General features: G+C 35.8%; 2 protein-coding genes across 3 annotated transcripts; both read left to right on the top strand.

Annotated features, from left to right (window-relative positions):
- The first annotated feature begins 35,561 nt into the window (after window positions 1–35,561).
- LOC141667488 (uncharacterized) lies at window positions 35,562–41,206 on the top strand. Of its 2 annotated transcripts, none has more exons than XM_074474007.1 (9): window positions 35,562–35,763; window positions 36,037–36,179; window positions 36,652–36,739; window positions 36,871–37,441; window positions 37,958–38,014; window positions 39,535–39,632; window positions 40,143–40,268; window positions 40,532–40,621; window positions 40,761–41,206. In XM_074474007.1, exons 1-9 carry the CDS (start codon window positions 35,677–35,679, stop codon window positions 40,872–40,874), a joined length of 1,374 nt encoding a protein of 457 aa, XP_074330108.1. In that variant the 5' UTR covers window positions 35,562–35,676; the 3' UTR covers window positions 40,875–41,206. The 2 variants fall into 2 exon arrangements, with proteins under 2 accessions (XP_074330108.1, XP_074330109.1); XM_074474008.1 differs by having other exon boundaries at window positions 35,564–35,736.
- A 16,775-nt stretch (window positions 41,207–57,981) lies between these two features.
- Window positions 57,982–59,257, top strand: LOC141665413 (uncharacterized). The gene is made up of 2 exons (XM_074471397.1): window positions 57,982–58,315; window positions 58,587–59,257. Exons 1-2 carry the CDS (start codon window positions 57,982–57,984, stop codon window positions 59,255–59,257), a joined length of 1,005 nt encoding a protein of 334 aa, XP_074327498.1.
- The last annotated feature ends 12,832 nt before the right edge of the window (window positions 59,258–72,089 follow it).

Below are 72,089 nucleotides of genomic sequence, written 5' to 3'. Positions count from 1 at the left end.
CTTGAAATGTTGTCAAACCCTGACTTTCTGCAAGTGAAATCCCTGATTACTAAATCAAAGAGAAAAGACCTTTTCCTCCTCAGGTTCTTTTTATTCATGCTTGCCAGATTAATCTTTTCAGAATAATTGATGAAGTCCATGAATTCATAAAGCTCATCCAGAGTGGGAACCTCCACCAGCTTGTCAGTAGGTATGCCTAAAGCCATGTTAACATCATTCTCAGAAATCTCCATATGTTGGCCCTTGATTGTACAATTTATCATAATTGATGCAGCCTGATTCTCATGCACCACTATTCTTGTCACTGCTGTAGTCCAGAAATCCCTTAACACATCCAAGTAGAGTACATGATTAGCAGTAAGAGCCCCCACAAAATATGTTTTAGAAAAAAACTTCATAAAGCTTTTGAAAGCTTCACCACTTTGTGAAGCTTTCAAAACACTATTGTACACTATTCTCGAAGGCGTAAGGATGTGTATGTCGAGAAGTCTGGGTATTTATAGTAAAAGGTAAATGACTTATCAAGAACTAAAAAATGGACGTTTGAGATTTGCTTATCGAGAAGTCATATTAAAGGAATAAATACAAATCGATATGTCAGTTTCCTGACTCTTATCGAGAACTAGAAAAAGACTTATCGCGATGTCAAATAAATACCAAGTTTGTCAAAAATGGACTGAATTATTTCCAATTTTTATTTGAATAAATCAAAATAAAATCAGAATGATTTTGTCAAAAGTATTTTACTAAAATAATTTATAGAGTTAAATTATCTCAGTTCTGAGTTATTTATAAATCTAAAATTATACTTGTAGAGAACTCTGTGAGTCAACACTTATAGAAATCTCTACAATGACTTATTGATAAGTCATAATAAAGCTTATCGAGAAGAGCCTCGAGAAGTCAGAAAATTAACTTGTCGAGAACTCACTCGAGAAGTCTTAAATGACTCGACGATAAGTCAATTAGACTTATCGAGAACTCCGTTCTCTATATACTTTTGATCACTTTGATTCTACCTTATGCTAATTTTACATATTAAAAATGCAAATCAACATCTAGACAGTTTTCTTAGAATTTAAAAAATTCCAAGCTAAATTTTGAATTTTTGAAAAATAAATATGCAGAGATTTCTGAAATATTTATAGTTCATATTCCAGTTAATTTCCAATTAAATCAAATTAATTTTGATTTACTAGAAATTAATCTGCTACAAGATATTAGCTGAGTTCTTGCCTTAGGATGAAGAATTTAACATACCAATTTCACCTACAAGTCTAGTGAAAGTTGCGTCATCCAAAGGTTTAGTAAAAATGTCAGCTAATTTTTTTTATGTTGGAACAAAAATGAGCTCAATGGTACCATTTGTAGTATATTCTCTAATGAAATGGTACCTTACATCAATATGCTTTATTCTAGAATGATTAACTGGATTAGCCATAATAGATATAGCACTAGTATTGTCACGTATAATTGGGATTTTGTGTAACACTAAACCGTAATCCATTAGTTAATTTCTATCCCAAAGCACTTGAGCACAACAACTTCCAGGAGATATGTATTCAACCTCAGCTGTGGAAGTTTACACAGATTGTTGTTTCTCGCTATACCAGGATACAAGTCTTTCTCCAAGGAACTAACAGCTTCTACTAGTGCTTTTTCTGTCAACCCTGCATCCAACAAAATTTGCATCTGTGTAACCAACAGCTTCAAAACCAGTTCCCTTTGGATACCATAATCCCAAGTTAGGAGTTCCCTTCAAGTATCTGAAAATCCTCTTCACAACCATCAAATGTGATCTTTTGGATTAGCTTAAAATCTTGCACATAGACATGTAGCAGACATGATGTCTGGTCTACTTGCAGTTAAGTACAACAAAGATCCGATCATTCCTTTATAGCTTGAAATATCTACACTTTTGCCCTTTATATCTTCATTCAACTTTGTAGCTATAGACATAGGTGTAGATGCAGGTGAACAATCAACCATACCAAACTTTTTCAATAAATCATTGACATACTTAGTTTGGCTGATGAAGATTCCATCACTTCTTTGACTGGCTTGAACTCCAAGAAAGTAACTCAGTTCCCCCATCATACTCATTTCATATTCACTCTGCATAAGCTTGGAGAATCTTTGACAAATCTTTTCATTTGTAGAACCAAAGATAATATCATCCACATAAACCGGAACTAGGATCATATCATCACCATGCTTCTTGTAGAAGAGAGTATCATCTATTGTTCTTCTAGTGAATCCATGTTTAATCAAGAATTCTGATAGTGTGTTATACCAAGCTCTAGGTGCTTGTTTTAGTCCATAGAGAGCATTGAGTAACTTGTATATAAAATTTGGAAATTCTGGATCTTCAAAGCCAGGTGGCTATTGCACATAAACTTCTTCTTCCAACTCACCATTAAGGAAAGCACTCTTGACATCCATTTGATATACTTTAAAATTTGAATGTGTAGCAAATGCAAGAAAAATCCTTATTGCTTCAAGTCTTGTAACTGGAGCAATAGTTTCATCATAGTCAATTCCTTCATCTTGTGAGTAGCCTTTTGCAACCAACCTTGCTTTGTTTCTAGTAACAAATCCATTTTCATCTATTTTGTTCCTGAACACCCACTTTATTCCAATTATACTTCTGTTCTTTGGTGTAGGAACCAATTTCCAAACTTTGTTCCTTTCAAATTGATTTAGCTCTTCTTGCATAGCAGATATCCAATCAGGATCAAGTAGAGCTTCTTCAGTTTTCTTTGGCTCAACTTATGAAAGAAAACATGTATGAAGGCATTCATTTCTAGTTGCACTTCTAGTCCTTACTCCTGCATTGGGATCACTAGTAATTACATCTGCATTGTGACTTCTATCCCATTTCCTTGTGTGAGTTTGTTGACTTGTGTTTTCTGCTCCTTCATCATTATTGGTATGACTTCTAGAGTTTTCTTCTCTTTCTCCCCCTGAGTTTGTGCTATCAAATTCAGGTGTTTGAGATGAGCTTTCATTCTCATGATTCACTTGATCAGTAGACTCTACATCAATTATGTGGTTTGTGTTGACTTCAGCTTTATCATCAGAATCACTATCAACGTTGAGATTTTCAAACTTTAGGGCTTCAGCTTCATTTTCACTAAGGCATTTCAAGCTTGGACATTTGTCATCATCAAAAGTAACATTTGTGCTTTCCATAATCTTCTTTTGTTCAATCACATAGACTTTGTATGCAGTTCTCTCCAATAAATATCCCAGAAAAATTGCTTAAAAAACTTTAGAGTCAAATTTTCCCACATATTCAGATTTGTCCTTCAAAACATTGCACTTGCTTCTAATTATATGAAGATGCTTTACAGTAGGCTTTCTTTTAGACAGCATTGAGTAGGGTGACTTGCCAAGATTCTTGTTAATTAGATATCTGTTTTGAGTGTAGTATGCGGTGTTCACAGCTTCTTCCCAAAAACTTGTTGACAACTTTGCATCTTACAGCATTATTCTAGCAGCCTCTACTAGTGTTCTATTCTTTCTCTCAACTACCCCATTTTGCTGAGGTGTTCTAGTAGCTGAGAATTCTTGAACAATGCCCTTGTCTTTGCAGAATTCAGTAAAGGTTGCATTCCTGAATTTTGTTTCATTATCACTCCTCAATCTTTTCACACAATTCTGATCTTCAGCCTGCTTTTCAATCTTCTTGATGTGTTCAATTAAGATGTGTGGAGTTTCATCTTTAGAGTGCATAAATTCTACCCATGTATAGCTTGAGTAGTCATCCACCATCACAAGTGCATATCTTTTTATTAAAATTGACTGGACATTAATTGGTCCAAATAAATCCATGTGAATAAGTTGCAAAGGTGCACTTATAGAATTCACAGTTTTACTCTTGTGACTTGATCTCTTCATTTCTCCTTTTTGGCAGGCATCACAGACTTCATCTTGAGCAAAATCCAGATTAGGCATGTCTCCCACTAACTCCTTTTTGACTAGAGTGTTGATTTCCTTGAAATTCAAGTGAGATAGCATCTTGTGCCATAGCTTGCTTTGCTCTACAGATGCCTTGGTGTAGAAGCAACAAATTTCATCCTCATTTGTTGAGTCCAAGTCTGTAACAAATAAGCTTCCTTTACTTGCTCCTTTCAGAGCAACTTCACCAATATTTTTACTGATAAAAATGCATTCTCCTTTGTCAAATGAGACCTTGAACCCTTTGTCTGCAAATTTACTAATACTAAGGAGATTCACTTCAAGGCCAGCTACCAGTGCTACATCTTCAATGATGACATTTCTAGAAATCAATTTGTCATATCCTATTGTGAAACCTTTGTTGTTGTTTCCAAAAGTCACTAATGGGTCAGCCTTCTCCTCAAACTGTGACAGCAGGGCCATATCACTTGTCATATGTCTTGAGCATCCACTGTCTATGATACATATGACTTTCTTTCCTTTGCCCTGCATGCAATGAGTTTAGGTGTGTTTAGCAACCCAAGAAGTGTTGGGTATTATTCTCTTGTTAAAAGATTTGATAGAGGTAGAGTTTAATGATTCAGAAAAAATAGAATTCATTGAATGATGTGCATTATCCTTTTTGGCTGAAGACTCAATATTGATTTCCTTAAGATCAACTCACAGCTTGTGGCAACTTGTCATTACTTTCATGTTGCAAGGTATGCAATCAAACTTGTCATAAAATGAGTAGGGATCTTCATTTTTTGCTTCATTGTACTTGCATGCTTCCACTCCTGGCTTACTAATAACCTTTTTGCAAAGGTGAGTTAGATGATTCACAGAGCCACATTTTTTACATTATTTTCTTGGAGCATCTGCAGTATAAGCAAAATTGTTGCTCTTGTTTATCCCAATCTTCCCATTTTTATTCTTCTTCTTCTTCTTTCTTGCATATTCAGTTTTTACTTCCTTGACAGGTGTCTTGGAATCTTGGTTGACCATGGGGTTTTTTTAGCTTTGGAAGTTGGAGTTGTTTCTGCATTTTTCTTCTCATTGTCTTCTTCAACAATTTCTTGCTTTATGATCAACTCTTCTTCATTGAAATCTACTTCACATACTTTGAACATAGGTTGTAATATCTGGGATATACCGTGTAATTATTTTTTTGCTAATTAAATAATTATTATGTGTGTTCAGTATCTATTCTATGAATTAACTGTTAAGTGTTATTTGTATTTGAATATTCAAAAATAGTATTAATTGAGTATTTCAATTTTTATATGTCCAAAATAAAATATAGATAATTGTCATATCTTCCTAACTATTTTTATGTTGATTTATGAATTTATAAGAATCATATGAAATTTATAAAATCTTTTTTTTTCGGGTATTTAAAATCTATTTTATAAAAATGGGAACCAACCGACGTCAACCGTTGTTACGTTTTTGGAACCCGAAACTCTTCCGAGAACTCCTTCCTAACATAATTGTAATATTCCGAGCATTTTCCATGTTTTGACTTTTTCGATCCGGCGTACGGTTTGTCGTGCGCGGGTCCCAGCGCAATATTTTCGATACCGTATTCGTTTCGGTAAATCAATAAAAACCTGTATTTTCGATAAACGGGAGCTTTTTATTAAACTATCACAATTATCACTTCGTAATACGTGTAACCAGGCGCTGAGACCAAGACCGCAGTACAAATTGTACTGATTTGGATAATTATCCCGAAAACCGATACCGTTTGGATCAGTTTTTACAAATAAACGTACCGTTTTATATCCGGAATGATCCAACGGGATACTAATTTTCCGTAAATATAAATAGCCTTTTACCGTATTTTATTTCGTATCAAAATCATTTGTAGACAGATAAATATATAATTTTACAGAGAAAAATCCTATATTCATAAACTGTTTCAAGAATCAAACCAACTTTTGAAGGTGTTATTGATCTTTGTTTGAAAAGCTCGAGTACTGGATTTGAAGGTCTTGAGAAGCTCTATCAGAATCTGTAATCCATACACCTGCAGAATCAAAGGTTTAATTTCTAAAAATTTATTTATCTTCGAATTATTTTTATGAAAAATATGAATTTTTGTTCGGATGATTGTTTGTATGATTTGCTGATTGCATGTTGTAGAGCTTGTTTTCCTGATGATTTTGATATATTATATGTCTGATTTGGAGTTCAATAACATGTTCAAATTTGAGTTTGATTTTCGAATTTTAAAATTAGGGTTTATAACCCGTATGAATGTTTTCAATTGAAATTTGGGGGGTTTTGATTCAGGGGTTATTAGCTGTTGATTTATAGTGGGTTGTGTTCCTTATGAAATTTGCAATCGATTGATATATAGCTCGATAACAGAGGATGCTTGAATCGAAGGGAGTTGTGTTTTAAAGATTTACGATGTTCGCCGGAAACCGGCGATGTTCTTGGCCAATTTCCGGCCAGAACAGGGATGATTAGAATGTTTTGATTGCATGAACAAGTTCCTGGTGTTGTGTAGTGTTGATCTGGAGGTGTTGGTGGGGTGAGGACACCGGGATCGTCTTCTCCGGCCACCCTCGATTTTCCGGCGACTGGAACTGCAAAATTACAGTTTAGTCCCTCTAGTTTTGAAGATGGTGAAGTTTAGTCCCTGTAGTTTGCAAAGTTTTCAAAAATAGGATTCCTGTTTATAAAATGTTTAAAAATCATATTTTCTATTTATTTTTATTATAAAAATTCATTTTTAATTTCTGAAAATTCTAAAAAAATTAGTATTTTAATTCCGTAAATTATTTTTAATTCAAAAATAAATCTGAATTAATTAGTTAATTAATTTCAGTTAATTTTTAATTGATTAATTGGTCAATTAATTCGAAAATTAATTGATTAATTGATTTAATTATTATTAATTGATTTTAATTAATTATTTAATTGGATTTAATTATTTAAAAATGAATTAAAAATTTCGAAAAATAGTTTCGAGCTTTAAAATATTATTCTAAATTATTTTCAAGGCTCAATAATTATTATAAAATTGTTTTGGAGCCAGAATTGGCCAGCCGAACCTTGTTTATTAACCCGAAATTGATCCAACGACCCGTTTTAATTCCGAAAAATGTTTTAAAAATCATTTTAAATACCCGAAAGCCTATTTATAACCCGAGACTTCTTTATAAATGATTTGTCATTGATTATGTGATGTATTATGTGTTATATGTGACTTGTTGATTGACTATCGGTCTATACATTCGGTGTTTACTTGATTATTGCATAACTTTCAATCCGTTAATCGGATTTGGGTAAAACGAAGGGTAGATAGAAGTATGTGTTGAATAGAATCCTATGAGTTGATGATTGATAGATGCTTATAATATGTGAGCAGAAGAGGCAAGACGTAGGAAAGGGAAACAGGTAGTTGAGGAGTAAGACGATTGTGATTGGAAGCAAGTGCAGGATAGTAAGCTAATACCAGGCAAGTGTTCTGAACTTTCTCGAGATATTGTAGTACTTGATAGTCTTATTGACATTGCAAGTGCTTTGAAGCACAGAAACCTAAACCCTGATTTCAGTTATTGTTCTTGAGCCATGAACCATATTCTTTCTAAGCCATTGATTATTGTATACCCAAACACGAACCATAAATCTACGATACTACTCCATAAATACATACAAACTAAATACCAAACACTGAACTGAATTATTATATACTCAACCCATGGTATCTTATGCTTTAAAAGACCAAATTCTTGAAACCTTGAAACATTGATTCCTTTGTTATCCAATTCTTTCATTACCCAACATCCAAGCCTTGAAAGTACCTTGTTGATCCACACAAGGGTTGAAACCCTTTCATTGTTAAACACTCACTGTTGTTAATGATTCTGATTATTGTTTATTATTGTTTAATTTTGTTATTATGTTAGAATTGGATTATTTTTATAAAATTGTGGACCAAATTCGTGGTCAGACCATATAATGGTCAAGTTAGGCCAATGTGTGCCTTGGATCCAGTAGTTAGAGCAATGTTGTGTGCTTTGCTCGGGGTTAGTGCATGACTGATCAGCAGCCTAACCTTGGTTTTAAAATAAAAATATAGTATCCAATTCTAAATCATAATCCATTGTTCACTTGATATCATAACCATATTCACTTGATGATCATTATTCTCAGTTTTGTCATTGTGACTTGCTGAGCTAGTTAGCTCATTTGTGCGATGTTGTTTATACTCTTTCCAGTTAAAAAGGAACCAGTTGGTAACAAGGATCCCCAGTCCAGTGCGAGAGCTAGGGATTAAGGTTGTTGAAGTTGAGCTAGTAGGCTTCTTTTGGAATATTGTAAATTTGTAAAAGTTTGTAATATGTTTAATACTCAGTTTGAGTTTGAATGGTTGGGATTTAATCGGTATGTAATATATTAGTGTGTTTGGCTTGTGTGCATACTTTAACCTGTTGCGATCCGTGGTAGTTGGCAAGTAGGGTCACTGCATATTATTATTATTATCTTTATTATTGTTATAAGCAGGTTGTAATCAGTGTGTGTGTGGACCCCAAACTTCTGACCCGGGTTTGGAGGGTGCCACATAGGTGAACCAACCTTTCTCAGCATAACTGGGACATCTTTATTTTTAGTTGATTTTCCTTTACCACCACCAACTTTCTTGTTGTTATTCAAAGCATCATAATCAAGACCAATAGCTATGTTAGCACATGGCTTGTTCTTCTCACGGTACTGACCAACCAACTCAGATGCATTCCTGAATGATTTCAGTTTCACCTCATTCTTTTCAATCTTCTCTCTTAACACAGCTTCAATCTCATTGGCACACTTCAACTTATTTTTCAAATATTCATTTTCTTGCTTGACTGACTCAAGTTTCACAAGCAGCCGATCCATCTTTTCCTTCTCACTCTCAAGCTTCTCATTAGCTTTTATTAGCCTACTGACTTCCTCAGTAGCTGCTACCAAGCTAGTGTGTATATGAAATATCTTCACACTCATCTTTTCCACAGTCTCCTTATATTGACTAACATTTAAATCAATAGTGGTTAGAGTTGGTACCTTTGATTTTGAAGTGGATGCTTCTTCATGCTCAAAAGCCATTAGTGCATAGTTTCCAACTTCTTCATCCTCATCATCAACATCATTATCATCCCAACTCTTTCCTTCTGCAATATAAACTTTTCCAGACTGTTTCTTCAAGAGAGCTTCATACTTTGCTTCCAGTTTCAAGTAAGCTTTATCCTTCTTCACCTTTTTAAACTTTCTGCATTTAATAGCAAAGTGACCCAACTCATCACAATTAAAGCACCTTATATTTGATCTGTCCGCAGATCCAGTTGTGTAGCCACCCTTGCTCACTCAATTGTACTAAGCTTTTGGTTTCCAATTATTTTTGTTGGAAGATTGTCCCTTGCTTTTTGAAAAACCTTGGCTTCTTGACTCTTATGTTGGAAAATTTTCTAATCAAGTAAGCCATGGATTGATCCATTTCATCTAGCTCATCCAAGGTGTAATATTCATCTTCCTCCAGCTCCAATACAACTTGCTTCTGAGGTCCTTTGTTCTTTTTTTCCATAGCTTGAATGACTGGAACTTGATCATCTTGCACATCTTCACTTTCTTCTCTGTCATTCACAATCAAAGCACTTGTACCATTAACAAAATGACGATGGTGTGCTTTCAATAAATTTCTTTGCAGCATTTCAAGTTCATAAGTTTTCAAGATTCCATATAGAACTTCCAAAGTCATTCTGCTTCAATCTCTTCCTTCTCTAATAGCTGATATTTTCTGTTCAAGATGGTCAGGAAGAGCTAGCAGGAACTTTAGGTTAACCTCCTCAGCTTCATAATATTTATCATGTAGTTGCAAGTCATTTATCAATTTAATGAAGCTTTCAAGAACTTCAGTAATTTCTTCTTTTGGTTTAGCCATAAATCCCTCATATTGAGAAACCAGAATCCTCCTTTGGTTTGACCTAACTTCCTTTGTTCCTTCACATAGGATCTTTATTTTCTCCCAGATCTGTTTGGCTGTGTCACAGTTGACAATATTATTGTATATTACATTGTCAAGTGACTCTATTAAGATCAGCTGCAAGCCACTATCCAGAGAGACTTTTTATTTTTCAGGTATAGTATATTCAGAAGGATCTTTAGGAGCATAATGTGTTGTGTTAGATATATTTGATAATGTCATGACTAATATGATTTGTGTTTAGTTTTCAGATCTTACTTAACATGACAAATCAGTACTTAACTGGAAATCAGCATTTATACTGAAGTCAGAACTTAAGTTGTCAGAACTTAAGTTGTCAGAACTTAAGTTATCAGGAGATATTTATCAGAAGATAATATCAGGACTTAAGGAGACTTTCAGATAAGGAAGGCGGCTGATTGAAAGGAAAGAAGATCAAGACAAACGCAAGAAGAGATATGCATGAAGAAGAAATTCTATGAAGAATAGAATACTTGGAAGAAAAGATAACTAGTTCATATATTTTAGGAAGCAGAATTATATTCCATGTCAATTAGAGATTATCTTGTAACTGTGTAGTATATAAACACAGACATAGGGTTTACACTATATGTGTTATCATAATCGAAGTTATTATTTATTGTAACCCTAGCAGCTCTCGTGATAATTTGTTCATCACTGAAAGAGGACAGTTCCATATTGTAACATAGTTTAATAAAGCTTGTTTTCTGTTACTTGTGTTCTTTAATTCGATTTGATTGTAATAAACATTGTATTGAACCCCCTTCTACAGTGTGTGTGACCTAACAAGTGGTATCAGAGCAGATCTGTTAACTCACAAACAGTTTAAGATCCGAAAACAATCATGTCTGAAGAAGAACACACTCCAACTAAGCCCACCAAAATTGAAGAACCTCCAAAGACTCAAATTCATAGTCGATATGAGACTATTAGAGTTCCCATACTGAAACCATCTGAATATTCCATATGGAAGGTGAGGATGTCTATGTTTCTGGAAGCTACTGATCCTGAATATATTGACAAAATCAATGAAGGACCACACAAGCCAACCAAACTCTATGTTGTAGTTGCAGGTGAACCAGCAAAGTCTGTACCAAAAGAGAAGAGTGATTATACTGCTGAAAATATCTCATCAATTGCTAAGGATGCTAAGGTACGACACTTGCTGCATAGTGCTATTGATAATGTAATGTCAAACAGGGTAATCAACTGCAAGACTGCAAAGGAGATATGGGATGCTTTGGAGACAAGATTCCAGGGAACTGAATCAATTAAGAAGAACAGGAAGACTATATTCACTCAAGAGTATGATCACTTTGACTCAAAGCCTGATGAGTCATTAATTGGTTTATATGACAGATTTGTCAAACTCTTGAATGATTTGTCACTAGTTGACAAGGAATATGATCTTGAGGATTCAAATCTTAAATTCCTGTTAGCACTTCCTGAAAGTTGGGATTTGAAGACCGCCACTATAAGAGACAACTATAATCTTGAAGAAACAACTCTTGATGAAATTTATGGGATGCTCAAGACTCATGAACTTGAGATGGAATAAAGAAATAGGAGAAAAGGAAGAAAGTCAAGGACAGTTGCTCTTAAGGCTGAGGAGGAATCCCCCAAAGCAGCTGCCTCAAGGAAAGGCAAGGGAAAAGCTCTCATCACAAAGTCTGATATTGAATCATCAAGTTCTGATACTGATGATGACTCTGAAACTGAAAGCTTACCTGAGGTGGATCCTGATGAAGAGATGATGAAGCTGTGTGCTCTTATGGTGAAAGGAATCACAAGGATTGCATACAGAAAATTCAAAAAAGGAAAGAAGTTTTCCAAGAAAGGTGCAAATTCTGATAAGAAGAGTTACATAAAATCTGAAGGCAAAGGAGGAAAGTCTAACATAGGAGATTACACAAATGTCAAATGCTACAACTGTGGTGAGAAAGACCACATATCTCCTAATTGCAAGAAAGTGAGGAGTTACAAAGGCAAGGCTCTTGTCACAAAGAAGAAAAGCTGGACAGACACTTCAGATTCTGAAAGTGAGGTGAACTATGCCTTGGTGGCAAATGCTGATAGCAGTTTTGATGCTGCTGAGTTAAAGGTACCTCAAACTACTTATGCATTTCATACTGATGATATTAATGAGTTGAGAAGATATCTTAAAACCATGTTCATTAGTTATAGAGATCAAACTTTAACATGTGAAAGATTAACTTCTGAAAATCTTGCTTATAAGAAGAGGAATGATTATTTAGAAAAAGAGTTAGTCATGTTCCATCAAACTCAGAAAGATAGAGATGGTGCATTTTATGTTAGGGATGAAATACTTAAAATAAATGAATCTCTAAAAACTGAGTTAGAAAAGGAAAAAGAGATTATCGGGACTTGGACTAACTCTGGCAGAACAACTCAGAATTTGTTAAGTAGTGGAAATTGGAAAGAAGGCTTAGGTTATGGAGATGATAAGAATGATAAGGGAATTGTAGAAATTGAGCCTGTAGTTGTTCAACAAAAGCCTAAGGTAAATCCTGTTAAGTTTATAGCTGTAAAGTCTGATATTGATAAATCAGAAGTTAAAGAGAAATTAACTTCTGACAAACCAAAACAGGATAAGCCAACTGAAGTTAACATAGGCTTAATGACAAAGAAGCAGCTTAAGCATAAGCTGAAAGATGTTAAGAATGTAAACAAGGTAAATCCACATAGGAAAAATAGGAATGGAAAGGAAGGTATGAATAAAAGTAATAATTATAAGCTTGTTCCTAATGCTCCTAGAAAAACATGTCATAACTTTGGAAATTCTAACCATCTGGCTTCTTTTTGCAGGAAAAATAAGAACATAAACTCCCTACCTTCAAAGTCAGGAGTTAAGAGTCAGTTTGTTAGATATAGGCCACAAAATCCTTGTTTTTATTGTGGTAGTTTATAGCATTTCATTTATACTTGTAAGGAATATCAGAGTTTGTACTATGATTATTAGAAAATAAAACCTTCTTTAAAGAAAGTTAGCATTATTCCTTCTAGTGTAAGTTCTGATACAAAGTCTGATAGTGAAAATGCTGATAAGAAAAATGTTAACATAAACTCTGATGCTAAATCCGCTGCAAAAGTTAAAAAACTTAATAAGGCCAAAGGATCCAAGCAATTCTGGGTCCTTAAAACTAATCATTAGTGGTCTTTGTGATTGCAGGGCAACATGAAAAACATCCTAGTTCTGGACAGTGGATGTTCAGGACATATGACTGGAAATAAAGCCCTGCTATCAGACTTTGTGGAGAAAGCTGGCCCAAGTATTTCTTATGGAGATGGCAACATGGAAAAAACCTTGGGATATGGCAATATCAATCTGGGGAATGTCATCATTGAAAAAGTAGCTCTGGTCTCGGGACTTAAACACAATCTGCTGAGTGTGAGTTAAATCTGTGACAGAGATTATCATGTGGATTTCTTCGAAGAACACTGTGAAGTTGTAAGCAAATCTACAGGAAAAGTTGTTCTGAAAGAATACAGGCAGGGTAACATTTATGAAGCCAAGCTTTCAACAAGTACTGATGGTTCTGCAATCTGTCTGTTAAGTAGAGCATCAATTGAAGAAAGCTGGAATTGGCACAAGAAACTCTCTCATTTAAATTTCAATAATATAAATGAACTAATTAAGAAAGAACTTGTGAGAGGTTTGCCAAAATCAGTATTTGCTCCTGATGGCCTTTGTGATTCATGTCAGAAGGCAAAATAAAGAAAATCTTCTTTCAAGAGCAAGACTGAATCATCAATTCTTGAGCCTTATCACCTACTACATGTTGATCTATTTGGTCCAGTGAATGTCATGTCTATTGCAAAGAAGAAATATGCTATGGTCATAGTGGATGAGTTCACCAGATACACATGGGTGTATTTCTTGAACACAAAAAGTGAAACTGCATCTATTTTGATTGATCATGTCAAGCAACTGGATAAATTGGTCAAAGATTCTGTAAAGATCATAAGAAGTGATAATGGCACTGAGTTCAAGAATTTGATCATGGAAGAGTTCTGCAAAGACCATGAAATAAAGCAGGAATTTTCTGCTTCTGGAACTCCACAGTAAAATGGAGTTGTTGAAAGAAAGAATAGAACTCTTATTAAAGATGCATGAACTATGCTTGATGAAGTAAAGTTGCCAACCTACTTTTGGGCTGAAGCTGTGCAGACTGCTTGGTTTACTCAGAATGCAACACTCATTAACAAGCATGGAAAAACACCATATGAGATGGGGAAGAAAAAAAAGCCAAATCTGAAGTATTTTCATGTATTTGGATGCAAGTGTTTTGTTCTTAAGACTCATCCTGAACAGCTATCCAAATTTGATCTAAAAACTGATGAAGGAATTTTTGTTGGATATCCACTTTCCATAAAAGCCTTCAGAGTCTACAATTTAAGAACAAGGGTTGTCATGGAATCTATCAATGTCTATTTTGATGATAAGAAACTTACAGGACTTGAAGATTTCAATGATCATGATCAGCTAAGATTTGAGAATGAAGTTTTAAATTCTGATACTGAAAATCCTGATAGTCTAAATCCTGATACTGCAAACTCTGATGGATTAAACTCTGATGTTATTGAAACTGTGGTGACCACGCAAAAGGAAGATGCACATGTGTGCAGGGGGAGCATACTAGATACAACCACATTTCAAGAAGCATTATAACCTACAACAGGCTCTTCAAGTTCTGATTCATCAAGTTCTGAGGGGCCAAGTTCTGATAATTCTGGAAACTCAAGTGCTGATATTTCTGGAAACTCAAATTCTGAAGGATCAAACTCAGAGAGCATAATTTCAGGGGGAGAATCAGAAAATGTTGATGAAGACAACATGGATCATGGGGGAGCATCCAGTTCTAGAGAAAATCTTCCATCTGCAAGGAAGTGGACTAAAGCACATACACCTGACTTAATTATTGGAAATCCTAATGCAGGTGTCAGAACTAGAACAGCTACATCAAATGAATGTCTTTATCACTATTTTCTCTCTCAGACTGAACCAAAGAAAGTGGAAGAAGCTCTTCAAGATGCTGATTGGGTGCAAGCAATGCAGGAAGAGTTAAATGAATTTGAAAGAAACAAAGTCTGGACCCTAGTGCCAAGTCCAAAGAACAGATTTATTGTTAGTACAAAGTGGGTGTTCAGAAACAAAACTGATAGTGATGGCATAATTACCAGGAATAAAGTAAGGTTGGTTGCAAAAGGATATTCTCAACAGGAGGGAATTGATTATGATGAAACATTTGCACCAATTGCTAGATTGGAAGCCATAAGGATATTTTTGGCTTATGCTGCTCAGAAAAAGTTTACAGTCTTTTAAATGGATGTGAAAAGTGCTTTTCTCAATGGAGAATTGGAAGAGGAAGTATATGTTGAACAACCTCCAGGTTTTGTAGATTCAAAATTTCCTAATCATGTCTACAGACTTGACAAAGCACTTTATGGCCTTAAGCAAGCTCCAAGAGCATGGTATGAGACACTAGCTCAGTTTTTTCTGGAAAGTGGATTTAACAGAGGGACTATAGACAAAACATTGTTTTATCTCAACCATGGAAATGACTTACTTTTGGTGCAGATATATGTTGATGATATCATTTTTGGTTCTACAAATGACAGACTTTGTAAAAAAATTGCCAAGCTGATGCAGTCGAGATATCAAATGAGTATGATGGGAGAACTCAGCTATTTTCTGGGCCTTCAAGTCAAGAAGAATGAAGAAGGAACTTTTATCTGTCAATCTAAGTACACCAGAAACTTGTTGAAGAAATTTGGATTGCAAGATTGTTCAAGTGCATCCACTCCTATGGCCACTGCAACAAAATTTGATAAGGATACTGGTACATCAGTAGATATTACTGATTACAGAGGTATGATTGGCTCATTACTCTATCTAACTGCAAGTAGACCTGATATCATGTATGCTACCTGTCTTTATGCAAGATTTTAAGCAGATCCAAGAGAACCTCACTTAACAGCTGTGAAAAGAATTTTCAAGTACCTTAAGGGTACAGCTGATCTGGGATTGTGGTATCCTAGAGAATCAGACTTTAAGCTAATAGGTTACTCAGATGCAGATTTTGCAGGATGCAAAATTGACATGAAAAGCACAAGTGGAAGCTTCCAATTTCTAGGAGGCAGATTGGTTTCTTGGTTTAGCAAGAAACAGAAGTCAATTTCCACATCAACTGCAGAAGCAGAGTACATTGCTGCAGGAAATTGTTGTGCACAGATTCTTTGGATGAAGAATCAGTTACTGGATTATGGGTTAGAATTTTCTAAAATTCTTATTTACTGTGATAATCAAAGTGTTATTACTATGACAGGTAATCCAGTTCAGCACTCAATGACAAAGCACATCAGCATTAGGTACCACTTCATAAGGGAACATATGGATGAAGGTATAGTGGAATTGCATTTTGTTCCAACAAATCAACAACTAGCAGATATCTTCACCAAACCACTATGTGAAGCTACTTTTACAAGATTGGTAAATGAACTTGAAATGGTTTCAGGTTTTTTCTCTAAATCTGCTTATTTTATGTTCTGATACATCAGATTTTATGATCAGTATTTACAGATATTACTATCTTTGTGTATTTTGTGCTTAAATTGAAATTTGCTTAAGTGCTGATTGTTTTCTGATATGAATCTCTAAACTCTGATAGTGATATGCATGTCTCTGTGACTAATTAATCCAATGAGGATAATTGTGCTAGATGTTGAACTAATAGTCTTTAATATACTAAAAATCCCATGTTTGAAGTAATTGTTTATGTGGAAATCTTTTAACACAAGCAAATTCTGATATTGAGCTTAGTTAAGTTTACTTTGTGTATCTTATTACTAAGTCAAAAACTAGAATAGTGCTTCTTATCTGTTAAGTTCTGATGTTAGTAAATCTGGTGGATGTACTAAGTGCTAATAAGCCTCACTTATCAAAAGAAAAAGAAAATAAATAAAAATCAGGTACTCCTTTGAGATCTAGAGTAAAAATGTGGAAGGGAAGACCCAGGTGCATTGCTGGTATTAAGTTATATGCATTAGAAAAGCAAAATAAATATTTTCTTGGTGACTTTTCACATTCTCTGATTACTGGAGAAATACTCTGACAATAGCATAAATTCTGATAAGCAGTCGTGACTCACTTACACTGAGAAGCCACTGTACAATGGAATTTCAAAAGATGCATAAAATGAGCATAAAACAGTTGAGGTGGACTCATACATGAACTCATTCTATAGTAGACTTCAGAATAATGACAGATTTTGAGCAAAGTTCTTAGTGATGCCTTATTTCTAAGATGTACTGAAGTGAATTAGACTTTAATCTTTATTTGATATTTAGCTTACTGCACACACATACACTCGATATGAATGATGAAAATTACTGTGGTGATAAATGTTATTTTAGATGAACAGGTTAAGTGTCAGTTGCATAAATTCTGAGGACAAGTTATGATGGAAATTCTGATGATTAAGTTCTGAAGAAACGAAATCAGTATTTGTGTGAAGAATTACAGAAATAGACATTCACTTTTCGAGTTAAGGAGCCATGTTCTGATGACTGTTAAGTTCTGATATAAGTCTAAGTTCTGATATTAAATCTTGATTCTTTACTTGACTTATTTGTGGTTAAATCTGAAACAGTCATATTTAAAATCAGAATATGTTTGGGTGAGATATAAACAGTCAACATAATTTGGGTTAGTGGTACTCGTAAATGCATAGTATTTTTTACTTGTTTCGTGTGCTCATTAACTCCTGTTTTAAGCTTCAAATGGTTGTCATTATTACTCATCGGTCTAGGGAGACGAGGCTTGACTTCTTTTCGTTTCACATTCCATGCATCCCTTGGTCTTCCCTTTTATATATAACTGACCAATAATCCTTCAGTAAAAATCAATTCTTTCTTCTCTCAAACAATAACTCAGTTTGGTTGGTTTTACTGCTATGCTCAGACAAGGTGACCATCTGGAACAATGGAGTTCCAACTCGTTATCCTATAAACAACATTCCTTCTAATCTCTGGATTCAATTTCCAGAAATCATTAAAAATGACTTGTTGGCTGTCCAAAAAAAAAAATATTCATCTCCGTTCTCTTCGTCAGCAGGAGAGAATCATTCGTCTTGCTATTCTTTTTATTGAAGATAGGAAGAAGAAGAATTAATTGCAATCCTCATATTTCTCTTCACTGTCATCTATGTCAGTCTTTTAGACTAGGACTAAGGCTGTTGATGTTAGAGATTTTAGACTAGGGCAATCTTGTAATTTTATGCATGTAATTTAAGTTTCATGAAATGTATTCATTTGATATATTAATGAAATTTTACTTTATTGCAAGATTTTGTCTCTGAGTCGTTTCATATTCTGATGACCTGTTAAATTCTGATAATAATCAAGTTCTGATGACCTTTTAAATTCTGATAATAATCAAGTTCTGATGTTGACGTGGCAGTATTTCTTTACTTGGTTTATTTTTGGTCATTACCTCAACGGTCATATTTTTCAGAATATTGGTTTATGAGAAATAAAGCAGTAATATTCATTTATTTAATGGGATTACTTGGTTAGTGGGACGGTTTTTCTCCTTGAAAAACTGTATGTGATAAGTAATAATTGCTTATTTACCGTGCCCATTAACTTTTGCCTTAACTACTGCATGTCTGACAGGTGTAAAGGTCTGTTCCACTACTTATTAACTACTGTCACGTGGGGTTTCTAAGTAAAAGAGATAAAAGACTTTTAAATCTTTTCTTTTCATTCTTATTCTACTCTTTCTCTTTTCTTATTCTCTCTCACAATTTCTGACGGTTTCTTTACAAACATTTTATCAAACACCTTACAGGCAATTTTATTTCTCACTTATTTCTCATGGCACCCAAGGATTTAATTGTTGATGGAGCCAAGTTTGTACCAAACAACTATGTTGCAATCTTGAACAAGGCTGAAGCTCCATCAGATTTACATTTTGTGCAAGATTTCTTAGCAAATAGTGAGATTGGGTATGCTTTGACCCAACCTCAAGCCATTTCAAGCCAACAAGTACTGACGTTTTGGCGAACTGGGATTTTTGATGATGGTGGTTCTACTGGTACTCCAAGCATCGTATTTGAAGTCAATGATGTTGAACATGTGCTCACTCCTGGAGCCGTTCGTAAAGCTCTTCACTTACCATAAGGTTGTATATTCTCAACAGTTGAGGACCCTGTTCTTCAGCAGCTCATGGCCAGTTTGGGCTATGAGAGCAGTTTGGGAAAGCTTGGACAATTGAAAAGAGAAAATATCAGGAAGGAATGGAGCTTTTTCTTCGATTTTATCACTAAGGCATTCGCCAATAAGTGCTCCAACTTTGATGTCATTCTAATCATGTCAACAAATCGGGTATGCTCTTATTTATCAAACTCACTTTGATTTTGCAAGTGCTGTGTTAGGTTTCATAGGGGATAGGATGACAGAGGATAGGAATGTAGTACACTTTGCTAGATTCTGTCAGCTTATATATTCTTTTTTTTGTGCTGATGAGCCCCAACCAACCACTGATTTAATTCCACCCTTTAAGCTTACAAAAAGGGCTTTTAATGACTTGCTAAATGCTGATATAAATAAACAAGTTGTTAGACCATTATAGATACCTCGTTTAGTGAAACAGATACTAGTAAATGCTGATCCTCATACCTACATATCTGTTTACCCTGATGTTCAACCCACCAACACATCCCAACCATCACAACAGCCATCAGAACATACTACATATACACAAACACCTCAAACTTCTCAACTTCAACCTGCTCAACCCTCCATTAGGACATATTTCAAACCATCACAGTCATCTCAACCTTCAACACATCCAGTGCAGCCTTCTTCTGCTAGAGCAACAACATCAAGATCTAAGAAAGTTTCACAGCAGAAAAGAAGGAGGATCATCTTGAGAGATGAATCAGATGATGAGGCACAGGTTCAACCTATAGAACATGTTATTTCTGCAGCTGAGAAAGTATCTTCTCAGAAAGATACAGAGTCTGGGAGTTCTAAGCCCCTCAAAAGGCCTAGAACAATTAATTCTGATAATGCAGCTCCTACAGTCTCCTCAAAAGCTAGAAGATTTAAAACATTAACAAAAAGGCCTGCAGATTCTGGTAAAGGAATGGAAGCAGCAGCTAAGGAAGGGGGTCAGGAATCTGTGATCTCACAAGACCCTGTTGAAGCTCAAAATTCTCCAAGTGCTGATCCAGACCTTCATGCAACTCATCACTCTCCACTTCATGAACCAAAAATAACTCATATTCCCACACCTCCAGTCTCTCCAGTACATGCTGATAACCAGGGGTCAAGTGATGAAATTGACATTCATAACTTGGAAGTACCTCAGGTTTTGTATCTAGAAGCTCCACCAACTCAAATCACTCCACCAACAACACCAATTCTAGATGCTGATTTTAATGAAGATATTCCTTCTACACCAATTCTGAATCTGTATGATGAGAATCAGAATTTAGGTGAGCATCAAGGTTTGGCTTTTGATCAGAACTTAGTTGGAGATCAGCACTTAGAGGATGATGTTGAAGTCTTAATAGCCCCTCATACTGTTCTTTTATCAGAGGATGCTGATGATGTTGATTCTATAAGTTCTTATGCTGCTAATATGAACTTACTGGTGAAGCTGCTGTCAATGTAGATGCTGATGCAGCTGGTCCATCAGGACATGCACCTCAACAAACTGTTCATAAAGCTGACTTAGTCAAGAAGTTTGTTACAGGGGAAGCACCAGTACCTTGGAGTGAAACTCCTAGAGGAAGGGAGTGGACTAAGGAATGAAACAAAGTTACTTTTGTTCCTTCTTCAACTATACTTGCTGAGCACTTGGCAAAAGCTGATGAGATGCTAGTCAATGATGATTTCAAGACACAGCTAAGAGTTACTGCACTCAGTACAAGACACCTTCAAGGTCAACAATCTGTAACTCAGGACAAGGTGGACAAAATTCAAGAATCTATCAATCAGCAAGATATGGTTGCCAAGCTGGACAAGAAAAGGTTTTTCAAACCTACTTTTGATAGAATTGAGTACATTGAGAACACCCAAGAGGAGCAACAATCTCAGATTGATGAAATTTTGAAGAATCAAGCTTCTCATCAAAATAAACTCAATGAGATCCAATCCTCAGTGGAATTGCTTCTCTCTCTTCTTTTACCTGCTGATGCCAAAAAGGGGGAGAAAGTAATTAAGTCCAAATGCAAAACTGTTAAGTCACTGAAGGGAACGGATGATGAAAAAGATGACCAGGGAAACTCTGGAATGGGTGGAGGTCATGGTCAAAGTAAAGGTTTTTCATCAAGCAAAGCTGGAACTACAAGTCAAAGAACAAGTTCTGATACTGGGAGGAGAATAAGTTTTGATACTGGTAAAAGGATAAGTTCTGATGAACATCTGGAACTGAAAGGAATATGTCCTAAGTCCAATCATGTATTAGGATTTAGGAATAACTTCCTGTGTAATCTGTTTTGATTTCATTGATATTAATAAAAGACTTGTATTGTTTTTATTACGGGCTTTATCTATTTAAGTGTTTAAATAAGATATACCATAGTTTAGAGTAAAGCTATTTAAGGATTATGATGAGATCATAATAGTGAGACCTAAAAGATGATAACTCTAAACTTAAATAGTTCCTGATCATAGGATTACTAACTGGTAATTAATAATCCACAAAGATCGGTGCATACTATGCTTGCTTCATTATGAAGGATGTCTGTTCTCATAGACATTTATGTGGTGACACTATAGCTAGTATGTAGGTGCTTATTATAGAATAAGTTCACTGAACATGACTCGCACAGCTGAACAACAGATGGAGTTCACTCACGTGTCAGCAGTTGTTCACATAGTGATAGTTGTACAAGTATCCTTATACTTGAGGTCATCATAGTCATCTTGTGTACACTAAACTATGTTTTGGTTTAGTTCTTAGTCTCCAAGGACAATTATTAAGGCTCTAATGGGTATAGGAATTTGTATACGAAGATAGTGTATGATCAATAAAGGATCTACCCCTTCCAGTGAAGGAAGCGAATGTTCAAGGCTGATCCACTTATGCTAGTTCAGGAATCTCTGGCCAGAGTGAATGAAATTAGAAAGGAGTTTCTAATTTGCATGGAACTAAGCATAGTAATTGGTAAGCAAGTGATTAAATTAGATAGGCTTGACATGAGATCAATGCCTTATATTTAATCGGGACATTGTAGGGTAGAAGGAGTTTATTGTACAGTAATTATTCACTGAATAGGTTCTTGGTATTCTAAGTAGTGAATTCATATTATCCGGATAGTCGCGATATGCTGAGAAGTATCCCTCACGATGTAGGATAAATGTGATTAATTAATTAATCATATTTAATAAATTAGAGAATTTATATAAATAATGATAAAATAGTTTTATTATTATTTATTTCTACTACCGGCTTAATATTGAACCTACAGGGTCACACCATAAAAAGAGAATGATTTAATGGTGGAGGAAATAAATAATTAATTGGCAAATTTAATAATTGATTAAATGAGATTTAATTGATTATAAATTAATTAAGAAAAGTTCTTAATATTATTAATTAAGGATTTAATTTTTTGGAAATTAAATCAAGAGAGAGAATTATTTTTAAAGTGTTTAGAAAAAGGATTAATAATTAAAAGGTGTTTTAATTATTAATGAGAATAATAAATGGGATAATAATAATAATATTTATGGGAAAATTTTAGCTGAAAATTTTGCCTATAAATATACTATTATAAACCCTATTTTTATTCTAACCCCAAAATTTTATAAAACCTAATTCTCTCCACCTCCTCCTCCTTAACGTTGTTTTCTTGGTGGATACCGGTGGAGTGCTTCACGTTTGAGGAGCAGCTGCTAAGGATCTCCGATTGTTGCTTTTGGATCGTATATTAAAGGTTAGTAATCGATCCCTATGTTTTTACCACGATTTATATGCTTTTATTTGGATTTTGTATGTGTAAAAGTGTTTTACCATGCCTCCGCTGCGATTAAAATCCAACATTGGTATCAGAGCATAGGTTGTATGCATATAGATATGTGGTAAAAATTTCAGGATTTTATGTGCTTGTATGAATTAATTATGATTTTTACAAGTTATATCATGGATTAATTATGACTGATGAGAAATCGTTTCTCAGAATAATTTTGAATGTTGATCTGGGTTCTACAAGTGTTGTAGATCGTCTGGGTATTTTTTTCATAATTTTATGATGTATAGATTTTTTATTATGAATTTTTGAAGTTCTTATAATTAAATTCGTAATTTAATAAGTATAAATATATGTATATATAGTATATATATATATGTTTGTATTGTCTGTGTGCTGTGTTGAATGCACGGAAAAGGTACAGAAAAAAGTAACAGGTACGGCAAAAGAGAAAGACACAGCACGGCGATCGAAAAACGGCGACTGACGTAAACAGGAGGAGGACCGCGCGTCGACCACGCGCGCGTGGGGCTCACGCGCTGGCGTGCCACGCGTGACGCGTGGAAGACACGCGCTGATGACGTCATGCTGACGTCATGCTGATGTCATCAGATGACGTCATGCTGACGTCAGCATAAGGGGTTAGGCGCGTGACGTGCGTGTGCGCGTGGGGGCGCGTGGAAGACAGTCACACACGCGCCTGACAGCGCGTGTGCGCGTGGGGGCGCGTGGGGAAGCTTCTCGGGGCGCGTGAGGGCGCGTGGAAGCTCAGAAATAGGCGTGCCTGGTGCCGTTGGATTCGTCTTTTCGAGACGCTTCTAATGGTATATTATATGATATTTTATGAAATTGTTTCGAACTGTTTATAGCTAACAGAAGTGTTTTTAAGCTATTTTTAACTGTTTTAATTGCTTTTAAATGCTTCATGTGATACATAGAGATGTATAATGCTTAGACTAATGTGCTAGATGATATAACATGCCTACCTTGATGTTTATTCATGTTTATATATGTGATATATGCTTAGTTTATCATGCGATGATAAATTTAGGTGAACTTAAATGAACATAAGGCGTTTGTTAGACAACCTAGTATAGTGAAATTGTTTCATAACCTTAATAATAATATTATGAATACAATCATGAGATTCTTGTGTTTATGAAACACGTAATTGAATATGAATTTTCGATATGAGAGAAAGGATGATTCTGTCAACAACAGATTTCTATCTGTAAGAAAGGGTTATTAAGTGACGCCTCTTGACAATGTTCCACCCGATCTGGGAATCATCTGATTATTGATTATTGATTTGAAATATTTAATTTAAAAGGAAGAATCTATTTATAATATGATTATGATTGTAACGTAATATAATCCCTCTAAAATTAAATAATATCAAGTAGTAATTGGCCAATGACACAACGGGCTTGTGTCGGTCATAGCCTTCCAACATGATAGAAAGTAGTTCTTATTTTTAAATCATTGTCGTTTCATGCCACAGCCGAGGGCTTTGATTTCGAAATAAGAAATACTTGTCTATTACATAGAGATGTGTACATTGAACAAGAATCTAAAGGTCGTTACGTGCCACAGCCGTGGGCCTTTGGGGACTGATTCAATTGTATGGAATGTTGGGTTAGACTTGACTTAGAATATTTAGTTTGTCATGCCACAGCCGTGACTCAATTATTCAAGAGGCTAAAGTTTGATTAGGGAATAACATTAGATGTAATTGACAAGAGTTGTCTGCCTATTGAATATTACATGGCGTTTCGTGCCACAGCCGGGGTTGTGTAATGGAATGTAGGATCCCTATTCCCACTAGCATTATGAATGCTTAATTTTTCACGTAGAGGGTTGAATAAATTAGGTAAACTAGTGGGAGCCACTTATGAATAAAGACCCGATTCATATAGTGTTTTAAAATGAAATTGAATATTTGCTAAGTGTTGTTATGTGTTTATCATTTACAGATTTACAATATACATTATGTCTTATGTACTATCACTCAGGAGCATACTGTATGCTCACAAATTGACTTGTCCTAATTATGCTGACTGGCTTCGAAACTTGAGAATTGTTCTCAGGATTGAGAAGCTGGAATACGTGATTGACTCACCTAAGCCTACTGAACCTGCTAGTGATGCACATAATGATGAACATGTTGTGTATCGTAGGTGGATAGATGATGCAAATGTTGCTCAATGCATCATGCTAGCTTCCATGAACATTGAGCTACAGAAGTAACATGAGCATATGGATGCTCACACTATCCTCATGCATCTATAAGAGTTGTATGATGTGGCAGGGAGGACAGCTCGATATGAGATATCGAAGGAGCTGTTCGGTTGTAGGATGTCTGAGGGATCATCTGTGAATGACCATGTACTTAAGATGATCAATTTGATTGAACGTCTTGGACAACTTGGTTTTGCCATGGATGGGGAGCTGAGCCAAGACTTGGTCTTGCAATCGCTTCTGAGTTCGTTCTCGCAGTTTGTTGTGAACTTTCACTTGAATAAGTTGGATGTCAGCCTGCCTGAACTCCACAACATGTTGAAGACTGCGGAATCGAATTTTCCCCCTAAAAAGAGTTCTGTTCTTCTAATTGGTGAAGGTTCCAATCCTAAGAAAAGGAAGAGGAACTCTTCCAAGAAGAAGAAAGTAGGTGAAGAAAAGCCGGTTCCACCAAAAGCTGAAGATCCCAAGAGCAAAGTTGTTTGCTTTCACTGTAACAAGGTGGGGCACTGGAAGAGGAACTGCAAGGTTTACCTTGCAGAATTGAAGAAGAAGAAGGGTAGTGAGACTGCCGCTTCTGATTCAGGTATGTTTATAATAGAAGTGAATATGTCATTAAGCCAAATTTCTACTTGGGTATTAGATACCGCCTATAGTTCTCACATCTGCAATTCGTTGCAGGGACTAAGGAGAAGTAGGACTCTTGAGGAAGAGGAGGTGATTCTACTGATGGGAAATGGAGCAAGAGTTGCTGCTAAAGATGTAGAATCATTTCATTTACATAAGCCTACGGACAAGACTATTGTTTTAAATAATTGTATTTTGTTCCCTCGATTGTGAGGAATATTATTCCCATGTTAGACTTGGCTGGATTTTCATTTATTATTGAGAATAATGAATGTTCTATTCTTAGAGATAATATTCTTTATGGACATGGTACTTTAAATAATGGTCTGTATAAATGTGACATAATTTACTTCAGATTGAACAAACTAATAAAAGAAAAGGGATGATGAAAATCTCACTTCATTGTGGCACTGCAGTCTCCATTTAGTGGACATGGAAAGAGGGCTGCAAATTTGCTAAGAATGGTACACACAGATGTATTTGGATCAATGTCTACGCAAGCCATGGGTGGATTTTCATACTTCATTACTTTCATGGATAATAGATCTAGATTCGGATATGTGTTTGATGAAACACAAGTCTGAAGCCTTTGAAAAGTTCAAAGAATATAAGTATGAAGTGGAGAAACAAACCAAACATAGTATTATAATTCATCGATTAGATCGAGGTGGTGAATACTTGAATGGAGAGTTTCTGGATTATCTCAAAGTAAATGGTATAGTCTCCCAGTGGACTCCTCCAGATTGGTATCTGAAAGGAGAAATCGAACTCTGTTAGACATGGTTCGGTCCATGATGAGCTATGCAAATCTTCCAGTATTCCTATGGGGTTACGCATTGGAAACCTCAGCATATTTACTGAATAAGGTGCCTTCCAAATCTGTTCCTCAAACTCCGTATGAGATATGGAAATAAAGGAAACCGAGTCTTAAACACGTTAAGATTTGGGGATGTCCAGCTTATGTCAAGAAAGTTGACCCAGATAAACTGGAATCTCGATCCGTAAAATGTAGTTTTGTGGGATATCCTAAAGAGACTATAGGGTATTACTTTTACACCGATCATCGGGTGTTTGTCTCCAGACATGCTACCATCTTGGAAAAGGAGTTTATCCTTGAAGGAAACAGTGGGAGCAAAATTGAACTTGATGAAGTTCAAGAAGCACAAACTACTACGGATCATGTGGAAACACCTGTTCTGACTAAACAACCTTCTGTGGAACAGCCCATTCGTAGGTCAGGGAGAGTGTCTCACCAACCTGAGAGGTAATATGGCCTTGTCATTGAGAATGACAATGAGTTGTCGATCATTGATGATGACGATCCTGTGACCTATAATGAGGCTATGAGTAGTGTTGACTCAAAGAAATGGCATAGTGCCATGAAATCCGAAAAGGAATCTATGTATACGGTATACGAAAGAATGATTAGAGCAGATGGCCAGGTGGAGACCTATAAGGCCAGGCTTGTGGCAAAAGGATTCAAACAAAGGCAATGGATTGACTTTGATGAAACCTTTTACCTGTAGCCCTGTTAAAATCAGTTCGGATTTTGCTTGCGAATGCTGCTTACTACGACTATGAGATCTGGCAATTAGCCAGATGGTTTTCTTTCCAAGAGAAATGAAAACCTAGTGTGTAAGCTGCTGTGAACCATATATGGTTTAAAGCAAGCTTCTCGTAGATGGAACATCCGTTTTGATGAGACAATCAAAGAGTTTGGTTTTATGAAAAACGTTGATGAACCATGTGTCTACAAAAGGGTTAGTGGGAGCGCGATAACATTTCTTGTATTGTATTGAAATAGAGTTGACACGCATAACAACATAGCAGACCCACTCACAAAGCTACTTTCTGAAAGTCACTTTGATCGTCATAAAGACTAGATGGGTATTAGATACCAGAGTGATTGGTTTTAGTACAAGTGGGAGATTGAAAGGAATATGTCCTAAGTCCAATCATGTATTAGGATTTAGGAATAACTTCCTGTGTAATCTGTTTTGATTTCATTGATATTAATAAAAGACATGTTTTGTTTTTATTACGGGCTTTATCTATTTAAGTGTTTAAATAAGATATACCATAGTTTAGAGTAAAGCTTTTTATGGATTATGATGAGATCATAATAGTAAGACCTAAAAGATGATAACTCTAAACTTAAATAGTTCCTGATCATAGGATTACTAACTGGTAATTAATAATCCGCAAAGATCGGTGCATACTATGCTTGCTTCATTATGAAGGATGTCTGTTCTCATAGACATTTGTGTGGTGACACTATAGCTAGTATGTAGGTGCTTATTATAGAATAAGTTCACTGAACATGACTCGCACAGCTGAACAACTGATGGAGTTCACTCACGTGTCAGCAGTTGTTCACATAGTGATAGTTGTACAAGTATCCTTAGACTTGAGGACATCATAGTCATCTTGTGTACACTGAACTATGCTTTGGTTTAGTTCTTAGTCTCCAGGGACAATTATTAGGGCTCTAATGGGTATAGGAATTTGTATACAAAGATAGTGTATGATCAATAAAGGATCTACCCCTTCCAGTGAAGGAAGCGAATGTTCAAGGCTGATCCACTTATGCTAGTTCAGGAATCTCTGGCCAGAGTGAATGAAATTAGAAAGGAGTTTCTAATTTGCATGGAACTAAGCATAGTAATTGGTAAGCAAGTGATTAAATTAGATAGGCTTGACACGAGATCCATGCCTTGTATTTAATCGGGACATTGTAGGGTAGAAGGAGTTTATTGTACGGTAACTATTCACTGAATAGGTTCTTGGTATTCTAAGTAGTGAATTCTTATTATCCGGATAGTCGCGATATGCTGAGAAGTATCCCTCATGATGTAGAATAAATGTGATTAATTAATTAATCATATTTAATAAATTAGAGAATTTATATAAATAATGATAAAATAGTTTTATTATTATTTATTTCTACTACCGGCTTAATATTGAACCTACAGGGTCACACCATAAAAAGAGAATGATTTAATGGTGGAGGAAATAAATAATTAATTGGAAAATTTAATAATTGATTAAATGAGATTTAATTGATTATAAATTAATTAAGAAAAGTTCTTAATATTATTAATTAAGGATTTAATTTTTTAGAAATTAAATCAAGAGAGAGAATTATTTCTAAAGTGTTTTGAAAAAGGATTAATAATTAAAAGGTGTTTTAATTATTAATGAGAATAATAAATGGGATAATAATAATAATATTTATGGGAAAATTTCAGCTGAAAATTTTGCCTATAAATATACTATTATAAACCCTATTTTTATTCTAACCCCAAAATTTTATAAAACCTAATTCTCTCCACCTCCTCCTCCTCCTTAACATTGTTTTCTTGGTGGATACCGGTGGAGTGCTTCACGTTTGAGGAGCAGCTGCTAAGGATCTCCGATCGTTGCTTTTGGATCGCATATTAAAGGTTAGTAATCGATCCCTATGTTTTTACCACGATTTATATGCTTTTATTTGGATTTTGTATGTGTAAAAGTGTTTTACCATGACTCCGCTGCGATTAAAATCCAACAGGAACTTGATGAGGAAATTTTAAGACAGTTATTTCTGAAAGAAAATCCAGGAATGGACTTTGAGAGTCTAAAGAAAGAAGAAGGTAGACTTAAGTTAGAAAAAGTCAACTCCAAATCTAAAGCTTCTGTTGGTGAAAAGAAACTTCATAAGGTTAAAGGCATTGTGATAAAAGAAAGGACAAATCCTGAGGCAACCAAGGCCAAATCACAAATGGAGATAGATCCAAGGTCCAAGGGCAAGGAAAAAGTTGATGAACCTGTAAAGGTTTATGTACCATTTATGGATGAAGAAATATCTGATGAAGATGCTAGTCTTACTCTAATACAAAGGAAGATTTCTCAAACAACCTCTGACATGGCTCAAGTTTTTTAGAGTCAAGATATAGTAAGTTCTGATATGATAATGAAGCAAGTAACCTCTGACATAGCTCAAGTTGGCTTGATATCAGAAGATAAGGAAAATGAAATCTCTGATATTGCTCATGTTAAACCTTCAAAGTTACTCCTACCAGGATTCACCAAAGCTAAACAGACTCAATCTTTGAAGACTGCAACAAGTGGGTTTGAAGCAAGAGTGGTTACAGGAAAAGAAGCAAGAGATAAATCTGGATTGGGTAGTGCTGATGAAAGAAGAATACAGAACACAACCAATGATCCAACTTCTTTAAGTGAACCAGGTGTTCGAGCAACTCTTGAAAGATTGAATTAGCTTAAATCTGTATAGATGGTTTACTATACCCTCTTGAAAGAACACATCTTGTTATATTTTATGACAGATGGAAGGGTATACCATATTAGGCAGAATGCTATACCACTGAAGTATTATGAGGAACTAGAACATGTTCTATTCTTACTTCAAGTGAAGAACGGATTAATAGATGGTGCTGCAAATTATTTGAAGACTCAAATTCAGAGACAGAGAAGCTTTATTTCTGTGTAGTCTGACAACATATACTGTCCCAAGTACAGAGATCACAAGGGTGATATTGTCGAGATGAAGCCTAACTCTGCTAAGATTATAACTACCTTTTTGGGTTATAAAGCTGTGGAATTCAATCTTGAGTCTGACAAGGCATATTTGATCAGACTAGATCAGGACATAAGAAAAGCTAGAATAAATGATCTCAGGGCTGCTATCTTTCAAATTGGTGAAGATACAGTTGAATTGAAGAATGCTAAAAGGAGGATGGTTAATGAACTTGAATATGCTGAGAGATGTTTGTTAAAGAACTATCTCAGAACAACTCCTGATATCAAAGAGATCAGTAATTGAAGCCAAATCAAAGATCTACAACTGATTAAATTCTGATGTGTATACAGACTGAAGCTGTTATCAGAAGTTAAAAATGGTAAAGTTACAAGGACTATAAGTTGTAGTTATCTAGTCAAATTCTCATGCATTTGTACTTAATATTTTTGACATCATCAAATATCTGTTAAACTTGTATATTATGCTAATTTATAAGTTGGGGGAGATTGTTAGATATATTTGATAATGTCATGACTAATATGATTTGTGTTTAGTTTTCAGATCTTACTTAACAGGACAAATCAGTACTTAACTGGAAATCAGCATTTATACTGAAGTCAGAACTTAAGTTGTCAGAACTTAAGTTATCAGGAGATATTTATCAGAAGATAATATCAGGACTTAAGGAGACTTTCAGCTAAGGAAGGCGGCTGATTGAAAGGAAAGAAGATCAAGACAAACGCAAGAAGAGATATGCATGAAGAAGGAATTCTATGAAGAATAGAATACTTGGAAGAAAAAATAACTAGTTGATATATTTTAGGAAGTAGAATTATATTCCATATCAATTAGAGATTATCTTGTAACTGTGTAGTATATAAACACAGGCATAGGATTTACACTATATGTGTTATAATAATTGAAGTTATTATTTATTGTAACCCTAGCAGCTCTCGTGATAATTTGTTCATCACTGAGAGAGGACAGTTCCATATTGTAACAGAGTTTAATAAAGCTTGTTTTCTGTTATTTGTGTTCTTTAATTCGATTTGATTGTGATAGACACTGTATTCAACCCCCTTTTACAGTGTGTGTGACCTAACATGCTGGAATGACCATGTCTCCATCTGTAGATTGCTCAACTCTTACCATGAGGGTGAAAGGCCCATTCTTGAAAATCTGAATATATAATGGATTCGTCATCCTGATGAACGACATCATTTTCTTTTTCCATAGTGTGTAGTTAGATCTGTCAAAGGTAGGAATTTTGATACTGCTAAGCTTCTGTGTATTCATTCTTCCAAGATCTTTAATCTGTTTGCTTTCAGATTTTGCTCTGATACCACTTGTTAGGTAATGAATACAACACATAGGGGAGGGGGTGAATGTGTTTTGGATTATTTTTAAGCTTTTCAAACTGTTATAAATGTGGTGAACAAAGTAATTTAACTTATAGAGATAAAGTGTTTCAATAGAAATAATAAAACATGCACATGAACACGCTATCTTTAAAACTCACTTAATTTTATATTAAAATCAAGTATGTCGTTCTACAAATTTATGGGTTCTTTGATGATAAAGAACTCAACTTTTTTCTTGAGAGAGTTACAAGATTTTTAGATCTATTTGTTACTACTAAAACAAAGCATCAAATGTTTACTTTATAGAACAGTAAACACGGGTTTTACATAGCATGCAATAGCATGTACTAAACCCTACTTTAAGTTATCTAAAATTTTCTATTTTAGGCTTAGTGTATCTTGGCAAATCGTGCATGTCTGTAACATTACTTTGTCAGTTAATCTTGGCCTTTGATCTTGTACTCTTCAAGCTGTTTTTTGTAGACTTTTCAAATCAGTGATTGATTTTTTTGTTGATTAATAATCTTGGATATTTAACTGGTCTACATTCTGTACTTGAGTTTTACATCGAGATCTCCAGTTTGTTATAAAGAGAACTCGACATCTCGATAAGTATAATGGCCTATCGAGATCTCTTATTACTCTATAATTATTTTGACTTATCGAAGTCTCTGAGTTCTCTATAAGAGAGTTTGGCTTGTCGAGATATCTGAATTTCTATATTTAGAAGAGACTTATCGATATCTATGAAATCTCTATAGGCATATTGACTTATCGATATCTCTGAGATCACTAGTGAGAATTCGACTTGTCCATATCTCCAATCTTCACATCTTCAATTTGACTTGTCGATATCTCTGAGTTCTCTATTCCAGAAATGACTTGTCGATATCCCCAATCTTCATATCTTCATTTGACTTGTCGATATCACTGAGACTTCTCTATAAGCTGATTTGACTTATCGATAAGTCATTATGGAGTTCTCGAATGACTTCTCTATAAGACTTAATCTGTGACTTGCAGATTTCTTGACTTAGAATGTTTTTCCCAAAATAAATTTATTCAACTCCAAACTTCTTAACATTGTCTCTGAGGCATGATCTTCTTGATCTTCTTCCAGAGTTTATTCTTAGGTCTGAGACTGTTTACAGAAGAATACTCCAGTCTAATCTATTTACACTTTTACAAACTTAAGTGATACAATATAAAATGCAAACTTCGATTATCAATATGCCATCTTATTATTCTGCTAAAATTTCTCTACCACACTATTGCCTTCTTAAACTTTATTTGAAGTCAAAATTTAGTCATTTCTCTTAAACTACATCTTTAACTCAAATTAGCATATTATAATTCCCCTAAAAGTTCTCATTTATATCAATAATCGCTTAAACCTTCAAGCCAAAGTTATTATCTTAATACTTTCGTGAAAAATCTTAAAACCATATCGGGAAAGTCTTGACAGACAGGTCAGATAAACATAAAAAAACGTAAAAAGGTAGCATATAATCTTATATGGCGCATCTGAAATCTTCAGAGATTTATAGAGCGAAAGTAAAAAAAATAATCTATTTTAGTATTTTTCTATACTTAAAAAAATCAAAAAATAAAAAATAAATCTTACCTTTCAAAGATTAACTAATAGAGAGAAGTAAAATTATATTTTAATATATTTATAAATTTCTCTTCAAGTAAAAATATCAAAAAAAAAGTTAATCTTGCACAACAAGTCAAAAAAAATAATGTCATTTTTTATGAATTAATACATCGAAATATAAAATTATAAAATGATGGGTTTATTATCGGAGAAGAGTTTATACATATCGAGAGCATCTACAATAATGGTGAGCCGCCTCATTTCATCCTTTAATATATTTATTTGTACGTGTTTGTATATATGTGTAAGTATTGTTTCTTAATTAAACTCTTGTAACTATAATTCTATTTCATTGTATGATGTAATTATAGTTGTAAATATATTAATATTTGTGATTTGTGTTTCAGTTTGCAAGTCCAAGAGAAGTCTTCTATTATAATTTATTTTGAGGTATTTTGTTCGATAAATTAAAATTATTGTTTTTTGTTTGTTCTTATATTTATTTTTTAATGTGATCATTAACACACAAGTAATACGCACGTCAATCAAATTGATGCATGACAAGAGTACGATGCTAAAACTCGAGATTTACAAGACCAGTGTAAAATATAGTTTACTAGATATTATGTTAAAATCAAGGATTTTGAAGGCAATAAAATAATAGAATAGTTTGAAAAAATCGAATAGTTCTTCTTCAAAATTATTATTCAGAATTTTAAAATGATAAATCGGAAATCCAAATAACCTTTTTTATGTAGTTTATAACTAAACACAATCTCACAATACTTTTATGAGAAATAAAAAATAAATCAACTTCCTGAAACAATTTTCAATAAAAAAATACGATTTTAAAAAAATAGAAAATATTTTTTTTAGTTAAATTATTTCCTAGACCATCTGTTTTGAGAATAATCCTAGAGTATGGTTGATCATTCAGTCGGTTTGGTCTAAAACCTGACCAAACTGAATAGAACGAAAAATTGAATTATCATTTTTTCTTTGATCGAACCAGAACAAAGTTGTATTACGGACCAACTGAACCGAACTCGAATGGTTCGATTCGGTCCGGTTTTGACGGACGGATCGATTTTTTTTCAAAATGATACTTGTACTAAAAATTAAACAAAAAATTATAAAATTTAAAATATAATTAATGTAATGTGATATTTAGAAGTTCTAAAAATGTATAAATACAATTAAAATTAAAAATTAAAATGATAATTTTTAAGATATCTGTAAAATATATATATAATATAAAATTATAGTTATTATGATTTGGTCTATTTGGTCCGGTCGAAATATTTTTTTTAAAAAAACAGGATCTAATCAAATTTTATTTCGATTTATTCGATCTGAACTGAATAAACCGAATTTTTGAAAATTAAAAACCGAACCGAAACAAATTAGCACGATTCAATTTTTCAATTTCAATTCAGTTTTGCTTAGCCCTCTCTGGGTGTTGACCCCAAAGGTCACTTTTTTGATTCAAATGGCCCTCAATGTCACTTTCTTAATAATTGGCCCTAAATGTCACTCCAAAACGGAGTTTCGGTTGAAGTTTTTGTTATTAATAAAAAATGCAATTTCGTTTTTCGTGTTCAATATTTTTTTTAAAAAAAATTTGAAAACGCAACTTCAATTCGAGTTTATGGGGGCAAAACGCAACCTCAGGATGAATTTTTCATATTAAATCATTTTGGATTTGCGTTTTATTTCATCCTGAGAAAAATTCAGTTGGAAACTGCGTTTTTACGAAAAACTAAGTTTGAAACCCCGTTTTTATATCTGTAAACTAAAGATGAGACTGCGTTTTTGACCGAAACAATTTCTGAAATTGCGTTTTCATCCAAAACACAGTTTGAAACCACATTTTTAAACAAAAACACAAAACGAAACTGCGTTTTTCTTTAATTTTAAAAAATAAAAAATTGTTATAAAAAAACTCAACATGAAACTGCGTTTTTCGTTTATTTTGAAAAACTTTAACCGAATCTCGTTTTGAATTTACATTTGGGACCAATAATTTAAAAACAATATTAAAAGCCATTTGACTCAAAAAAGTGACATTTGGGCCTCTCCCTTATTCCAAACACCTTATACATTTTCGATCCCCAAAATACCTAAACCAAAATGAGGACACTACAAAAACGCACTCGCACTCAAACACGTGGCCCAATTAATAAGCATCAGCCTAAAATCCAATTTGGACCCATAAATTTAATCCAACGGCTCAAATCAAAATCAAGAAACCCCTCACTAAATCCAACGGGTAGGGCACAACTTACGCCCTATATCCATTTGAACCCATACCCAAAGTCCGAAACTCGATTTAGCTCAAAACAAATTACACAATAATAAAAAAACCCTAATTTCCCCAAATTGAAATCAATTCAATTATAATCATGAAAGGAACGAAACGATTGGGCGTCACCGACTCAAATTCCGAGAGCAACGATTCTTTTGTAACTATTATTTCTCACAATCTTGATGTATTCTATTCAATTGTCCTTTGTTGTATGTATGTGTGTGTATTTTAAGCATTTAATGTAATGTGTGTCAGTGTGTGTAATTTGAATTTTGTTTTGTTGCGTTTGTTTTAATTGGTCTGATAATTATTGGGTGTTTTTTTTTTGTTTTTGAAATTAATGTTTAAAGATTCTGACTCGAGCTAGAATTGTAATTGTAGTTTGTATTATGTGTGTGTGATTTGATGGTGTTTGATATGTTATTTTAAGACATTGTGTGTTTTTTCTATTGAACAGTCTCAGAGTAAAAAATTGTTAGTAGGAAGTGAGTTTGATATTCATAGAGCACAGCCTTCGCGGAGACAACCTCCGTCGCTTGACCTGAGACGAGCTGAGCTATCTAGACAGCATGTCAGAGCTCTCAATACCCAATTTGCAAGGTTTGTTCTTTCTGTGTAGCATATGCACCTATTTTCGGTGCAAGTCATTGGTTAACCGCAATGAATATTTATATTGGATTTTTTTAATACTTGTCGTAATGGTGATTTCCGTTTTGATTTTTGAACTATATTCAGTATGAGGCAGGTCGTGGTGATATATTAAGTATCCTTTTTTCAGATATCTGATGTGCAACGTTTTTTCGTTAAATGTATATGTATACTAGCTTTTATCAATTATCATTGAATCCAGTTGAGTTCTCGCATTATTCGTGATTTCTCTTTTGAGTATTACTGGCAGTCCTTAGCATTCGAATCTCTATCAGCATACTCAGTCTATGGTTTTCCTGAATTTGGATTATCTATATTGTTATCTGTCATCCATGTTTACACGTGTCATTGTACGGCTGGGTCCAAACATTTATTATCAGTATTGTTATATGTCATCTATGTTTACACATGTGTCATTATACAGCTGGGTCCAAACACAGTTACAAAATTACCCCGATGAGCTTTGGGAAGATGGAGTCCAAGACTATAGTAATCATGCTTCAAACATAATGGTAGATTCTAAAATCCTCAAATTCTATATTGAAGTAATGTTGTCCTAAGTGCTTGTAAATTGCAGTTATGCTTTTCAACCATTATTCACCAGCTTCATTTTTATTATTTTTTAATACTTTCATCCTTGAAGGTTAAATTTAGTGATGTTGTTGACTGGCTTAAGGCGAAGTCCGCAACAGCAGAAAATCCGTCTGCATCGGAATCCCAAAGTGCTCCAAAAAAGGTTCTTAAAGACAGCAATAAGAATTCGTTCTTCGGGATTCCTCCAGCTAGTACAAGTGCAAGCGTTTCTGCCTCATGGGGCAATCCCAGTCAAAAGAATAATGTTTCGGAAGGTAAGGATAATAATGAGATAAAGACTAGTTTGGAGAAACCGGATATTGCTCCTTTTGGAAATAGTGCAGGCTTCCCTGTATCTTGGGGAAATTCTGTTCCAAACAAACTCTTTCCTGAAAGTAAAGATACAAACCAGAAGGAATCATTAGAGAAAACTGGGAGTGGCCCTGCTGCTGTGAGTTCAGCCTTTGGGATGACATGGGGGGCTCCTGTTTCAAATAAGCTTGCTTCAGAAGATAATAATAGCAATGGGATAAAAATGTTCTCCGAGAAACCAGGGACTGTTCCAGCGAGTACAAGCACAGGTTTTGGAATGTCGTGGAGCTCTGCACCTATGTTTGGAAGTCAAACTTCTTTTTCATTTGGTATGTGTTACCTAGTAGATTTTCCTATATAATTTTCAGCCGTCACTAGACCATTAATTCAAAAGTCAGTACTAATTATTCATTATTATTTTATTTTTTAACAACAAATGATTTTGTTCAATGTTTACTAGTTGGATTACTTCTGTGCTTGTAGAAAATCCATGTGATACATTAAGTATTTAGTCAAAGTTCATATTCTTGTTGTTAATGGTACTCCCGGAAAATTGTTATCTTTTTAGAGGATAATTATATCCAATAAATATTATGCTTTTTCAGGTGGTTCTCGAATCGTGGTATTATTTTTTATAGTCGCGTATGTCATATTCATTCATTGATATAATTACAGAAGTCTTTTTCCTTAAGGAGTAAAAGAGTCACATGAGCAAATTATTCTTTTGTATAGAAGTGTGTGTATATATATATATTATTAACAACCTACAGAACTGCAAACATTGCAGTTCAGCTTTATTAAGACTAATGTTATTGAATTAATTGATTTTAATTTATTTTTTTCAGGAAACCAAAACATAGCTCCTGTCAACCATAATGTTTCGAATGACACTGAGGGCGGTGGTAAGTTATGAATCCTTTTTAATACCACACTTTCTTATCATATCAGCATATCGAATTTGAGTTGATTCATGGTGGATTGTGTTATATTGCAATTTGGTTGTCAGAAGTATGTTGCAATTTCTGTTTGTTCAAAAGATAATGTGTGAAGTTCTATCACAATGTTTATACGCATTGCACATTCAAAGACTCGGTGCAGGGTTTAGGGAGGTTCGGAAGTATGTGACGTACTTTTGTCTCCAAAGAGCTTGCTTCTAAGATCTAACTCCACAAGTGGCTGACATCAATTTTCGTTCTCTTCGAGTATTTTATTTGTTCTGGACCATTTTAGAAGAGACCTCTCATGATCTGGGGGTGGCTAATGCCTTTTGAAGTATAAATTAAATAGAGACACGGTTACTTAACCGGTTATGGGCTTTACTTGTTTAATGGCCTTTCGAATGAGCAAACACCTCGATAATCACTTCTCTTTTTTACATCCTCAAGCTATTGAAACTTCTTTATTTTGGGGACAACTAGATATAAATATTACTTCTAAGCTGTGTACTGTGTCTTGAGGTATTATCAACTAGTCAATGTTTTATTAAAATCATGTGTGTATTACTCCCTTCGTCCCACCCATTTATTTACATATGAGTTGGGCACGGATTTCAAGAGAAGAGAGAAGGCAAGCGATGAAAAGTGGATAACGTGGGCAACTAGAAAATAAAGGACTATAGATTTGAAAAGGTGGAGGGACGTGGTGGGTGTAGTAGTTTTTTTATATTGTTAACACTTTACTACTCTTGGAAATGTAAAGAATTGGAAGTGACATTCCAGAATGGATAATGTATGAAATTCGTTAAGACGAAGGGAGTTTACAAATTGCAGTACATTGAATTTATTTATGTTACGTTTTGTTTTTCAATTTGATTGTCACAAACTCTTAAACATAGATCTGAGCCTCTGATATGTCCGGTGATTTTTTTGTGTGTGTAGGTCCAATATATTGTATCACTATGTTTTTTTTTTCAATTTTTGATTGTCACAAAATCATAATGTTACTCATAGATCTTAGCCTCTGATAACTGATATGTCCGGCGACTTCTTTTTTGTGTGTGTTGGACTGTTGGTCCAAATATATTGTATCTAAACAGTACCCCACTTCACTTGAAGTAAAAATTGTTAACACTGAAGTGTGCCAAGTGCTGTTATCTTGTACTTGGTTCAGCTTTCCATGTGTAATGTCATGCGGCCTAATCTGAGAACAAAAAAAAATCAAAGCAATATTTAAGTTTGAAAGCTGTTGGTTTTAATCTGAGATGTGCCAAGTACTACTGTAATCTTATGCTCGGATTAGTTTTCTTACGTGTCACATCATACGGGCTAATCTGAGAACAAAAAAAACTTAGGGAATTTTTAAGTTTGGAAGCTGTGGTTTTAACCTGATATGTTCTAATTTTACCAGATTATTTGATGCTAAAATTTACATTGAAAGTTGAATTCCTAAGACAGGGGTATATTATTAAAATATTACTTTGCAGATGATGATGTGGAGCAGCCAAGCAGCCCGTCCGTAAAAAAAAGTGAAGAGAAGGGTGTTACTGTGGTACATGAAATGAAATGCAAGCTTTATGTTAAGGTAATTTCATGATTTGTTCTGTAAAAAATCATGCACTGCCTTATTTTACCATGTCAATTGCAAGAAAGTGAATGAAATCATGAGTAATAAACCTAATTTTTGTTGCTTACTATTGTGGTTCTTGTTCTGGATACTCCGCCTTTGTGATAGATTGAGTTTAAATAGCAATGGTCAAGTTTCTGAGTTTGCCACATTGAAATGTTTCTTTAACAATGTACACATTATACCTGCATGGATGCTTCAGTCTGAATAGCTTAAAGTTAAGTTTTAAATCTCATATAATTGAATAGTGTCATTCACAGAGTTCGCGTCCTTGACAAAGAGGACTATGAGTCACAAAAGCTGAATATGCATAATATTTTCTTAGTTAGCTGATTAAAAATCGTCACGTATCGAAGTTTGGTTTTCACGTAATTTTAATATTGTATATGCGTGGTGCTTTTAGTTAAATCACCTTTTGCCTAAGACATATTATTTAGTGCTTTCATTTCATGCCAATTGTCTATTCAGTCAACCGATCCGGCAGATAAAGATACATGGAAAGATAAAGGCACTGGCCAATTATCTATCAAGTGCCAAGAAGGTGTTAGCAAGGGAACTAAAGAATCCAAACCAACAATTATTGTTCGAAATGATGTGAGTTTTTTTTTAAATCATGTTCTTAACATAATTTGTTTGAAAGCTTTAAATGTGCAACAATAACTTTTATTTATTTTTTACTTGTATTGTATAGTTATCAATTATGCCCATAGATCTCTACTGTTTCCATGTTGAAAACCCATTGTATCTGCCTAATTATTTTGATATTAAATTTTTATGACATTTTACCTAGTTGATTGTCCTCAAGATGTTAATTTAGGGTGTTACTCAGTAATGATTATAAATTGTTCTAATTGCAGGTAGGGAGAATATTACTTAATGCATTGTTGTATCCAGGAATCAAGACAAATTTGCAGAAAAATTCAATAGTAGCAATTTTTCACACTTCGGTAATGCATCAATCCACACTTCTGTCTGCTTTCTATCCATGTAGCTATTTTGTATGTACATACAACTTTAACATTTTTAAGAGTGACCATACGAGTCGTTTCGTGTTCTTAAACAGAAATTATGTTCTGGTTATTGTAGGAGGATGATAATAATACTAATGTTGTAGCACGGACATTTCTGATAAGAGCAAAGACAGAAGATGATCGAAATAAGTTGGCGTCAGCCATCCAAGAATACGCGCCGGCAGCGTGAAAACAATACCAAATACCAAGTCTGTTGTACTTTGCAATCTGACTCCTTATGATTGTACTGATGCTTGCTTTGCCCTGGCCCCCTGGTGCAGTTTTCTTAGACATTTCAATTTTATACGAGCACATTATGTTTTGAAGGGGTCCAGTGTTGGGGATGTTTGTATCCATACATGTCAAGATGATTTATACATCATTTTTAAAAAACTGTTGCAGTTATCTAGAGAGGAAAAGAAAGCAATTTTTATGCAGTACATAAACATATAGTTTTGTTGTTTGTAACTTATTATGTGCAGCAAGCTATATAGTAAAAATAGTTCTGAATTTATGATTTTACATGAAAGTAACTTGCTTGATTTGCTGAAAATCTCAGTTAAAATCTCAAGACCCGTGATGATTTTTATACCTTGTATATGTAAGAAACAAAGAAAATGGAATTTAAAAGTTAATTTATGCAGAAAATAAACATTTAGTTTTGTTGTTGGTCAAAATGTGCTGATAATGTACTTTTTCGGTCTCATCCAATTGTTTACAAATTTTTTCGATGCTCGACACATATTTTAAAATTAATATAAATAATTCTTTCATAATATATTTTTGAATTTTTCTTTTTTCTTTTTTCTGATATTAAATTTTGAACTAATTTTTATTCAGGAGAAAAAAATTTAAAATTATTTAGGAAATTATATTTTAAAGAAGTTTTAAAATACGTAACGAATTCCCGTTTCCCAATATATACCATGTATAGAGGTACCAGCAAATTATTTGAACTTTAGTTTGACTTGTATATTACTTAAATACCATGCATAAAGGTACCAGCAAATTATTTGAAATTTAGTTTGACTTGTATATTACTTAAATACCTATAGTTCTAGGGATTTTCTATGGTGTGACCAAAAGTACTGAATAGTAACTAACTCTCATATAAATGGACTGTTCTTGTTGTTGGTTGAATCACATCAATTTCACCAATAAAAAAAGTCCATTTTTATTGAAGTTAGTGACTAATGTGTGCCCTTGGACACACGTTAGAAAGACCGATAGTTCTATTATCTAGGTTCTTTACGAGACTAGTCGAGTATTTTATTTTAAAAATCTGTAATCAGAAGAGAGTCGATTAAAATATTTCATGGATATATTTTAATATTTTAATTATATTTATTTTAATATTTTTATTCTTTGAGTGAGTATATTTATATATAAATATATGTACGTATACATATATATCATAACATAAGTGAGAAATTACCAAAAATATTACTTTTCTAAGTTTTGTTTGTAATTTTATTATATTTTGATTTTTTTTTGGCAAAAATACAGTTTTCAACCAAAAGCAATCATATCTGCAACTTCTTTTACATTTTTTGAAAAATGACTGATTTTTTTTGTTGCATTTGAGATTATATTTGATTGTAAAATCGAATTTTGGCAAAAAAAAATTAAAAATTCGTAATCTTACAAAATAAATTCAAAAAACGTATTTTTTTTCAAAAAATCTCTTATGTAATTTGTAGTTAGTTAAATCTATTCTATTTTATATATAATTGTTTATTGACGAATCAGATTGATTAGTTACTTTGTAGGGATTAATCTATCAAATCGAAAATTTATAGGATCATGACTTTACCTATCAAAATGAATTAAGTTTAAATGGTGTCTCTTGGGAGCTTAGTATCACTCTTTCAACATTGTTAGAGAAAAAAATTGAGCAAAATCGAGCTCTTAAATATTAAATTGCATAAAAATCTGAAAGAATATTAAGACGCGTGAATTTAAAATTCTTTGGATTTTCGTACATTTCTCAAGAAATAAATTGGATCAAAGATTTAGCAAAAAAAGGTACAATGACACTACGAGATTCTGAGGTAATAATGTACCATTATTTCGATGCCTCTGATGCTAACTTTTGAGATAGAATATATGAAAAGAGAATATATTAAAAGTTAGTGATAGTTTATATTAGTGAATGCCCAATAAGATGAGCCCAGGGTCCAATAAAGAAAGCTCAGAAAGCACCCAACATCAACCCTGGAGAGTCCAGGACGCGTGGTAATATCACTACCGTTCAGGTACCCCGGATCCAGAACATTCCTACGGTCCGGATTCGGCAGTACATCGGCTCATCCTAGGCGTCCACACGTCCGACAGTCCAAAAGACACACCTACAGTCCAGATCAAAATGTGCAAACCCCTAAACCCTAGTGGGAGGCCTATAAAAGGCAGGACAAAAGGAAGGTTACAGGTTACACTCTCTCTCATATACACACATATGCACACACCACAATAATCTCGTATAATTCCCGTTTTGCCCCTTTCTCCTCCAAAACCCTTTCTCATTCTCACGCTGGAGGTGCCGCGGGGACGCCACCCCCCTCCGGTTCTGTTTTGTAGGTTCCCGAACTACAGCTACACCGCTCGCCGCCGTTATTCTTGTCAAAACGGAGTGTGAATCCGAGCCCACCAAGGAGAAGCCCCGGGGTGAATAGGGATTATCATTGGCGCTAGAAGGAGGGGTCGAACCTGCGACGCCCTCCAAACCCGGGTCAGAAGTTTGGGGTCCACACACACACCTTATTTATAACCTGCTTATAACAATAATAAAGATAATAATAATATGCAGTGACCCTACTTACCAACTACCATGGATCGCAACATGTTAAATATGCACACAAGCCAAACACATCTACTTATATTACAAACCGTTTAAATCCCAACTATTCAAACTCAGAACTGAGTATTAAAAATTATTACAAACTTTTACAAACTTAAATTATCCCAAAAGAAGCCTACTAGCTCAACTTGATCAACCTGTACCCCTTGCTCTCGCGCTGGACTGGGGATCCTCGCTACCAACTGGTTCCTTTTAAACTGGAAAAGAATATAAACAACATCACACAAATGAGCTAACTAGCTCAGCAAGTCACAATGACAAAACTGAGAATAATGATCATCAGGCGAACGATGGATTATGATTTAGATTGGATATTATAGTTTCATTTTAAGAAAAACCAAGGTTAGGCTGATGATCAGTCACGCACTAACCCCGAACAAAGCACACAGCACTGCTCTAACTACTGGATCCAAGGCACACATTGGCCTAACTTGACCATTATATGGTCTGATCACGAATATGGTCCACAATTTTATAAAAATAATCAAATTCTAACATAATAACAGAATAAACAATAATTAACAATAAACAGAATCATTAACAACATTGAGTGTTCAATAATGAAAGGGTTTCAATCTTCGTAAGGATCAATAAGGAAATTTCAAAGCTTGGATGCTGGGTAAGGAAAGAATTGGATAACAAAGGAAATGACATTTCAAAGTTTCAAGGATTTGGTCTTTCAAAGCATAAGATACAATGGTTTGAGTATGTAGGTAATTCAATTCAGTGTATGGTATTTAGTTTGTATGTATTTGTGGAGTAGTATCGTATATTTGTGGTTCATATCTGGGTATACCATAATCAATGGTCTAGAAAGAATCAGGTTTACGGCTCAAGATCAATAGCTGGATTCATGGTTAGGGTTCAGTGCTTCAAAACACTTGTAATATAAAACAGGACTATCAATCACTATAATATCTCGAGAAAGTTCAGAACACTTGCTTAGTATTAGCTTACTACACTGCACTCGCTTCCAATCACAATCGTCTTACTCCTCAACTACCTGTTTCACTTTCCTACGTTTTGCCTCTTCTGCTCACATATCATAAGCATCTATCAATATTCAACTCATATGATTCTATTCAATACATACTCCTATCTACCCTTCATTTTACCCAAATCCGATTAACGGATTGAAAGTTACGCAATAAACATGTAAACATTGAATATACGGACCGACAGTCAACCAACAAGTCACATATAACACATAACACGTCACATAATCAATGATATCTCATTTATAAAGAAGTCTCGGGTCATAAATAGGCTTTCGGTTACTTAAAATGATTTTCAAAACATTTTTTCGGAATTAAAACGGGTCGTTGGATCAATTTCGGAATAATAAATAGGGTTTGGTTGGCCAATTCTGGCTTCAAAACAATTTTATAATAATTATCGAGCCTTGGAAATAATTTAGATTAATATTTTAAAGCTTGAAACTATTTTTCGAGATTTTAAAATTATTTTTAAATAATTAAATCTAATTAAATAATTAATTAAAATCAATTAATAATTAATTAAATCAATTAATCAATTAATTTTCGAATTAATTGACCAATTAATCAATTAAAAATTAACTGAAATTATTTAACTAATTAATTCAGATTTATTTTTGAATTAAAAATAATTTTTGGAATTAAAATAATAATTTTCAGAATTTTCAGAAATTAAAACGAATTTTTATAATAAAAATAAATAGGAAATATGATTTTTGAATATTTTTAAAACAGGAATACAACTTTTGCAAACTCTGGAAAGTTCAGGGACTGAACTTCATCGTTTTCAAAAGTCAGGGTACTAAACTGCAATTTTCCAGCCCTCGCTGGAAAACAGTCGGGGTTCGCCGAAGAACTCGACTCTGGCATCCTCCCATCACCACAAACTCCAGATTACATCTACAATTTACCAGGAATCTAACCATACTCTTTAATCACAGAGACAACCCCTGAATAGGCCGGAAAATAGTCGAGAAGTTCGCCGGTTTCCGGCGAACTCGACGTAAACTTCAAAGGACAACTCCCTTCTCTACAGACCTCGTTGATTTGTGAAACTTGTACGACTAGATTGCAAATTTCACAGAGAACACAACTCACTATACCACAACATCTATCTATCCCGAAATAAGAAACCCCCAAATTTCAATTAAGAACATTCATACGGGTTATAAACCCTAATTTCATAATTCGAAAATCAAACTCAATTTTGAACATGTTATTGAACTCCAAATCAGACGTATAATATATCAAAATCATCAGAAAAACAAGCTCTACAACATGCAATCATCAAATTATACAAACAATCATTCGAACAAAAATTCATATTTTTAGTAAAATTAATTCGAAAATAAATAAAAATATAGAAAATAAACCTTGATTTCTGCAGGTGTATTGAAAGGCATATGTCATAGCCTATTTGTTTATTCGAGGTTTTAACTCAACTCAAATAAGGATGTAACAAGTAAATAGTGGTTCTATCGTCAGAGAGATCTCTCAAAGTAACATATGTCAAAGGATTAAGTAACATTGTTCGTCTACAGACTTGAGGACTTAATTCACTGAAAGAAGCTCAAGAAATTGATCAAGCCTCAGTGATATAAATTAAGATTGTGGATTTAATCAAGTGACAGAGATTTCGTCAGCGTATCAATTAATTACAAGGATTTAGTATGAAGAAAATCAAGAGTATCAAAGTCAAGGCTTGAAGAAACGTCACGGAAGTTAGTCACTCATGAACCAGACAGTACATCGAGTGTCAACATTGAAGTGGTGCAATTGATTCATAATTGACAGTGATTTTCAGAAGATTTTCAGAAGTATGGTTGCTGCTCAAGATTAGTATTAATTCTCTATTAATTAATTAAGTCATATAATTTAATTAAGAGAATAAATTAAATCTGCAAAGATTAATTTATTGATTAATTGAATTAATTGATTAATTAATTCAGAATTATTATTTGATTAAAATCTGTTTTAATCCAGCAAGACTATCTTTTGTATTAGCAAGACAATCGGTATGACAATCAATAGTCATACCGAAAGTCATGCTAGTTCATTTAGATTGTCTTGCCGAAAGTTCTATCAGTTCACTGGATAGTCCTACCGAAAGTCCTACCAGTTAAAAGGATTGTCATGCTAAGCTAAAAGGATTGTCTTGCCAGTTAAATCAAGGATTGATTTAATATAAAAGAACTGAAGCTGATTTTCAATAGAAGCAGTGCATTGAATATCAAACACAGAAGAACACAGAACAGAGAAAAACAACAGAGAAATTATTGCAAATTCACAGATCATTTATTTCTAGTATTTATTGTTAAATCTAATCCACTAGAAATCCTTTTCTTGTTCTTGTGTAACTATCTAGCGGATCAAAATCCTTAGAACTTAATCTTAAATTGTATTTAGCATTTGATCCTTTTTATTACAAAAATAGAAAAAGTTCATGTCGAATTTATTCTAGATTTGGAATAATTTATTTGAGATTAATCTCTTGTAAACGATACCGTTGTTGTAACACCTTTCAAGTTTAATAATAGTTTTATTTAACTTGAATTTTGTTTCACTTTTTTATTCCGCATTTTATTCGATTAAACGGTATTGTTTGTATTTAACCCCCCTTCTACAAACATATTGAGACCTAACATGTATGGATCACAGAATCTGATAGAGCTTTTCAAGACCTTCAAATCAGTTACTCGAGCTTTCCAAACAAAGATCAATAACACCTCCAAAAGTTGGTTTGATTCTTGGAAGATTATATGAATATAAGATTTTTCTCTGGAAAATTATATAATTATCTGTCTATAAATGATTTTGATACGAAATAGAATACGGTAAAAGGCTATTTATATTTACAGAAAATTAGTATCCCGTTGGATCATTCCGGATATAAAACGGTACGTTTATTTATAAAAACTGATCCAAACAGTATCGGTTTTCGGAACAGTTATCCAGATCAGTACAATTTGTACTGCGATCTTGGTCTCAGCGCCTGGTTACACGTATTACGAGGTGATAATTGGGATAGTTTAATAAAAAGCTCCCGTTTATCAAAAATACGAGTTTTATTGATTTATCGAAACGAATATTGTATCGAAAATGTTGCGCCGGAACCCGCGTAGGACAAACCGTACACCAGATCGAAAAAGTCGAAACGTGGAATATGCTCGGAATATTACAATTAGGTTAGGAAGGAGTTCTCAAAAGAGTTTCGGGTTTCAAAAATGTAACAACGGATGACGTCGGTTGGTTCCCGTTTTTATAAAATAGATTTTAAATACTCGGAAAAAGATTTTATAAATTTCTTATGATCCTTGTAAATCCATAAATCAACATAAAAATAATTAGAAAGATATGACAATTATTTATATTTTATTTTGGACATATAAAAATTAAAATACTCAATTAATAATATTTTCAAACATCCAAACGCATTTAACACTTAACAATTAGTTCACAGAATAGATACTGAACACATATATTAAGCAAAAATAATTACACGATATATCCCGGATATTACATCCTTCCCCCTTAAAAGGATTCTGTCCTCAGAATCTCTTAAGAAAACAAATGAGGGTACTTTTCTCTCATATCACTTTCTAACTCCCAGGTTGACTCTTCAACCTTTGGGTTTCTCCATAATACTCTTACTAGCTTTACCACTTTATTCCTCAATACTTTTTCTCTTTCCTCTAGAATCTCTATCGGACTCTCTACATATGACAAATCGGTCTGAAGCTCTATTGGCTCATATTCTATTACATGTCTGGAGTCTGGATTATACTTCTTAAGCATAGATACGTGAAAAACATTGTGAATGTGCTCCATGTGCGGAGGTAACGCTAACTCATAAGCTACTTTGCCAACGCGCTTTAGAATCTCAAAAGGTCCGACATATCTTGGGCTCAGCTTCCCTTTCTTTCCAAACCTCGCTAGTCCTTTCCACGGTGATACTTTTAATAATACCAAGCTTCCTTCTTCAAATTCCATGTCTTTCCTTGAATGGTCTGCATATTTCCTTTGACGGTCTTGTGCTACTGTCAATCTCTTCTGGATAATTTCAACAACTTCCTTTGTCTGCTGTACCAATTCAGGTCCAAGTATCTTACTTTCTCCTACTTCGTCCCAATATACTGGAGATCTACATTTACGTCCATAAAGGGCTTCATAAGGTGGCATTCCAATACTGGCATGATAACTGTTGTTATAAGCAAACTCTACGAGAGGTAAATGCTCGTCCCAACTTCCTTTGAAATCAATAGCACAAACACGTAACATATCCTTGATTGTCTGAATCGTTCTTTCACTTTGGTCGTCCGTCTGGGGGTGATAAGTCGTACTCATATTCAGTCTTGTTCCCAAACATTCTTGAAAACTTTTCTAAAATCTTGAATTAAATCTTGGATCTTGATCAGATACGATCGACACAAGAACTCCATGACAAACAACAATTTCCTTCAGGTACATATGGACCAACTTGTCGAGTGAAAATCTTTCATTTATAGGCAGAAAATGAGCTGACATGGTAAGTCTATCCACTATAACCCAAATGGCATCATGATTAGCCCTTGCCCTTGGTAATCCAACTATGAAATCCATGGCAATATGTTCCCACTTCCATTCTGGAATTTCCAATGGCTGTAGCAATCCACTTGGTCTTTGATGTTCAACTTTAACTCTCTGACATATATAACATCTGCTAACCCATTCCGCAATTTCCCTCTTCATATCTGGCCACCAATAACTTTCCTTTAAATCTCTGTACATTTTGGTACTCCCTGGATGGATGGAATATCTTGAATTATGTGTTTCCTGTAAAATTTCATTCTTCAGCTCCGTTACTGGTGGAATCCAAATTCTAGAAGAAAACCTCAGAATACCTTGCTCATCCTTTTGCGTGCATAATTCCTCACCTACCAAACAATTTATATCTTGATCCATTACATCTTCCTGACACTTCTTTATTTTCTCTAGCAACTCCGGCTGAAAAGTCATACTGTACACTCTTGCTTCATTAGGCCTGCAAACTTTAATTTCCAATTCCAGTTTCTGAAATTCCTTATATATCTCTTCAGGTACTGATAACACATTTAACTTTTCCTTCCGACTTAACGCGTCTGCTATAACGTTCGCTTTACCGAGATGATAATTAATCAAGCAGTCGTAATCCTTGATCAATTCTAACCATCTCCTTTGCCTCATATTAAGTTCCTTTTATGTGAACATATATTTCAAACTTTTGTGATCTGTGTAAATCTCGCACTTTTCTCCATACAGATAATGTCTCCAAATTTTCAAAGCGAAAACTATGGCTGCTAGCTCTAAATCATGAGTAGGATATTTCTGTTCGTGTGGTTTCAATTGCCTTGACGCATATGTAATCACCTTATCATGCTACATTAGAACACATCCTAGTCCTTTCTGAGAAGCATCGCTATAAATTACAAAATTCCCTTGATCGTCTGGAAGTGACAAAACAGGTGACGTGATTAATCTTCGCTTTAATTCCTGAAAACTTTCTTCGCATTTGTCGCTCCATATAAACTTTTCATTCTTTCGTGTAAGCTTTGTCAATGGTGTTGCAATCCTTGAAAATTTTTGAACGAATCGATGATAATATCCGGCTAATCCCAAGAAACTTCTTACCTCGGTGGGTGTTCTCGGTCTTTTCCAATTTGTAATTGCCTCGATCTTTGCTGGGTCCACTTTGATCCCTTCGTTACTAACTATGTGTCCTAAGAACTGAACCTCCTATAACCAAAACTCACACTTCGAGAATTTAGCATATAATTTCTTTTTCCTTAAAATCTCCAAAGCTGTTCTCAAATGTTCCGCATGATCCTCTTCTGTTTTTATATAAATTAAAATATCGTCTATAAACACAATAACGAACTTGTCCAAATATTCCTTAAAAATTCTATTCATCAGGTCCATAAATGTTGTCGGGGCATTGGTCAATCCAAAAGATATCACTAAAAATTCGTAATGTCCATACCTTGTTCTGAAAGCTGTCTTTGGTATATCTTCTGGCTTGATCTTCAGTTGATGATATCCCGATCTTAAGTCAATTTTGGAGAAAAACTTGGCTCCCTTCAATTGGTCAAACAAATCGTCAATTCTGGGTAACGGATACTTGTTCTTGATTGTAAGCTTGTTGAGCTCCCTATAGTCGATACACAGCCTCATGCTTCCATCTTTCTTCTTGACAAATAATACCAGGGCTCCCCACGGGGATACACTGGGTCTGATTACTCCTTTCTCTAACAGCTCTTGCAATTACTTCGCTAGCTCCTTCATCTCAACGGCCGCCATTCTAAACGGGGCCTTGGATACCGGTTCTGTTCCAGGTGCTAAGTCGATTGCAAACTCAATTTCTCTTTCTGGAGGAAGTCCTGGTAACTCATCGTGAAACACGTCTGGAAATTTATTCACTACTGAAATATCTTCAAGTTTCGCTGGCTCCTGACTCCTATCAATCACATATGCCACGAAATGCTCGCATCCTTGTCGTAATAACTTCTTTGCTTTAATCATCGTTAAGAACTTCTTTATTTGTTTCTGACCCTTGAACGTTACCATTCTTTCGTCTGGCGTTTTCACCATTACCTTCTTATTTTGACAATCTATCTGGGCATCGTGCTTAGATAACCAATCCATTCCTAAGATAACGTCAAATTCTCCTAACTTAAATGGTATCAAATCTACACAAAACTTACTACCAGAAATCTCAATCTCACAATTCCCACAAACTTGATTAACAGATATTCGTTCTTGATTTGCCAATTCCACAGTCATTATTTCATTTAAATACTCAACTGGATAATTTAACTTACTAACAAAATCTTGTGAAACAAATGATCGAGTTGCTCCCGAATCTATTAACACTTTGGCACATAAAGAATTCAAATTAAGCGTACCTGCCACGACATCCGTATCCTGGATAGCAACCATCACAGACATGTCAAAAACTCTAGCCCTTGGAGTCTCATTTACTGCTGGGGTAGATCCTATAATCCTCAATGCATTACTGACTGGGGTTGGGGTCTTGCAATCCCTGGCTATATGTCCGGGCTTTCCACATTTAAAGCACGTAAATCTAATGGCTGGAACCTTCACTGCTGGATTCCGGATAGGCTGAACCTTACTTGCTGGTTCTCTTGCTGGCTGATTTCGGCACTCCCTCGAATAGTGCCCTTTCTGGTTGCATTTGAAACATACCACATTCAACTTATTAGAAACTCCTTCATGCTTTTTTCCACATACTTGACAATCGGGAAAAGTTAGTCTCAACTGATTCGGCTGATTTGCATTAACTGGACGGTTGCCCTGGCCTCCGTTGCCTGCATTCTGTCTCTTGAAATTAAAATTTCTTCCTGGCTGAAATTTGTCCTTCTTAAAATTTAGAAACTTCCCTGGTTGTGACTGACCCTCATTCCCTTCAAATCTCCTTTTCTTGCTTTCCTTCTCCTTCTGTGACATCTCACTCTCTGTCTCCACGATCATAGCCTTCTGTACTACTCCTGCATAGGTATCCAATTCAAAAATGGCTACCTTCCCTCTGATCCATGGTTTCAAACCTTGCTGGAATCTCTTACCCTTCTTCCTGTCAGTATCCACATACGTCGGCACATACCTTGACAATTCCTCAAACTTACTCTCATAATCTGTCACCGACATGTTTCCTTGCTTTAGTTCTAAAAACTTCAACTCCATCTGATCCTGGACAAACTGAGGGAAATACTTTTCTAAAAACAATTCCTTAAATCTCCCCCAAGTAATAACATCTGTACCTTCCAATGTCTTCACCATCTCCCACCAATAGGTGGCTTCATTCTTCAGATAGTAACTTGCAAACTCAACCTTTAGCTCCTCTTTCACTTTTACTAAGGCAAATGCCTTCTCTATTTCCTTTAACCAAACATTTGCTTCAATCGGCTCTAAGGAACCCTTGAATTCTGGTGGGTTTACTGCCTGAAAAGTTTTGAAAGTTACCTGGGGATTGGTCGGTCTTTGTTGTTGTTGTGCCAGGTGAACTGTTTGTTGGGCCAAGATTTGAAGAATCTGGGCAATTGCTGGGTCTATGGGTCCTGGTTTCACATTCTAGTTTGTATCATCTTGGTTGTTATTGTTGTTATTGGTTTCTTCATTCTGGGTGTTGGTGCGGGTATTTCTTCTAGGAGGCATTTTTCTGTAAAGAATCAAATAACCTATTTAGCTTTTGAATCAAATTCTTTGTAGAAAAGAAAAGTTTTGTAAAACAGAAATATCTTATTTTTGGAAACAGTTATAACTAAGTAAATTGCATGCTTCTTTATAGAATATAAATAATTATGAAAAACAGGGTACATGGTATCACAGGGGTATAACTGGTGCAATAAATAAGGTAAAGTAAAATAAGTGCAATAAAGTAAATGACAGTGCTGGAAAGGAAAAGGTACTGATATATATAGATCAAAAGTTTTAGGTAGTACAAGCGTAAAGACGCTTCGGAAGTAAAAGCAAAAGGGTACAACAACCTACTCACTAGTCAGCATAGCTAGTCTATAAATACAACTCAAAAGTTTACTAATACACACTACACACTACTGTACATATTACACAACCATAACAACACTGCTCAGTATCTCTATCTCTGGATCTCTGACTCATGGCAAGTCTGGACCTCCAATCTCCTCAAGCTCCTCTAGAACCTACTTAGCCCACTCCACTAAGAAATCAGGGGTGATGTCCTCATGTGTAGCCTCAGCAATCCTCACAGCAGCTGCTCTACGAAACACCTGGAGCCTCTCTCTAAATCGTCTCTCACCACCCCCAACCTCTCTAGTACGCATAATATGTAGTAACTCCTGAATCTGACCCTGTAGGAATCGCTGCTCCATAAGGCAAGCCTCAAACTGATGATATGGGACATGATAAGAAGAGAACTGGAAAGGTACTCCTGTAACTGAATGGCCAGTAAGGCCTGAATCAGTAGGTGGGGGTCCTCTGATAGGCGGCCTCATGCTTGGAGGTGGAATAGCTTGCAGTGGTACGGGCTGCAACACAGGTGGAGGTAGAATAGCCAGTATTGGTGGAACAACAGGACGTGGATCTGATGGTACTCCAACGGAAGGCTCCGAGTGATCAGCTGGTACGGGGATGAAAGAGTCGGCCATTCCCATTATCCTAGGCTTGTGTCAGTGACTTATAACATGTAGCTCTGATACCAAACCTGCGACGCCCTCCAAACCCGGGTCAGAAATTTGGGGTCCACACACACATCTTATTTATAACTTGCTTATAACAATAATAAAGATAATAATAGTATGCAGTGACCCTACTTACCAACTACCATGGATCGCAACAGGTTAAAGTATGCACACAAGCCAAACACATCTACTTATATTACAAACCATTCAAATCCCAACTATTCAAACTCAGAACTGAGTATTAAACATTATTACAAACTTTTACAAACTTAAATTATCCCAAAAGAAGCCTACTAGCTCAACTTGATCAACCTGTACCCCTAGCTCTCACGCTGGACTGGGGATCCTCGCTACCAACTGGTTCCTTTTTAACTGGAAAAGAATATAAACAACATCGCACAAATGAGCTAACTAGCTCAGCAAGTCACAATGACAAAACTGAGAATAATGATCATCAGGCGAACATGGTTATGATATCAAGTGAACAATGGATTATGATTTAGATTGGATATTATAGTTTCATTTTAAGAAAAACCAAGGTTAGGCTACTGATCAGTCACACACTAACCCCGAGCAAAGCACACAATACTGCTCTAACTACTGGATCCAAGGCACACATTGGCCTAGCTTGACCATTATATGGTTTCACCACGAATCTGGTCCACAATTTTATAAAAACAATCCAATTATATCATAATAACAGAATAAACAATAATAAACAATAAACAGAATCATTAACAACATTGAGTGTTCAATAATGAAAGGGTTTCAATCTTCGTAAGGATCAATAAGGAAATTTCAAAGCTTGGATGCTGGGTAAGGAAAGAATTGGATAACAAAGGAAATGACATTTCAAAGTTTCAAGGATTTGGTCTTTCAAAGCATAAGATACAATGGTTTGAGTATGTAGGTAATTCAATTCAGTGTATGGTATTTAGTTTGTATGTATTTGTGGAGTACTATCGTATATTTGTGGTTCATATCTGGGTATACCATAATCAATGGTCTAGAAAGAATCAGGTTTACGGCTCAAGATCAATAGTTGGACTCATGTTTAGGGTTCAGTGCTTCAAAGCACTTGTAATATAAAACATGACTATCAATCACTATAATATCTCGAGAAAGTTCGGAACACTTGCCTGGTATTAGCTTACTACACTGCACTCGCTTCCAATCACAATCGTCTTACTCCTCAACTACCTGTTTCCCTTTCCTACGTCTTGCCTCTTCTGCTCACATATCGTAAGCATCTATCAATATTCAACTCATATGATTCTATTCAATACATACTCCTATCTACCCTTCGTTTTACCCAAATCCGATTAACGGATTGAAAGTTACGCAATAAACATGTAAACATTGAATATACAGACCGACAGTCAACCAACAAGTCACATATAACACATAACACGTCACATAATCAATGATATCTCATTTATAAAGAAGTCTCGGGTCATAAATAGGCTTTCGGTTACTTAAAATGATTTTCAAAACATTTTTCCGAAATAAAACGGGTCGTTGGATCGATTAAGGAATAATAAATAGGCTTCAGTTGGCCAATTCTGGCTTCAAAACAATTTTATAATAATTATCGAGCCTTGGAAATAATTTAGATTAATATTTTAAAGCTCGAAACTATTTTTCGAGATTTTAAAATCAATTTAAATAATTAAATCTAATTAAATAATTAATTAAAATCAATTAATAATTAATTAAATCATTAATCAATTAATTTTCGAATTAATTGGCCAATTAATCAATTAAAAATTAACTAAAATTAATTAACTAATTAATTCAGATTTATTTTTGAATTAAAAATAATTTTTGGAATTAAAATAATAATTTTCAGAAATTAAAACGAATTTTTATAATAAAAATAAATAGAAAATATGATTTTTTAATATTTTTAAAACAGGAACACAACTTTTGCAAACTCTGAAAAGTTCAGGGACTGAACTTCATCGTTTTCAAAAGTCAGGGTACTGAACTGTAATTTTTCCAGCCCTCGCCGGAAAACAGTCGGGGTTCGCCAGAGAACTCGACTCCGGCATCCTCCCATCACCACAAACTCCAGATTACATCTACAATTTACCAGGAATCTAACCATACTCTTTAATCACACAGACAACCCCTGAATAGGCCGGAAAATAGCCGAGAAGTTCGCCGGTTTCCGGCGAACTCGACGTAAACTTCAAAGGACAACTCCCTTCTCTACAGACCTCGTTGATTTGTGGAACTTGTACGACTGGATTGCAAATTTCATAGAGAACACAACTCACTATACCACAACATCTATCTATCCCGAAATAAGAAACCCCCAAATTTCAATTAAGAACATTCATACGGGTTATAAACCCTAATTTCATAATTCGAAAATCAAACTCAATTTTGAACATGTTATTGAACTCCAAATCAGACGTATAATATATCAAAATCATCAGGAAAACAAGCTCTACAACATGCAATCATCAAATGATACAAACAATCATTCGAACAAAAATTCATATTTTTAGTAAAATTAATTCGAAAATAAATAAAAATATAGAAAATAAACCTTGATTTCTGCAGGTGTATGGATCACAGAATCTGATAGAGATTTTCAAGACCTTCAAATCGGTTACTCGAGCTTTCCAAACAAAGGTCAATAACACCTCCAAAAGTTGGTTTGATTCTTGAAAGATTATATGAATATAAGATTTTTCTCTGGAAAATTATATAATTATCTGTCTGCAAATGATTTTGATACGAAATAGAATACGGTAAAAGGCTATTTATATTTACGGAAAATTAGTATCCCGTTGGATCATTCCGGATATAAAACGGTACGTTTATTTGTAAAAACTGATCCAAACGATATCGGTTTTCGGGACAATTATCCAGATCAGTACAATTTGTACTGCGGTCTAGGTCTCAGCGCCTGGTTACACGTATTACGAGGTGATAATTGGGATAGTTTAATAAAAAGCTCCCATTTATCGAAAATACGAGTTTTATTGATTTATCGAAACGAATATTGTATCGAAAATGTTGCGCCGGGTCCCGCGCAGGACAAACCGTACGCCGGATTGAAAAAGTCGAAACATGGAATATGCTCGAAATATTACAATTAGGTTAGGAAGGAGTTCTCAGAAGAGTTTCGGGTTCCAAAAATGTAACAACGGATGACGTCGGTTGGTTCCCATTTTTATAAAATAGATTTTAAATACTCGGAAAAAGATTTTATAAATTTCTTATGATCCTTATAAATCCATAAATCGACATAAAAATAATTAGGAAGATACGACAATTATCTATATTTTATTTTGGACATATAAAAATAAAATACTCAATTAATAATATTTTCAAACATCCAAACGCATTTAACACTTAACAATTAGTTCACAGAATAGATACTGAACACATATATTAAGCAAAAATAATTACACGATATATCTCGGATATTACAGAACCTCCGACCCTGTGGTGCTCGTACCTGCTACTCCTACTCCATCCAGTAACTCAGAATGCCACTCCTCTGTAAGTACTTCACTCACGATCTCCCAGATCTACTTTTACCCTGAGCTCGTTTTCTTTTGAATATTGTTAATAGATGCTCTTTAGCCCCGCTATTTGTAACGTTGTATTACAGCGTATCTTGGATCTAAAGTATCTATTTTAGTACTCAAAATTACGAGTTATATTACTGTAAATTTGTGGCATTGTTAAACAACCATGACGTCAAGTAAGAGCAAGGTCGCTGTTTCCGCTTCTTTCCTTCCACCTCCGCCCCCACCCAGGGACGGAGAGATGGAAGATGTGGATGAAGGGCTACCCATAACCCAGACTCCCTCTCAAAATCTCCAACCAGGGGATCAGAGACTAGTCATCGAGAAAGCTGCTCATAAGCATGCTGGAACTTCAGCCAACCCCTGGGGGGACATGACCCTGGATCATATAGGAGCTACGATGGACCTGTGGAAGGAAAAGCATAATGCCGAACCTGAAACCCCCCCAGGGGATCAGGAAGAGCGGTTCGGAGAATCCCGGGGATCCGTCTTTGATCGGATTGCAAAGAACTTCAAGAAGCCCTCAGACGATGCCCGGGATGAAAACAAAAGTGCTTCCCTTCGGGAGAAAATTCGGAAAGAAGAAGAAGCCAAAGCCAAAGAAATAATTGAAAAGAGAATCCGGGAAGAAGAAGCAAAGTTGAAAAGGAAGTTGCACTGAATTCATGTTTCTTCGGATTCGGAGCCCGAAAAGGAGTCCAAACAAGAACAAATGGCCCGGGCTCTTCGTGATCTTAAGAGAAAGGTGGAAGGCGATATGGAAGTGGGTGCGGAGGCTACCCCGTTCACCAAAAAGTTAGAATCCACCCCCAGAGAATTAGGGCTCAAGCACTTCAATTTCGACTCCTTTGATGGACTAGCGGACCCCGAAGAGCATCTGAACTACTTCGAACAAATCTCCAATATTTATGATTACAGCGACCTCATCAGATGTCGCTTCTTCGCATCGACACTCAAAGGGGGAGTGCAGAAATGGTTCAGCCGGATTCCATCCCGGAGTGTTGATTCCTGGAAAGACTTCCTTGAGATATTCTTAAAAGGTTCAGGTCTAACCGGATGAACGAGCTACAAATGTGCCTGGAGACAATCCAACAAAGAAGTAATGATTCCCTTCCCGAATTCATTAAAAGATTCCATGAAGCAGTCAATCAACTCTCCATCTTAGAAGAAAAAGAAGCAGTAAACATCTTTCGGAGAAACTTGCATCCAATATCCTGCAAAGGATATGTCAAGGATTTAATTCACAGAGAACCCCAGAGCCTGGCATCTGCCTATGCATTGGCATCAAAGTTCATAAAGGAAAATGATTTTCTCAAGTTGATGAAAATAACCGGAGAATATATGATGATGATGAGTCCCCGGAGCGTCGCTCGTTGTCCCGGAAGGACAAAAGATACAAGCTGGATAGACAGGCCAATTATATTCAACAATCACGGGGAACCCCACCCCGGGAGGGTTACGCCGAACAAAGGAAGAATGAGAGAAAGCCCAAGGCCAAAAGAGAACCCAAGCCGGAACCAGAATGGACGCCCCTCAATCGGCCCCGGGCCGACATTTTGCGTGAAGTTAAAGGTAAGACATTCTATTATCCGCCAAAACCTTTACTTGCACCTCCCGAGAACAGGACTCTGGAAAAACATTGTGGCTATCACGAAGATCATGGTCATAACACAAAAAACTGTTTCTCTCTCAAAATGTTCATAGAAGATCAGATCAAGAAGGGAAACATGAACCAGTATCTTCAAAGGAGGTTGAACGATAAAGACAGGGCCCCGGGAAGCGGCATAAATGTGGTAAATGTTGTCTTTGGGGGCACGGCTTCTTCGCTCCGGAGCCCGGACCTGGATAATGATGTGATGATGATCCAACCTTTGGAGGATGAACCAATCTACTTCTCTTACTCTGATTATGAGGGACTCAATATGGATCACAACTTGGCCTTGGTGGTCACCCTGGATGTCGCTAATAATGAGGTAAAAAGAATTTAGCTGACAATGGTTCCTCTGCTAATATTGTATTCGAGCACACACTTAACAGGATGGTGCTCGGACACCTCCGAATGGACCCCTGTCTTGAAGATCCCTTGTATGGATTTAAAAACATAATGATTCCAATCCGGGGTGTTATTTATTTTCCGATTACCTTTAGGACTGCACCCCAGCAGGTCTCTCACGTAATGAAGTTCTATGTGATAAGTGCAACCTCATCGTACAATTTGATCCTTGGAAGACCTACAATCACCAAACTCAGGGCAATCCCCTCAACAATTCATTTAAAGCTCAAATTCCCGACCCCAGGATGTACTGGAGAGCTAAGAGGAGATAAAAAAAATGGCAGGGAAGTGTTATGGACAAGCTTTGGTCATGGCAGAAACGCAACCTGAGAACAGAAAAAGGCTAATGACCCTACCCAAGGGACAAAGCAGGAAGAAGCATCGTGAACACCTCAGTAAAAGGGCCAGACTCGATGTGAATATGATCGTGGACTCCGGGTATAGCGTAACCAACGCGGACGCTCAGATCCAGAAATTTGTGGAAAGCAAGGAGAAGACAAAGGTCAAGCCTGCCCAGCAAACAGTTGAAGTAGAGCTGGAGCCCGGGAACCCCACCCGGAAGCTTAAAGTCGGCAAAGGCGTGGAAACCGCATTCCAGAAAGAACTCATTGACCTATTGAAGGAATATGTTAATGTGTTCGCCTGGACCCCGGAAGACATGCCGGGGATTGATGAATCTGTGGCGATACACAGTCTGGACGTAGATCCAAGGCAAAGATCCATCAAACAAAAACGAAGAAACTTTGCCCCGAAAAGACAGCAGGCAATCGATCAAGAGGTCGAAAAGTTATTGAAGGTAGACATCATATGTGAAATTAAGTATCCGAATTGGATAGCAAATGTTGTGCTGGTAACCCAATGGAAAGTGGCGAATGTGCGTTGATTACACAAGTCTCAATTCGGCATGTCCTAAAGATTCTTACCCCTACCCAATATTGACCAGTTGATAGATGCAACCTCGGGTCATGTTATGCTAAGCTTCATGGATGTTTTTCCAGGATATTACCAAGTCAAGATGAATCCGGCAGACATCGCAAAAACTGCATTCATTACACACCGGGTTGTCTATGCCTTTGTCATGATGTCGTTCGGGTTAATCAATGTCGGGGCGATATATCAGAAAATGATGAACACTATCTTCAAAAGTCAACTGGGCAGGAACATGGAATCTTATGTTGATGATATGATTTCCAAGTCAGTCACGATCCCGGACCGCATCAAAGATCTCAAGGAATGTTTCGATAATTTGAAGAAGTATAGCATGAAATTAAACCCGGAAAAGTGTGCTTTCGGGGTCCCCTCCGGGAAATTTCTTGGTTTTCTGGTTAGTGAATGGGGAATAGAAGCCAACCCAGAGAAAATCAAAGCTATAATGGAAATGACAGTCCCCCATGCTCAAAAGGATATTCAGAAGCTCACAGGATGCCTGGAAGCCCTTCGCAGATTTATCCCAAAATTGGCAGAAAGGTGCTTGCCTTTCTTTGAGCGGTTAAAAGGAACCCATAACAAAAAGCTAATCGATTGGACTCCGGAATGCCAAACAGCATTTGAAGAAGTCAAGCAACACCTGATGAACCCGCCTATTCTTTCAAAAGTTAAGCCCGGGGAGCCTCTTTATCTCTATATTGCAGCCGGAGAAAGAGCGGTATCCTCTGCACTTATTCGGGAAGAAAATGGTTCACAGAGCCCGGTATACTATGTGAGTGAAGTCCTCAAGGACGCTGAAAACCGGTACCCAAACTTGGAGAAATTCGCCTTGGCTCTTGTACGCTCGAGCAGGAAGCTAAGGCAATATTTCCAAGGTCGGGAAATCAAGGTGATTACTAATCAACCACTTCAGAAAATCATTCACAAGCCAGATGCCTCCGGGAGATTGGTCAATTGGGCAATTGAATTGAGTCAATTCAACATCAAATTTGTTCCAAGGATGACTATAAAAGCCCATGCGTTGGCCGAATTCGTCATGAAATGCACCTTCCCCGAAGTCCCAGAGATACCAGCAATTCAATCCGGAGAAGAAAAGGAGATTAGCAACGGAAGTTCATAGACATTATATGTTGATGGCTCGGCAACATCCGAGAGGTCCGGGGTTGGCTTGATCCTTTCCAGCCCGGATGGATTCACGATTCAGCAAGCCATAACCTTCGCTTTCAAAGCGACCAACAACCAAGCTAAATATGAAGCTCTCCTCTCCGGACTCAGGTTAGCCAAATCCCTTGGGGTAAAATGTTTAATCATCTATAGTGATTCCCAAATTATGGTAAGACAAACCAGTGGTGAATATATTGCGAAAGATCCCAAGATGGCTCAGTATCAAGCAATGATGAGGGTTATCCTGGAAATCATCCTGGACTTAACCATCTTACAAATAAACAGAGAAGAAAACTCCAAGGCAGATGAGCTATCCAAGCTCGTCCAGAATAATTTAGATTTAAGCAGTTCAGTCTACTTCGAGGAGCTCGGGGCACCCAACACCGATCGACCCGAAGTCTTGTACATTAGCAGCCCAGACAACTGGATGACTCCTTACATAGCTTATCTGAAAGATGGGACCCTGCCAGAGGATCAGAACAATGCACGTTCCCTCAAGTACAAGGCTGCCCGATTCTTTCTGGAAGATAATCAGCTATACAGGCGAATCTTCTCTGCGCCCACTCTCAAATGTGTTGACCCGGATGAGGCAGATTATTGTCTTCGGGAGGTACACGAAGGAATCTGCGGAGATCACCTAGCTGCCAAGGCACTAGCCTACAAGTTCATCAGACAAGGCTACTATTGGCCCATTATCCATGCAGACGTGATTGCCTATGTGAAGAGGTGCAGCAAGTGCCAAAGGTTCAGTAATGTGCCGAAGCAAAGTCCGAGCCTCCCAGGGTCAGTTCTATCCCCTGTCCCATTCGCTGTTTGGGGAATCGACATCATGGGTCCTTTCCCCCAGGTGAAAGGATATTTGCGTTACGTGTTGGTGGCCATTGATTATATGACTAAATGGGTAGAGGCCAAAGCCATGAGAACCATCAACCAACAAGACTGCATTAAATTCATGGATTCGATTGTAATGAGTTTCGGGATTCCAATGTTCCTGATCTCGGATAACGGGCCGCAGTTCGTAGGTTCGGATTTCGAAGCCTATCTGAAAGAGCTTGGGATAAAGCATAAGAAAGCATATGTAGCTCATCCACAGGGAAACGAATAAGTAGAGGTCACCAACAGGACCATACTCCGAGGTTTGGAAAAGAGGTTGGAAGAGTCTAAGAAGAACTGGCCAGATGAGCTCCCGAAAGTCTTATGGTCTTACAGAACCACCTCCCATGCTGGAACTGGGGAAACTCCATTTAAACTCGCCTACGGAACCGAGGCCCGACTTCCGGTGGAAACCGGGTCCCCGTCCCACAGAGTGGTCAACTTTGATGAGGTCTCAAATATTGAAGGCCTCAGAACCAACCTCGAACTGTTGGATGAGGTAAGAGACCGGGCTATAGAGAAAATGGAAAGTTACAAGGAAAAAATAAAGCTTTACTTTTCAAAGAAGGCCAAGATAAGAGAATATGTGGTGGGAGATCTAGTACTCCGGGACACCGAGGCATCAGACCCAACAAACCAAGGGAAACTGCAGCCGAACTGGGAAGGCCCCTATATAATCAAGGAAGTGCTCCGGCCAGGAACTTACAAACTGAACTACCTCAGCGGGACCGAGGTCCCTAACACCTGGCACGGAGCCCGGTTAAGGAAGTACTACCAGTAAGAGAAAGATGCACATTCCGGGAACATCTCTACCTTTATACTGTGATATCTTGATGTAAACGCTATTCTCATTCACCCCGGAATGTAATTTTTGCTTTCAATTTAAATGAAAAACTCTACTTTAAGCGTCCTATAGCTTGAATCAAATTCATTATGTTGTTTCTTTATTTTTCATCATGTGTACTTTGAAAATTTTCTACAAGTTAGAAATTTATCCCATCCCGGGGTCTACAAAAATACAGCCCATGTGTACTTAGAAAATTTTTTACAAGTTAGAAATTTACCCCATCCCGGGGTCTGCAAAAACACAGCCCATGTGTACTTAGAAAATTTTTATAAGTTAAAAATTTACCCCATCCCGGGGTCTACAAAAACACAGCCCATATGTACTTAGAAAAATTTCTACAAGTTAGAAATTTGCCCCGGGGTCTACGAAAACACAACCCATGTGTACTTAGAAAATTTTGTACGAGTTAAAAATTTACCCCATCCCGGGGTCTGCAAAAACACAGCCCATGTGTACTTAGAAAATTTTTATAAGTTAGAAATTTACCCCATCCCGGGGTCTGCAAAAACACAGCCCATGTACTTAGAAAATTTCTATAAGTTAGAAATTTACCCCATCCCGGGGTCGTCATAAACACAACCCATGTGTAAATTAAAAATTCTCATATGCAAATCAAAATGACAAGTGAAAAGGAAGGAGAAAAGCACAACTACATTAAACTACCCCGGAGAAACACACCCCGGGGGGCAAATTAAAATCATTTCAGTTACAAACGAGATTAAAATAGCCGAAAGGCTAAGTTCAGACAATACTTAAAAAACAGGAAATGGAAGTTACAGGCCAAAAAATGGCAAAGTCTTCAAGATTCCGCCGCTGGCTCGGAAGGAAGGGAAGGAGGCTGCTCAGGATCATCTTCCGGGAGCGGAGGTTGTTGGGCGAGAGGAGATTCAGGGAGAGGAGGGGCACTGTTGAAGGTTTTGACCCCGGACTCTCTTGCCAAGATGGCTTCGACTTCTTGCTCCAATCGGGTCTCCTCCTCGATGTACTTATCAAGGAAGACATCTATCGTACCCTGAGGATTCTCGCCGAGGTATTTGGAGGCAACCCTCCAGCAAATCTGGATCTTCTCCAAGGCTTTGTCATTTAACTCCTCAAAATATCCCGGAGTTCCCCGGAACCTGGCCAGGACCTCTTCGGGAGTAGGACGGGCGGTCAAATCATCCTTCAACTTCCTGTTCTCCATTTTCACTTCCCGGAATGCAGCATCAGCTCGGTCCTGCCTCTCCCGGATCTCGGCTATGAGCTTCTTGTGTGCATCCAACTCCTTTGCATTAGCCTCCTTCAGTTCCTTGATCTCCCGGGACAGGTTCTGGGCCTCAGTTTTATAAACCTCGGCAGCATCAGCCTTCGCCTGCAAGCTTCGGATTATGCAAACCAATCCAGCAACCCGGGAGTTAGCCTGAAATAATTGCATATCAGGTTTAGACGATACAAATACAGAAAAAAGACAAGTACAAAATCAAAGTATAACAAGGGAGAAACTCACAGCAGTAATCTCCTCCTGGAGTCCGACCCGGAAGTCATCAAGGGGTTCCTTCCTGTACTTCTTCCTTTCGACAGTGCTGGCATAGTTTGCAAAGAGCTCCCTCCGGCGAGTCTCCGGAGCGAAGCTAGCCAGCAATGCCTTCAGAGTCTCTGGGGTATCCAGGGCCAGTTCAACAGCAACCTTCTTGGAAACCTGGCCCTCAGAATCCTCTCTTCCTTTTTCCCCAGAACCTACAGGGGCAGCCTTCCTCTTCCGGGGCACGGGCACCCTAGTCGCCTCCCTCTGATGCACGTCCTCAGCCCGGGGTTCGTTAATAACAATAGTGGTCCTCCCCGACCGAGTCGGTGCCCCCTTACGGGCTGCCTCTTCGCCCTTATTAACCTTTTTCTTCCCGACATCCACACTTGGCAGGCCTCCAATTCTTCGGCACTTGGCAGCTAAGTCTTTCAGTTGGGCAGACATGTTCGGGGGGTACGGGATGAGCTTCAGAATGCCTGAGAATGAAACAGAAAAATGTCAGCCTCGGATACAAAAAAATAATAAAAATTAAAGCACGAAAATAAAGCTAAGGCAAAAGACTTACAGCCGGCAGCATGCATATTTTCATTGTTATTAAATGTATCCCGGGTCCACTGCGTCCCGAGTGCCTCACAGAAGGCATAAACCATCGCGAGAGCTGCTTGCCCGAGCCGCTGGACCGGAAATATATCTGTTTTAATTTCAAGTTTATGGAGCAGCATGAATTCCAGATCCCCACCCCGAACGAAAATAAATTCTCGGTGCCACCCCTTCAGTGATGTCAGCATGCTAACCGGGAGTACCATCTTATCGGACGGATACTCATAATCCTCAATCTGAAATAAAAACTCATATATTGGTCGGGCAGTGGATCTCTTGATTTTGAAAATGTGGTGGAAAAGCTTGAAGGTGGGAAGGTAGTTTTTGGCATGACAACAGGCCAAGAACCAACTGATCCACTTCACTGAATTCGGGGCTAATTGTGTGAAGGGAATCCCATACACATCTTGGCACAAAGATTTGGTAAACTGGTGAAGTCCGAGGCGCGTGCCCCGGAGGTGTTCTAAGGGAATCCCTACATAACCCCCCCCCCCCGCCGGTCTGTGGTACACCCTCTCGTACAGCTCGGGCCATCTCCATTCATACTTGTCATCGAGATTAAAAGCAAACCTAAGGGCGCTATCCACCTCGGCGTCAGTATACTTATCCTGAATTTCCTTGTGGACCGCCCCACATTCGTATCGGGTCCTCGGGGCGGTAAAAAACTTTATGTTCATGTCATCCTCGTTATAGGGCTCCCTACCGTCTAACCCTTCTAGGCCCCCATACGCCTCAGATAAATCTCTATAATAAAAGCCCAAGGGCTTAGGGTTTACTCGGTATTGGACAAAATATTGGTCTACGTCCTCCCAAGACCCATCCGGATTGGACAAGGTACCCCCGGGGCCTAGGACTAAAGTCTGAGCTAGAACTTGCTGAGGCTGTTCAACTTGGGGAGGCATTTCTGCAGAGCTACTACTGGAAGAGGAAGATGAAGGGTAGGCCGAAAATAGTTCACCTAAACCACTAGGTCGCTCGGGATACCGGAGTCTGAGGTTAGCAGTTTTCTTAAAATGGCTACCTGGCATATACTATATATATATATATATATATTTACATATAAGCGTACCCCGGAGTCAATGCCAATCCCCGAACCCAAACACAAAAATAAAAACAAAAAACAAGACAAAATCAGAAACAGTCATACACGATTCACAAATCAAAAGCAAGATCTACACTATATATATACATCTACAACCAAAAACATATAACAAGAACATACCCCGGGCTCAACAACTTTTACACTACCAAAAACCCATATTTTCGCATAATAAACTAACAAAATCGATGTTGTTTACACGAAATAAACACAAAGCCACTGCAAAACCCACACAACTATACAGATTCAAGTGCAAAACAACGAAATAGTTAGGAAAACAATGGAGAATAGCGAAGCAAGAACTCGCTTGAAATGATGGCATGCATGGCACGAAACAGAGCAGAATTGAAAGAAAGCAAGAAGAATAAAGATACTTACAAATAGCAGGAGATAAAATGAAGGCTTCAACAAGAAATGCTCCGAAAATCTCTGTGAAATCTCTTTTTGCTCTCCATTTGCAAGTGTTCGCGTAAAAGAAAAAACAAGGGAGATAAGGAGGTATTTATAGGAGATAGGAGGGAACTGAGCAGTTTTTATTTTTACATTAGTGGGGGGACAACAGCGCCACCTGGCGACCCATGAATGGTTATCACAAATTAACTGCGCAATAGTTATTGCACGGTAATTATGGCGTGGGCGCGCCTTTTCAGGGAAAAGGGGAAAGTTAACCGTCTTCACACTCAAATATATATACATATATACACACGTGTATTTTTTACCCCGGTTGGAATCCCAACAGTCTTCTTCCACTTCGGGTTTTCAGGATCAGCTTTTCAGAGTCTGGTCAAATCAAATGTCATCCTGTCTTTATCCACAAAACCTTATCCAAAATTCAAATTTTAAATCAAATGACTATCCAAGTCAACCTCGGAATCTTATTCCCATTAAACCCCGGGGTTAGGGGGCAACAAATCAAATAAACCCCAAAATTTCTTCTAAGTACTTCAAGGGAGCCCACCTTGGACTTAAATCAAATGACTATCCAAGTCAACCCCGGAGTCTTATTCCCATTAGACCCCGGGGTTAGGGGCAACAAATCAAATAAACCCCAAATTCTTTTCTAAGGCGTTGCAGCACAACAATAACCAATCTACTCCCCCTTCCAGGTAAACCCGCATAAGGGAGTGGGGGGAAAATGATAGCCTATATTAGTGCAGGCCCAATAACAAGAGCCCAGGGCCCAATAAGGAGAGCCCATGAAGCACCCAGCATTAACCCTGGAGAGTCCAGGATGCGTGACAATATCACCACCGTCCAGGTACCCCAGATCCAGAACATTTCTACGGTCCGGATTCGGCAATACATCGGCTCATCCCAGGCGTCCACACGTCCTACAGTCCAAAAGACACACCTACGGTCCTGATCAAAATATGCAAACCCCTAAACCCTAGTGGGAGGCCTATAAAAGGCAGGACAAAAGTAAGGTTACAGGTTACACACTCTCTCTCTCATATACACACATATACATACCACAATAATCTCGTATAATTTCCGTTTTGCCCATTTCTCCTCCAAAATCCTTTCTCATTCTCACGCTGGAGGTGCCGCGGGGACGCCACCCCCCTCTGATTCTGTTTTGTAGGTTCCCGAACTACAGCTACACCGCTCGCTGCCGTTATTCTTGTCCAAACGTAATGTGAATCCGGACTCAGCAAGGAGAAGACCCCGACTGAATAGGGATCATCAGTTAGTGCTAAAAAGTTGTGATAAATTATTTGATATTTATTAAAAAAAGAAATACTATGATGTTGCTTTTTCTAGTGAATATATATATTCATTGAGCCACACGCTAAGCTAAAACGGCAGAGGCTTTATCTTTTTGCATAAAGAATTAAAGATCCGACTTTTGCAGTGATCACTACATTTTTAATCTTTTTGTTTATTTTTACAAACTGAGCTATATTTTCGAAAATATAAATGATTTTTCAAAAACTCTCTAAAATCTTGTATACAAAGATTATTATAATGTATAAATCTATATTATATTATAATAGATGAAATATTAAAAGTTTGGTACTGGGCCGGTCGGTAATTACTGAAATTACTTAAATACCCTTATTAATTAATATAATATTAAACCGGTTGAAAGTCGATTTCTAATTCTGTTATTAAACTACTCCCTCTGTCCCATTAATTTTTATACACTTTCCTTTTTTGGATTTCCCATTCAATTCTATACATTTCAAACTTACTAAAAATATTAAAAATTTAATAATATAAAAATTAACCATATTCACTATTTTATTTCACTACACTCACTTTATTCATTAAATATTAATTGGTGCCACTATTTTACTCAACTTTATACTTTTTCTTATTAAATTATAATTTTTCTTTTTTTCTCATCCCATTAACTTAGCAAAACTAATATTTTAATAAAAATTTTGTCCTCGGTACCCAAGTCATGTGTATAGAAGTGCAAGTGTAACTTGTAAAGAGTACACGCTGTACAACATACTGCGTCCCGGCAACATACCATGTCATGCCTCACACGGGATCTTATGGTAATTTACTTTATGCCTTCTAATTTTATTTAATTATTATTTTTAATTATTTTTAAAATCGATTATAATGTATAATAGATTAATATGCACAATATAATTAGGAAATATAATAGAATTAAATTTGCATAATAAACTCAAGTCAAAATAAAATAATATATACTATTCACCCATGCATAAAATAAAGAATTATTATATTAAACCAGTCTAAAAGAAAATTCAAATTACTAATCACCCGGACAAAAAAAATTATTGAACCGGTCTAAAAAACAAAATTAAAATTTAAAAATAATTCATAGATATATAATGTCCTAGGAATAAAATAAGCTATTAAAATAACATACATTATCCCTTTGGATTTAAATAAAATTATAAAAATGATACAAGGCTAAAAAAACCAAATATAGTTAGGTTAATTTGCTGCATCAGCTAAAACAAAATAATAAATATTATCGCTTTGGTTAAAAAAATATAATATTAAACCGAGATAAAATAAAATTAGAATTGAACGATAATTCATTGGTCGATATTATGACATCGGAAAAAACAAAATAATGTATAATACCCATTCGACTAAAACAAAATATAAAATCTATATCTATACTATTATATTAAAGTCGAAACATTAAAATTTTGGTTGTTAGTCGTTCTATTATATTTAAAATAGGATACTTAATATTATATTTAAAACAAGACACCTAAAATTACTCAGCTATCAATTCTATTATATTTAAAATAGAACACTTATATTATGACACTTCATATTATATTTAAAATAGGACACCGAAAATTAATCGCCTACCTGGTTCTATTATATTTAAAATATGATACTTATATTATATTTTTATCTATACCATTATATTAAAGACGAAATATTGAAATTTTGGTTGTCGATCGTTGTTGACTGTTATATTTATTCTTAAAAATTAGTATTATTTAAAATTATAAGGTTCGAATCGTGCCGACAATATATTAAAGTTATAAAAAAATTAGTATTATTTCAGAGATATGCTGCATGTTACCTACGATTAGAGATGCACAAAAAGCACGGGCCCGAAAATCTGGCCCAGCCCGATCCGGTCAAAGGCCGGTCAAGCCCGGCCCGGTCAAAGCCCTGTCCGGGACGGCCCGGGCTTAGGGTCTTGACGGGCCCTATATTTTTAGGCAAAGCTCGGCCCGGCCCGACCCGGTTAAAAGCCCGGGCTTCGGCCCTGCCCGGCACGATTAAAAGCCCGAAAAAGCCCGGTTAAAATCTGATTATTCCAATATATTTTCTTATATATTTATGAATTCACATTTACTATAAATATAAATAATACTTTAAATACATATATATTTACATATTTGTGATTAATAATATTATTTATATACTTCATTGCATAAATAATGAAAGAAGATATAGTAAATACATTATATATATTTGGATAATAATGATAAAACATATTATTTTATACACATGTTTATTTTTTGCCGAACTTAAATATTTTCAACGAAGTAATGTTTTCATAAAATATTCCATATAAACTAATACATTTTTACGACGATCTAGTTGCTAACATATGTATTATTCGGAATCTCTAATAAAACTCGATCCAATTTAAATTAGAAAAAACCCAGCCCGATCCGATCCGGGCTGAAAAAAGCCCGGTTAGGCCCGCCTCAAGGGCCCAAACCCGGCTCTGATATTTTCGGAAAGTCCGGCCCGGCCCTGTCAAAGTCAAAGCCCGAAAAGTCCGATCCGGTCAAAACGCGGATTTTTTAAGACCCGGTTAAAACCCGACCCGGTAGACCTTTTGTGCATCTTTACCTACGATAAAAAAAATTAAAAAAAATAAGAATTTACAATATATGATAAAAACAACCGTGCATACACGGATTATCTACTAATAGATGAAAAATTACAAATTTGATTGTCCATCATTCGGTACTTGTTGAATATTTAAATACAATTACTTATTAATTATTTTAATAAATTTAATAATTACAGCGCCGGATAACAACAAAATCATGTCTTCGAGTATTACATGTTTATACTGATTAATTACAACACATTCCTTGAATCAAGCCCTATATTACATACCCAAACAACCCAAACACCAATTATCCAAAAACAATACTCTAGCCGAATAAGGACCAAAGCACCTGAGTTCTCTCTTTTTTTAATTTTTATTATTTGGACCTAAAATAGGAAATAAACATGTATCGGGACCTTCATTATTTTAATTTCTCTTAAGAGTCTTATTGCTTTAAACTTAAATTTAAAAAAAATCAAATTAAAGACAATTTTCAGAGGATTGATCCGGATTTAAATAAAATTAAAATCTATCTAATTAGTTGTCAAATATAATGTAGGCTTAAACATGAATGAGATAACCATCCGTCCTTAATAGCCGAAAAAATACAGGTTTTTTCAAATTATATAATGTTAATTTTATTTTATTAAACGAAACTAGAGATTATTCGTTAGTCATAATAGACACGTTAAACTAACACAAATCAATCTATCTATATTATTATATTAAATACGAAACAAATATGTTTTGATTGAAATATAATTATCTTTTGTAAAAATCCCTCTAAATATCAGTGAAACTATATATTTCAGTTATTATATTATTTTTTAAATACTACTTATTTCAATATTATCAATAACTTGACAAAAAAATTCACTAACTTATACACACGTATATATTTATGATTATTATCAAATCATTTATATTTAAAATTTAAAATAAATAAATTTTATATCTTAAAAAATTCATTTCAAATTAAATTCAAAAATATATATTATTAAAAACAATCTGTGCATCGCACGGGTTTTGGTAGTTGGTTGTTCGGTACTTAGTGAAATTACTTAATTACACTTACTTAATTATTAATGTTATTTTTACTTAATTACCCCTAATTTATTATATTTTGAACCTGTTTATTTTAAAACTATTTAAATCCTTATTAGTATATAAATTAATTATCTTTTTCAACTAAAATATATTTGTTTCTTAATCTTTTTTAACTAAAATACCTCCTTTTTCTACATTATCTATCATATCAACATGTCTAAATAGCACATGATAGAGATATTGGAGAGCTACATTACCCTTCAAATAATAATATGAAAAATAATTAAACGCTCAAACATATAAACTCCATTTCTTATTCTGCAAAACCAATCACACAAAACTAAAAGTAAAAAAGGTAAATGACTAGGTACCCTATGTGGAACAAGTTTAGAACTAAATTAATTCAGGGGTC

Source organism: Apium graveolens, chromosome 6 (genome assembly GCF_009905375.1).
Source record: "Apium graveolens cultivar Ventura chromosome 6, ASM990537v1, whole genome shotgun sequence".
NCBI lineage: Eukaryota > Viridiplantae > Streptophyta > Magnoliopsida > Apiales > Apiaceae > Apium > Apium graveolens.
Note: the sequence above shows the minus strand (reverse complement) of the source record. Positions and strands in the feature narration are given on the sequence as shown.

Coding starts and splice junctions, on each gene's coding strand:
- LOC141665413 (XM_074471397.1), top strand. CDS start 57,982: ATGGCCCGGGCTCTTCGTGATCTTAAGAGAAAGGTGGAAGGCGATATG. Junction 58,316..58,586: donor GATATTCTTAAAAGGTTCAG/GTCTAACCGGAT, acceptor GATTTTCTCAAG/TTGATGAAAATAACCGGAGA.
- LOC141667488 (XM_074474007.1), top strand. CDS start 35,677: ATGAAAGGAACGAAACGATTGGGCGTCACCGACTCAAATTCCGAGAGC. Junction 35,764..36,036: donor TTATTTCTCACAATCTTGAT/GTATTCTATTCA, acceptor TCTATTGAACAG/TCTCAGAGTAAAAAATTGTT. Junction 40,269..40,531: donor CAATTATTGTTCGAAATGAT/GTGAGTTTTTTT, acceptor TTCTAATTGCAG/GTAGGGAGAATATTACTTAA.